The sequence below is a fragment of the Lotus japonicus genome, chromosome 2, assembly GCF_012489685.1.
Source record: "Lotus japonicus ecotype B-129 chromosome 2, LjGifu_v1.2".
Taxonomy (NCBI): domain Eukaryota; kingdom Viridiplantae; phylum Streptophyta; class Magnoliopsida; order Fabales; family Fabaceae; genus Lotus; species Lotus japonicus.
In genome coordinates, this window is record NC_080042.1 from 8,854,371 (window position 1) to 8,925,340 (window position 70,970).

The 70,970-nt window shown below is 37.5% G+C and overlaps 7 protein-coding genes across 11 annotated transcripts; 2 read left to right on the forward strand and 5 right to left on the reverse strand.

Annotated features, from left to right (window-relative positions):
- Nucleotides 1-849: 849 nt before the first annotated feature.
- Nucleotides 850-3,899, reverse strand: LOC130736015 (methyl-CpG-binding domain protein 4-like protein). The gene is made up of 4 exons (XM_057587876.1): nt 3,837-3,899; nt 2,873-3,172; nt 1,440-1,636; nt 850-979 (listed from the first exon to the last, which is right to left on the reverse strand). Exons 1-4 carry the CDS (start codon nt 3,897-3,899, stop codon nt 850-852), a joined length of 690 nt encoding a protein of 229 aa, XP_057443859.1.
- A 77-nt stretch (nt 3,900-3,976) lies between these two features.
- Nucleotides 3,977-6,178, forward strand: LOC130737528 (protein FAR-RED IMPAIRED RESPONSE 1-like). Its single transcript, XM_057589321.1, has 4 exons — nt 3,977-4,242; nt 4,506-4,648; nt 4,765-5,948; nt 6,052-6,178. Exons 2-4 carry the CDS (start codon nt 4,508-4,510, stop codon nt 6,107-6,109), a joined length of 1,383 nt encoding a protein of 460 aa, XP_057445304.1. The 5' UTR covers nt 3,977-4,242; nt 4,506-4,507; the 3' UTR covers nt 6,110-6,178.
- Nucleotides 6,179-7,640: 1,462 nt separating this feature from the next.
- Nucleotides 7,641-12,586, reverse strand: LOC130737529 (uncharacterized). Of its 3 annotated transcripts, none has more exons than XM_057589324.1 (9): nt 12,398-12,586; nt 12,246-12,304; nt 11,780-11,947; nt 11,619-11,686; nt 10,977-11,525; nt 10,183-10,271; nt 9,853-10,105; nt 8,855-8,960; nt 7,641-8,045 (listed from the first exon to the last, which is right to left on the reverse strand). In XM_057589324.1, the coding sequence occupies exons 3-9, from the start codon at nt 11,886-11,888 to the stop codon at nt 8,038-8,040; spliced, it is 1,182 nt and encodes a 393-aa protein (XP_057445307.1). In that variant the 5' UTR covers nt 11,889-11,947; nt 12,246-12,304; nt 12,398-12,586; the 3' UTR covers nt 7,641-8,037. The 3 variants fall into 3 exon arrangements, with proteins under 3 accessions (XP_057445307.1, XP_057445305.1, XP_057445306.1); XM_057589322.1 differs by having other exon boundaries at nt 8,855-9,020; nt 12,398-12,585; XM_057589323.1 differs by lacking the exon at nt 12,398-12,586 and having other exon boundaries at nt 8,855-9,020; nt 12,246-12,391.
- A 12,514-nt stretch (nt 12,587-25,100) lies between these two features.
- Nucleotides 25,101-29,326, reverse strand: LOC130737530 (uncharacterized). 3 transcript variants are annotated; one of them, XM_057589325.1, is made up of 5 exons: nt 29,122-29,326; nt 28,944-29,014; nt 27,148-28,869; nt 25,605-25,798; nt 25,101-25,354 (listed from the first exon to the last, which is right to left on the reverse strand). In XM_057589325.1, exons 3-5 carry the CDS (start codon nt 28,858-28,860, stop codon nt 25,234-25,236), a joined length of 2,028 nt encoding a protein of 675 aa, XP_057445308.1. In that variant the 5' UTR covers nt 28,861-28,869; nt 28,944-29,014; nt 29,122-29,326; the 3' UTR covers nt 25,101-25,233. The 3 variants fall into 3 exon arrangements, with proteins under 3 accessions (XP_057445308.1, XP_057445309.1, XP_057445310.1); XM_057589326.1 differs by having other exon boundaries at nt 25,567-25,798; XM_057589327.1 differs by lacking the exon at nt 25,101-25,354 and adding an exon at nt 26,649-26,817 and having other exon boundaries at nt 25,612-25,798.
- Nucleotides 29,327-35,289: 5,963 nt separating this feature from the next.
- Nucleotides 35,290-36,077, reverse strand: LOC130736016 (uncharacterized). Its single transcript, XM_057587877.1, has 2 exons — nt 35,703-36,077; nt 35,290-35,610 (listed from the first exon to the last, which is right to left on the reverse strand). The coding sequence occupies exons 1-2, from the start codon at nt 35,772-35,774 to the stop codon at nt 35,290-35,292; spliced, it is 393 nt and encodes a 130-aa protein (XP_057443860.1). The 5' UTR covers nt 35,775-36,077.
- A 5,115-nt stretch (nt 36,078-41,192) lies between these two features.
- Nucleotides 41,193-42,452, forward strand: LOC130736017 (uncharacterized). The gene has a single exon (XM_057587878.1). The coding sequence runs from the start codon at nt 41,193-41,195 to the stop codon at nt 42,450-42,452; it is 1,260 nt and encodes a 419-aa protein (XP_057443861.1).
- Nucleotides 42,453-55,699: 13,247 nt separating this feature from the next.
- LOC130736018 (uncharacterized) lies at nt 55,700-56,263 on the reverse strand. The gene has a single exon (XM_057587879.1). It carries the CDS (start codon nt 56,261-56,263, stop codon nt 55,700-55,702), a length of 564 nt encoding a protein of 187 aa, XP_057443862.1.
- Between the last annotated feature and the right edge of the window lie 14,707 nt (nt 56,264-70,970).

The window sequence follows — 70,970 nt, forward strand, 5'->3', positions numbered from 1 at the left end:
AGAATTTTCTCATCTAATTCCAACATCTCATCTTTAAGCCCATTGAAGACCTAAAGAGTACAACTAATAAATATAAAAAGGGCTTTATTACTGTTTGAAATATTTTTTGGTTACAAGAGGAAGAGATTACTGTTTGAAATATAAATCACAAAACGTGTTTTCATTAAAATAAATAACAAACTAAATACTCCTACCTCGTTGTCGGGGGTTTAGCAGGGCATCACACTTTATTGAGAAATCTTTCAATTCCTTTAACATGTAAGAAATTGTTCGCAGTATGGACCATAGTAACCACTATAATTACGTTCAAAAAAAAAAAAACCACTATAATTAAAAGGTGTGAAACACTATAAGAAAACACTATGGCACCATTAGACCAATTATTTATCGGTAATAAACAAATGTTCAATTTGAAAATTTTCTTGCTCAAAGTTTGATTACATCAATGCTAACCCACAGAACCAAAGCTAAAAACTATAACAGTACATTTTTGTTTTAATGAAATGCACATCAAATATAATATAAATTATAATCCAAGCATACCATCATACCAATCCAAAAAACAAGACATAATAAGGAAACAACAGCAAAGTAGCCATCGCCAAGTATCAGATGATTATAACTACATATATACTACATTACATCCAAAGTTAAGTCTCTTCATCAAAGGTATTTGATATGCAAAGCTTAATGTTCATGAACGCGTAGTCAGTCATTGAAGATAAATTCAGAATCATAGCTTTCAGTAGTTGAATTCCTACTTTAATTGTTTTCAAGTGAACTAAACTAACAAGAGAGATAAACAGAACAGGTTGCAAAGGTGTAGAACTTCCTTTCCTCCCAAATCTTTCACAAAGTATGCTTAATAGTATGAAGGAATTTCCAATAATCTAATAGCTTGTGATCGTTCTGACCTGCTGCAGGTGTCACTCGCTGCCATTTACCCGTACAGAATATAGCATATGCATCAGCTGCATACCTAATTGAAAGAGAATTCGTGGACAAAAAAAAAACAGAATTGCTTAAACAAATAATAAATAAGATTGAGATACCTAATTGAAAGAGAATTCGTGGACAAAAAAAAAACACAATTGCTTAAACAAATAATAAATAAGATTGAGTTCTCCAAAGTGACAAAAAGTTGGAGTTACACAATTGATTGAAATCAATAGTTGAAATTATGGTCATACGCAAGCACATTATGAAATTATTTCATTCTCATATCAAGTTTGGACGAACTTCTCTTTTCTCATAATCAATTTTGAGACTCAGAAGCTACCTAGAAAAGCTTCTTTCCAGACTGAAGAATTTTCAAACATGCACTCAACTGTTAATGCTCTAGTTAATGAATAATGATTATGACTTCTCACTTTTCCAGACTCACTTTGCCATACCCAAATCCAGAAAAAGGTCAAATAAAAGGGTACAAGATAACATACTTGCCAATGCCGTGAAGATATGTCACATGTGTCCAATTCTCATTCAAGTACTCCTCAGAAAACTTCTGTAACCTAGCTGTCTTCTGCTTGTAGTAAAGTATGTCATGTATTGTCTCTTCTATTTTATCTTTTGAAACTTGCGTACAAGTTGTTGCATTGGGGCATAAACTGAATAGGTTTGATATAGCCAATCTTACCTGCATTATCTCAACTGTAAATCAGTCCATGCAATTTAAACTTTTAAACATCTCTTTATGATTCATCTCAAATGAAAACCTCAAGAGCAAAGAAAGATGATTAACAAAAGCAGAAAAACGTTGGGCAATGAACGCTGGTTCTATTGGCACAATCTTCAATATAAGTGTATTAATTCCTATATTAAACATATGCAATAAAAAAATCTATGTTGTCATAATGATTGTAATGCATCAGAATATCAGATAATGTATTCTTGTCCGGAATTATTCTCACCAAGCTATGCCTTGAAATTTTAAAATGCACAGCCAGAAGATTAAGGCAGTCATCACATCCTATAAAATTATTTGCAAATGTTTTCATGTATGATGTCAAACCAAGTATCACAACAATATCAAGGAAATTAAGAGCAAAAACTAAATAGAGTCTTTAAACTCTAAACTCATCATTTACATGAAATGGTCAAGGGAATTTCTTTTTGTAAAAGAACAGAACAAGTAGCAGGTTTATACTAGAAAATCTACAACAAATAAAGACAAAAAGTTTATAGGAGTTCAAGAGAGCAGCATTATTTAAGCATTCATGTGCAGAATATAAGAGAGGAAGTGAAAAACATAGCTCTCACATGTCAAAATTATAGGCAAAGAAACAACACACCATTAAGATTTAAGTATTCCTCTTCAACACACTAGAAGGCTGCATAAACTGTACAATGAATCTTACTCCTTGTTTTTTACCAAAATATTACATCAAAATCAATGAAAAGGTTATTTGCCACTTAGCATAAAGACCCAAAGAAAATAAAATATTAACACTCAGTTCCTTGTTTCTAAGATGACACCAGAACACTACTTTTAACAGAAAAATGAAATGAGTTTCATTGACACTCCCATTTAAGTGGATATAGAGTGAAGAGAAGAGAGAGAAAGTAAGAGATGTGATGAGTGAAATGAATGAATGAAAGAGAAGAGTGAAGTGTGAGTGTGAATGAATCAACGCACACATAATAAACAGTTCAGAGAAAGCCAAAATCAACATCAAAGGCAGCCTTCTAAAGCAGATCAACAGATGAATGACACTGCTCATTAATAACAGCTATGACTATCAAATTGAGAAACATACTCACTCCTCAAAAAAATAATCTGTCAAATGGAAAACATGCAACAAATATGAAGAACAATCCCAACCATAAAACATTAGGTTAGAATAGAGGGAAAAGTATAAATGACGTTACATACCTCATCAGTATCAGTAGTATTGTTCAAAAGTATGCATATAGCCATCACCTTCCAAGGGTCCTGGAAATGTTCCTGTTGAATAAGACATATATCGGATTGTGGAGGCACCCATTTAATGTCAGAGGTTATTCTCTTGTATGCCTCATCCTTCTTCTCAGATACAGAGAGGATTTTGTTAACCTTATTAACCACATCAGGAAGTTTTTCTTCAGACCAAATAGGCTTTTTCCGTTTCAGCCTCTTTTTCTTGTTGTCAACTGCTTTCCTCTTGTATTTTCTGGGTCGAGGCTTGACATTTTTCTTCAGACCAAAATGCAAATTCAATTATTAGTTTCTCTGCTTTATTTTTTCATTTCTTTGCGTGTTACTAATAAAGCATGGGAGAGTATGAGACCAAAACGCAAGAAACTCAATGACCACTATTTGCCGGATAAAATGAATATGGGAATATAACTAAGTATTTGATAATATATATTAGATTAAAATATGATGAAAACAGTTTCCATTTTCTATTTTGAGAATTAAGATGAGAATTTCAAATAAAGTGTAGTTCACTAAATAAGCATGAATGACAATTGCATGATGAAATAACCACCATAGGCAGTTGTTGGAGAGAAAAGGAGAATCGCAGTTTGAGTAACAGGGATCTTGTAGGTCAAAGACATCCCTATTACCCAAAGCAACCCCTATCCCTTAAATGCAGTTATAAGAACCATCCAGACAGAGCAAACAAGAAAGTAACATCAACAGCAAGTAAATCACTCACAATGGATGCTACACTACACTCACCTCGTAATAACAGAAAACCCTAAGCTTGAAGCTTGAAGCTTGAAGCGTATTGCAGTGTTCTGCAAAACCCAAGATTTTCACACAAAAAAAAAAGTGATTAAAACAGGGAATGGAGATTGGGAGGGAAAATGAGGGAGTAAGTGTTATGTTACCTGTGATTGTGATTGTGAGTGACTTGTATTCCAGCAGTGTTGTGAGTGGAGAGTGGAAGAAGGGGAGTTGGGTTTGGGCCCCCCATGGGGCTCCGCGCCCCACCTCTTTTTTTTTAACCCATAAATGCCCTACGGAACTTAAACTTCCGTATTCAATAAAATAGAATACGGAAGTTAAAATTCCGTATTATAACTCTGACAGTCATCACCTTTTCCACCATTACTCCTCCCTCCACCAACCCCTCCACCATTACTCCTCCGTCACCAACCCCTCACCAGCCCCCTTAACCCCCTCAATGCCTCCAGACCACCCTCTCTCTCACCCTCTCCTACCTCACTTTCATCCTCACTTCCATTCTTCCTACCACCACCACCAACTCCTTCATTGGCAAGCTCTCCACCATTGGATGCAAAAAGATAGCATTTGAGGTAAGTGTTGTTAGTTGTTTGTTGTATGTTGTTAGTTTAAGTAGTTGAAGTTGTTAGATTAAGTAGTTAGATTAAGTAGATTAAGTAGTTAGAATGATGATTTTCTGAATTCTGAGATGTGTTAAAATACGGAATATAAAGTTTCGGAGTCTATACGAAAATTAATATACCGTATTCAATACGAATTATAAATTTCCGTATTCAATACGAATTATAAAGTTCCGTATGCAATATGGATAATAAAGTTCCGTATTCTCTTCCAGGGATGACAGAATCATTTTTATTTCATGAATCCCAATTGATTGAAGTTGGATTGAACAATGCTCAACCTGAAGAGGTGCCACCACCAGCATTTGTACCCCCGTGTATAAGTATAGATGTCTCGCATTTATTTACAACTGATCAGGTATTCTTTGAACAGATTTTTGCATTGTTTTGAAAGTGTAATATATCAATTCTTATTATGTCTTGATCACCCTTGTTTATGCCTTGTTTGTGTGTTGGGTATGCATCATTGAACAGATTTTCCCTACCCGTGATGATCTTATCAATTGGGTTCATGGAATTGCGATTGAAAATGGATATGTTGTGTTGATCACAAAGTCAGATAGCGGTGGGAATGGAAGCAGAAAAGCTTATGTCATGTTGGGGTGCGAGAAGCATGGTAAGTATGTTCCCTACAGAGACCCTGACCTTGTTGAAGGAACGAGAACACAAAAGACAGAATGTCCTTTTAGACTAAAAGGACGACCTATGAAAAATGGCATAGATAGAGATTGGCGGCTAAAGGTGATGGAAGGTACACACAACCATGAACCAGCTAGGTCACTACTTGGCCACAATTTTGTTGGTCGTCTAAATTCCGAAGAGAAGGAGCAAGTGGAAAAAATGTCAAAGAGTTGGGTTCCACCGAGAAAGATGCTGTTGACTTTGAAGGAAAACAATCCTTTAAACTTGACTACCATATCTCAGATTTATGGTGCTTGCAAGAGGTTAAGAAAATCCCTCCGCGGGTCATTGACAGAAATGCAACACTTGTTGAAGAAGTTGGACGGTGACAAGTACGTCCACTTTGAAAGACATGAGCCTGGATCGGAAGTCATTAGGGATGTATTTTGGGCTCATCCAAATGCTATCAAACTGTTCAACACATTTCCATATGTAGTGATTATGGATTGCACATACAAGACAAACAAATATAAAATTCCATTGCTTGAGATTGTTGGACTGACTTCCACAGATAAGACATACTCCATAGCCTTTTGCTACATTGTTAATGAGGGTACAGATGACTACGTTTGGGCACTGGAGTGTATGAAGTCTCTATTAGCTGATCAAGCCATGTTGCCTAAGGTGATTGTTACTGACAGGGATCTTGCCTTATTGAGTGCTGCTAAGCAAAGCCTTCCCAACACCAGCCATTTATTATGCTTGTGGCACATCAACAAGTGTGTTTTGGCAAAGTGCAAACTCTATGTTGGTACAGATGATTTTGCTGAATTGGTTATGGGGAAGTGGGGAGAGGTGGTGGATGCTGCAACAGTTGAAGAATTTGAAGTTCAATGGATGCAATTGTTTAATATGTGCAAGGACAAATACAGCAACTTTACCTCCTATTGTTCTACTACATGGTTGGTCCACAAGGAAAAATTTGCCAAGGCATGGACAAATCATGTGATGCACTTTGGAACAACAACAAGTAACAGGTACAAAAATTATATGAGTTTAATTTATGCCTTGTTATATGTTTTTCATTTGATAGATTGTTTACATTGGAGAGTTAATAAGATATCTGTTTGTTGTTTGCAGGGCTGAGGGTGCACATGCCAGTGGAGAGTGGAAGAAGGGATTATGGAGGGAAAAATGACTTCTTTACGCGGGCAACCTTTTATCTCATCTTACCTTCAGCAGAGCAGCAGGTAAAAGTGTTTTTTTATTTTATTATACTATTTCTTCTACTTTACTCCATTGTTAATTATATTAAGACCCGGCATTTTATTACAATATAACTCAAACACAATAACAATCTTTCATATATATATATATATATATATATATATATATATAAATATATAAATGCTTCATTCTAATTTCTAAGTGTTGAGTACTTGAGTACTCTAGAATAGAAGTTACTATGGTTCAATAGTTTCGATTCATAACCGTTCCAACTCGATATAACTTCATCTCTATCTTTCACTTGAAAAATATCATTAGTAAGTTTAGTGTTTTCTAAAATATAAAAATAGTAGTGGTGAAATTTCATTAAAATAATAAGAATAAAAATAATAATAAATTGGGTTAATGGTCAAATTAGTCCAATCATTTTTCAGACTAGGAACTAAAATCAAACTCGTTTTATGGACTAATTTGACCATTAATCCTAATAAATATAGGCTCCGCTTGAAAGAGCTTATTTGAGTTTATCTGATAGCATAAACTCTTATGTCAGTGTTTGGGAGAGCTTATGCAAATAGCTTATGGTCTACATAAGCTGTTTTGAGCTAATTTTCATAAGCTACTCGTGATAGCTAATGAAAAAGAGCTTATGCTTATATATAGTTTATTTTCGATTTATTTCAATAAAAAATTTAAAATAGCTTATGAATAAGCGCTTAAGAATAAGTGCTATGACCATAAGCGTTTAATTAAGTTGTGTTTCCAAACGGGGCTTCAAAACTATATATAATCTATAAGCTATTAGCTACTTTAAATGGCTTGTTAAAAACACCATAAGCGTATATAATCTATAAGCTATAAGCTACTTTAAATGACTACCCGGGAAGGGTAGGAAGAGAGGGGAGCGGCGAAACTCTTGCGAGAGAGGTGGGGGTGGCAAAATGATGATCTCCACGGTGCTGCGTTGCTCATCGTGCCCTAGAGGGGTACCTGCGATGTCACTCTGACGCTCAAGTCAGAATGTGAGTTAAGGGACTGAGAAATTGGATAGATTAATGTGTACCTTAAGTTCTCCATGCCTTGGCTTTTTTAGAGTTTGGGATTGCGTGGTTCGAGACGGTCATGAGTGCCTAGTACATCATCAAGCTCCGTGTTTTTATCTTGGTTCCTAGCCCATAATTACTTGGTTGGCCGATCGAGGTTGTGAAACCCTATATTGGTCGGGTGAGAGAGCGTGATCAACTCAGGGGGGTGATCAGTTGGAGTGTCTCCCATAACAATTTTCATATTACCAAAACTACTAAAAAGGCTTATCACTTCAATTTCTCGTCGGTCACTATATATTTAGTTCAGCAATGCACAACTTTCAATTATAAGTCATTCGTTTTCTTAAATGATTCTCTATTTCGTAAATTCAATAGGATTGATTCATTAAAATGTATGTCTGCTCCAGATTCATTATATACGCCATATGACTAATAGAGAAATAAAACCATACAACATAATCAGCTAAGTAATTGCTCATTAACAAAACACTTCAATCCAAAGTTTGGTACAGTTCATATCCAAGGATGTTTCACAAGTTAGCCTCTACAAGGCTGTTAACCGAGCCAAAGAAATCAAAACAAGTCATAAGCAGTGTCCATAATAAAGTCAATGGGAAACTAATTTAACCAGTCAAAAAAAATAGTTTCCTGCATAGCCATCCCAAGGACACTGCTTCACATATCCATTGTCTTCCAAGATGATAATGTATGTACTAATAGAACACAGGTGACACCAGAACCGCAGCAAAAGAAAGCTGAACATTAAGTATCCATCTAAATTTAATCTGCTGGTTCTCTTAGTTGATTTCAATGATGATGGTGATTGGTTCCACTATGCTCTCTGACTATAGGATTAGATACCTGCAAGGGTGAACATACATGCATGAAAGAAATACACACAAAACTCAGGGCTAAGAACATATACCTTCCTTCAAATAAGGTTTATAGCGAACAAAATTATTCCACACAAATCAGAGAATATCCGTTTACACACAAATCAGAGACCATAATACTATAATATCTAGCTCACTTATTATTTATATTTTTGGGTAAATTTGCTTTTATTTCAAACATGTGGCAGTAGTGCAAATTAATCAAACTGTGAAATATATGAACCGTCCAATTTAAACAAAAGAGCATAAGAGAGTCAGGTTAAATCCCTCTATTCTATGACCGGCTTTGCGTAAGCACAACGGCACACCATTGAAGTTTTTTTATTTTTAGTCTAGTCGTCAGGACTCTGGAGTATAGATATACCAAAGAGGTATGATTGATTCACACTCCCACGTCATTTTCACCTTCATTTTTTACCTATCTCTCTTCTCTTTCAATCATATCAGTATCATCCATCACATTTTTACTTTCTCTCTTTTCTTCCTATCTCTCTCATCTCTCCACTCTATTTCCACTTAAATGGAAGTGTGAATGAAACTTAATTCTATACGAAAATCTAAACCTTACCTGATGTGCCCTGTGCCTATCTCTGCTAATTATTCCTCTTCTCTATATTTTCTTTCCTTTTCTGGCCTCTCTAATAATTTCAAGCAAAATTTAACTCTCAAAGATGTCATGTAGTAAGATTTCATTTTAGTTGAAAATAGAAAGAAACACGACCCTGCATAGCACAAAGACAAACTATATTTAATGGATAAGCTTATAGTAACTAATACCTGGCAACTCTTGATCCATAGGGATCAAAGTACCTGAGGCCAAATTGTCACATGGGATTGTCAGGGAGCATAACTTTTGATCAGTGGTGGCTGCATGCTCAATTTTCTGGATCATCACAAAATTTGTCATGCACAAAGGGTAGGTTAATATTTCTCCCATTGAGGTCTACAAATATTGAAAAGAAATCATGAGAATGAAATAAACATTCAGATTACTTTTAGAGAGAAAAGGTACATGGGGGATAAACAAGATCTACATAATTCATTCAACATTCCACATGAAAACAAAAGCAACTCCATGAGAAAATCAAAACAATGTATTATAATCCATGCGACATTCATTAGTAAGTCATGAGTATTCATGATAGTAACTTCTGCACAAGATCTGATATAATTCAATATGTGAAAAAGTTCATGAGAGATCAATTTTGCAAAGAAAAATTTAAGAAGTAATTTGACTGCTAATGGCACGCCCAAAAGGAGTAAAAAAATCATTATTAAAATTTGAATACTTTATTTTGAAAGCACCTTCAAAGTTGAAGGTGTATTTTAACACCTTTGGCTGGATAACATTTATACCTACATTTGTGTTACAGTTGAATTATGAAAATATTGTGCAACAAGCTCAATTAGGAAGCACTAAATTCCCATTGAGAAGTCAAGAACATAATTAGTCTAGGTTGAACAAAAGCTAAATTACAATTTTAGGGAGAATCTGAAAAACACAAGAACACAAATTTGAAATCTATTCAAAAGAAAATGACAAGCAATAGAGAAGATTACTCTAATCATTAATCAATGAATATGCTTTTATTTATAAGATTGGCACGTAAAAGAAAGGAAAAAGGCACATCCCATATCAACCCAACTCTGGATGCATGGAAAACAAAACGGATATCCACATGGGCACATGGCAAAATCCCCCTTGTTGCACTGAAATATGTGAAACATAATACATGATCCCTCATTTGAATTGGGTAAGCCAGTAAATCACCAACCTGATCACAATCTTTGGACTTTTCAGCACTAGAACTTCTATCTATTGAAGTCTGTGGCACAAGTGGGGTATCTTCAACAAACAAAGTTGTAGATTTGATCAGCTCATTCTCATCTGAACCACCAGTGGTTGATCTTTTTTTATTAAATATGCCAGCATCAGGTCCAGAACTATTATTATCAGGAAGATAGTCAATAGTGACACCACCAGAAAGGCAAGAGAGAGCACCATCTTTGGTGTTCAGGGTATCCGTTCTGCAAAGAAGGATCTGGGCTTTAATCTTAATTTTAAGGATCCAACCACCAATTTATCAACATCATATTTCACAAACCTTCTTTTTTTGCAAGATTTCCCAGCCGCAATAGTAACTCCACTATCATTGCAAATAGTTCTTTTTCCTTTCCCTGGTCTCTCCAGATGCTTGAAAATGAAAAATGGCAGACAAAATAAGACTAACAGGCATTCCAAAAGAACAACTTATATCATTATTCATTTGCCTGGTCTATCACTGTCAAGCATAGTGCATCGAGAAGACTTTAAGTCCCCAATATGGATAGGTTAAAAGAAAATTATCTCTTTGTCTATGTATGGAACCTATATTTAAACATGACACTATTTTTAAAAGCACAGCTTACACAAGTACTTTAAATGGCAGACAAAAGAGCTCTCTCAGATAAACAGCTAGTTTTTATTGTTCAATATGTGGCATTAACTTCTTAAAAGTAATATCTTTGTCCATAATTATGGCATAAATAGGACGCATCCTTTCCTTTAATTGATCACTTGACAGGGACAGACACTAAATTGTGAAGTATTTGTGAGAAAAGCAGTCATGCGGACAGCAAAGTAGACCAACCTACTTTGCAGACAAGTGACTAAAATTGGCAACAAAATTAAAAACAAACCTTTGATGCCAAAACAGCAACAAAAAAAGTCAGTCTATGAAACTATGACAAATTGACAATGAATAAAATGGATAGAAGGGGGGAAATTTCCTCTCCCTCCGCTATTGAACCATTAGAGGTTACTACCGAGACTTACTTTGGTAGAACTGGATCACGGTTACCAAGATAAAAACAAAAACTGATATGAAAATGAAGAATAAAGAAAAAGATAAACTCCCACCCGAGCTTTCAACTCTTTGATTTGTGCCCGTCTTCTTTTCATTTTGCTCCTCCGTTTTCTGTTTGAACTTGGCACAGATATTGGCAGATCATCCTCTCGGACATCGCAAACATCCTTAATGCTTGTAACGGACCCATCGACTTCACATTGAATATGTAAACTTGGGAGAACTTCACGATTTACAAAGTCACGTTCCTCTGCCTCCGGAATGGAACCATGCACTGGAATCCCATCTTCATTATTGCCAACTAATTTAACACTTGCCTTCAAATTTTTAACAGCTCCTCTATCAGTCTGTTCTGAAACACACGGGCTAACATTATGAATTCCTTGACCCTCACCCTGCTTGTTCTCCAACTGAAGCAACTGCAAATTATCAAGGCTAGCCACCTGGTTAGGAGAAGCATGAGGAACCAATTGGTCACTCTTTGCACCCTCCCCCAATGCGGAAGCCTCAACACTAAGGAACCAGCTCTTCTTGGAACCATTAAAGGCAACTCTCACACACATGGAATCAACTAGTTGATAAAAGCACCCCTTGCGCTTAACCTAACAAAACGATTTCAAACAAAACAACACAGTCAACAACAAACATGATGGCTGGCTTCAAAAACAGCAGAGATAGTAGTATATATACGGTACCTTAATCGCATGAATATTTATGGGCCCAAATTTGGGAAACTGTGAAGGGTGTTCTGACTTGATTCTCTCTACATATAAAATGTATGCAAATCATGAATAATGAAAGGAAAAGTATGAACTATAAACCAAATGAAAGGGAAAGGGAGAAGAACAAAGATTACTTTTGAGGTCCCAGACGGTGTCGTGGACAGAAACGTCGGTTGCAAAGTGCGTATCGAGGTTGGTGTCGATGAAGACGCCTTTGGTGTTATCAGAACTCAGCGACGCCATTTCACTGACGGGCTCCAAGTTCAGACTAGAGTTTTGAAGATGTGTGTGTTGAATAGGAACTAGCCGGGAATGCAGCAAAAAAAAGTTATTAAAATGGGGGAGTAAGTGTAAAGTGTAGTTCATTAAATAAGCATGAATGACAATTGCATGATGAAATAACCACCATAGGCAGTTGTTGGAGAGAAAAGGAGAATCGCAGTTTGAGTAACAGGGATCTTGTAGGTCAAAGACATCCCTATTACCCAAAGCAACCCCTATCCCTTAAATGCAGTTATAAGAACCATCCAGACAGAGCAAACAAGAAAGTAACATCAACAGCAAGTAAATCACTCACAATGGATGCTACACTACACTCACCTCGTAATAACAGAAAACCCTAAGCTTGAAGCTTGAAGCTTGAAGCGTATTGCAGTGTTCTGCAAAACCCAAGATTTTCACACAAAAAAAAAAGTGATTAAAACAGGGAATGGAGATTGGGAGGGAAAATGAGGGAGTAAGTGTTATGTTACCTGTGATTGTGATTGTGAGTGACTTGTATTCCAGCAGTGTTGTGAGTGGAGAGTGGAAGAAGGGATTATGGAGGGAAAAATGACTTCTTTACGCGGGCAACCTTTTATCTCATCTTACCTTCAGCAGAGCAGCAGGTAAAAGTGTTTTTTTATTTTATTATACTATTTCTTCTACTTTACTCCATTGTTAATTATATTAAGACCCGGCATTTTATTACAATATAACTCAAACACAATAACAATCTTTCATATATATATATATATAAATATATAAATGCTTCATTCTAATTTCTAAGTGTTGAGTACTTGAGTACTCTAGAATAGAAGTTACTATGGTTCAATAGTTTCGATTCATAACCGTTCCAACTCGATATAACTTCATCTCTATCTTTCACTTGAAAAATATCATTAGTAAGTTTAGTGTTTTCTAAAGTATAAAAATAGTAGTGGTGAAATTTCATTAAAATAATAAGAATAAAAATAATAATAAATTGGGTTAATGGTCAAATTAGTCCAATCATTTTTCAGACTAGGAACTAAAATCAAACTCGTTTTATGGACTAATTTGACCATTAATCCTAATAAATATAGGCTCCGCTTAAAAGAGCTTATTTGAGTTTATCTGATAGCATAAACTCTTATGTTAGTGTTTGGGAGAGCTTATGCAAATAGCTTATGGTCTACATAAGCTGTTTTGAGCTAATTTTCGCAAGCTACTCGTGATAGCTAATGAAAAAGAGCTTATGCTTATATATAGCTTATTTTCGATTTATTTCAATAAAAAATTAGAGTTTTATTTTTTAGGATTAGAGTTTATTTTTTGGGTTTTGTTGAAGGTGATGGGTGAAGATGGTGAAGGTGATTTTTTTATGAGAGCGGTGATGGTGTTAAATCTGAGTTGGGTTTGTGTTAAATCTGGGAGAGAAGGTTTGGGCATGGTTGGTTGAAGAAGGAGAAGAAGAGTGTTGATGATGATGATATGAAAAAAAAAAGAAAAAAAAAAGGAATGGGTTGATGAAGAAGGAGAGGAGTTTTTGGTGAAGATGATGGAAGAAGGGGATGAAGATGAATAAAGTGAAGATGAACAAGATGAAGATGAAGGAGGTGAAGATTGTGGGTTTCTGAAGCATGATGGGGGGTGGGTTTTGGTGAAAATGATGGAAGGAGGGGGTGAAGAGGGTGGAAGAAAGAAGAAAGGGACCAAAGTGAAAGAAAATTAGAAAGATAATGTTGACTTTTATTAATTGGGTTAACGGACGTTAGGGGATTTTAACGTCAGGGACTAATATGACTATTTTTTGCCACATCTTTGGACCGCGAGCCTAATAAAATTCATCCAGGGACGATTCTGAAGTCGGTGCGAACATTCAGGGATCAATGTGACTATTTACCCGTTTCGATTCATAATCGTTCCAACTCGATATAACTTCATCTCTATCTTTCACTTGAAAAATATCATTAGTAAGTTTAGTGTTTTCTAAAATATAAAAATAGTAGTGGTGAAATTTCATTAAAATAATAAGAATAAAAATAATAATAAATTGGGTTAATGGTGAAAATAGTCCAATCATTTTTCAAACTCGGAACTAAAATCAAACTCGTTATATGGACTAATTTGACCATTAATAAGCTTCAAAACTATTTGAGTTTGGAAGAGCTTATTTGAGCTTATGTGATAGCATAAGCATCGCATAAGCTCTTATGCCAGTATTTGGGAGAGCTTACGCAAACAGCTTATGGCCTACCATAAGCTGTTTTTAGCTTATTTTCTTAACAATATAAAAAAAATCAATGAGCTTCAAAACTATATAATTTACTAGTATTTTTTACCCGTGCGTTGCACGAGGGCATACTTTTAAATTTTTTATTGTGTTTTCTTATGTTTTTTTTTAATTATTTATTCGTATGAAAATGAGAAAAAATAATATTTTTTTATAATTAGGTGTATTTTGTCGAAGTGTTAATTTATGTTTTTAGTTGTGTTTTTTTTTTGTCGTAGGTTTTCTTATGAGTGCATTTGTTTTTTTTTATTTGTGTCGTTTGTCCTTGTTTATCTAGTTGATGCTTTAAATTTATTCTTTTGATATAACAATTTTATTGTACTTTACAAATAAAAGTAGTATTTTTGTAAGATTTTATTTAATATTAAGTTTTTCTTTTTTAGGCTCATAACTAATTAATATGAAATAAATAAAATAATTTTTTAAAAATAATTTGAAGTTAATAGTATAAGTCCATAGAATGACATTGACGAAGAAATATCAAGAGGAAGAATTATGAGTTTTTTTATTGAATGACATTTATTTTAACAGTTATACACTATATGTTTTTTTTAGTGACATCGTATTTAAAATTAATTTTATCCTATAACATTCCATAATTTATAATCAGGAGTTACAAAAGCAACAAATAAAACAGTCAGGAATATAAAAGTTTGTACAAAAGGTTTCATAATAAAAAGATCAATGATTAGGATTAGAAGTAATGAATGACCAAGATTGATTTCATATTAATTTACTCATAAATTTACGTATATGACCCTGGAAAAAATTTCACCCGTGTGTATTAAAGTATTAAATTACATTTTTACCCTCATTGTTGCAAAAACTTCTCCTTTTAGAGAAAGCCGGAAGTCTAGCCCCATAAATTTTTTTAAGTAATTTTCAATTAATAGTAGAAGTCTATAGAATTACACTGACGAAGGAAGTTCAAGAGGAAGGGATAGGGAAGTTTTTTTTATTGGGTGACCTTTAACTTTTAAGGTTATTATTAATATTAATTATTAGTTGATTAATACTTCAACAAATCTAAAATAATAATATGTGTCTTATGGAATTCATAACTAATATTTAATATTAATTTTGACCTATGACGTTCCATAACTCGTATAAATTAAATAAATAAAAACTAGTGTTTTTTACCCGCGCGTTGCACGGGGAATACATCTATTATATTTGATAGGTCAATTAATATCTTGATCATTAAAAATATAATAAACAACTGATGAAATAGAAGAGTATGAAATGATGAGCAAAGTGGACAAAAAGTCTTAAATTAAAACCCTTGTTGCATAGATTGAACTTCGTACAATTGAATAACTAATAAAAAAATTGGTTAACCAAATCTCAAATTATGCAAAACATATTAGGGGATGTGGTTTAATGATGGCTAATAAACAATAGCTGATTTAATCTACAATGAAAAAAAGAGAAAATATTATTTATGTACGTGATTATGCGAGTTCATTTTTTACACAATAAAATAAACTAAGTTTGACCCATATCAACATGAAGTCGTTTCACATTCTTCATGAGCCTAAAGACAATAACACAAATTATAGATATGAAGAATCACCAATAAAACATTCAGAACACATTTTAATCTTAGAAAAAAAAGAATGTACCACGAAATTTGTTATTGTATTTGATACATTAATTAATACTTAATGAAGGTACTTTCTTGTTAAAATATATTTCTTCCCATAGGAGAATTTAACTCCTATAATAATTTACAAAAAAATTAAAGTGGACTATATTATTATGTAGTAAAAAATTAACATCAAACTATATTATATTATGTTTTTCTTGTAACAAAAAAAAATTCCGATGAAATCTTATTAACATTTATTTTTATGTAGAAGTATTTTCATGTAAAATATTCTTCCTATATATAAAAGCTTTTAGGCTCTTTCTAGTACATTTAGATCCAGCTTCTCCTTACTCTCAGGATGCCTGAAAGTCTTTTCTCAAGTCTATCTGGTGGGTAATATCGATGAAGATGATGACACCCACCATACCTTACTTGCTTCAAGGTCGATCTCTTGTATCTTCCTCCTGCCGAAGACTTTAAGAGTAAACCTTGACATTCCAACTTTCATCGATCGAGTTTCAGTTGCTTTTTCTGTTGATCCAGGTGAGAAAGCCTACTAAGGCAACCTCTGCTTTTGTCTATCTCCCAATATAAGAAGCATGTTGCTTTGCTCTTATAGTAGTACTAATGGGCGTACTTTAGAACAAATTTCTAGCGAAGGTCTTGACAGTTTGGAACTGAAAGGTTTCATTAATAATATCTAGTAGTTTCATCATGCTATTCTGCTTTTGAGCTTGTTGTACTTACCAGAGCATTTCTGCGATAAAAAAATTCAGAATAGTAAAGCAGTCGTAGTATGCTCCCTTTACTTGCTCTAGTGCTCAAGTGATAGCTGAGTGCATACTATTTGCATCTGAATTATATATAAAAGACTCTTAAAAACAACTACTTAATTCTCCATTACAAAGAATATACATTACATAAGAACCTAATTATTATTTGTAAAGTTGCAAGGAAAAAAATTTACAACTTCTCCTTTCTCTCCCCTCAATTCTTTCACTCCCCCAATCCACTTCACTGACAATGATTAGGTTAATCAAAACATACACAGATCAATGTTTCACCTCCTATAACATAGGACACAAATTTTAGATGCAAATTAAGAAAAACGAATAAAATAGAATCACATACAAAGGAGAATCAGAAAACATAAAAAACAAATCAAAATATTGCAAAATTCCATATAGAATATAAAATGGACTCACCATCCATGGCTTCCAAAGAATCTCTTTTGGTGGAATATCTATAAAAAAAAAAACCTGAAGAAAAGAATTTGAATTTAGCATGACAAGTGATGAACGAAATTGACCTTGAAGTCAAACATGAGTGAATGAAAGTTAAAGGTAAAGTAAAATAAAATTGAAAAAAACCATAACATATTATGCAAGCAAAGGAAGAAAATAATTTGAAACCTCCATCTGCAACCTTCCCAATCAGTCCAAGGCAGCAAATCGGAGGGATGCGATTGCAAGTCGATGGCAAAGTGGTTCCGTTGAGAGATGAGAGGATTTTGTGGGGGTGGTTCCGTTCAGTGGAGAGATGAGATGAAAATTGCATGGAGGAGATGAATTCCATGGAGGAGATAGTGGAGGTAGGCAGGGTTTTAAGAGCGTTTTTGCTGATGAGATGTATTATTGATTTAAATCACTTATCACAGATTTTATATTAAGATAAAATCATGAAATAAACAACATAAATCCTAATCAAATCTAAAATTTAAAAATGTACTAAATAAATATAGATAAAAACTATCAAAATCTAGCAAATCACAATAAAAACTCATAAAATCCGGAATTAATTAAAAATTCGAAAATTCAATAAAAATACCATAACAAATAATTAACACTCTAAAAATAAATAATAATATAAATTAAGATAAAATACAGAAATAAACAACATAAATCATAATCAAATCTAAAATTTAAAAATGTACTAAATAAAAATAGATAAAAACTATCAAAATCTAGAAAATCACAATAAAAACTCATAAAATCCGAAATTAATTAAAAATCCGAAAATTCAATAAAAATACCATAAAAATTAATTAATACTCTAAAAATAAATCAAAAATAAATTCAGATAAAATCAAGAAATAAAAAACCTAAATCCTAATCAAATCTAAAATTTAAAAATGTATTTTTTTATTAAGGAGAAATAAGGTAAGGAAAAATCAGGGCACATGTGGCAAGTGGGGCCAAGGAGAAAGAGCTTACATGTAAAATATTAGGTGAGAATTAATCTGGGAGCGACACGTCACTAACTTGGCCTGTGAGAGCGACACGTCATGCTAGAAGTTGTTCTTTTCTAATATATATATAAAATTTAAAAATGTACTAAATAAATATAGATAAAAACTATCAAAATCTAGCAAATCACAATAAAAACTCATAAAATCCGGAATTAATTAAAAATCCGAAATTTCAATAAAAATACCATAAAAAATAATTAACACTCTAAAAATAAATAATAATATAAATTAAGATAAAATACAGAAATAAACAACATAAATCATAATCAAATCTAAAATTTAAAAATGTACTAAATAAAAATAGATAAAAACTATCAAAATCTAGAAAATCACAATAAAAACTCATAAAATCCGGAATTAATAAAAATCCGAAAATTCAATAAAAATACCATGAAAATTAATTAATAGTCTAAAAATAAATCAAAAATAAATTAAGATAAAATCAAGAAATAAACAACATAAATCCTAATCAAATCTAAAATTTAAAAATGTACTAAATAAAAATAGATAAAAACTATCAAAATCTAGCAAATCACAATAAAAATTCATAAAATCCGGAATTAATTAAAAATCCGAAAATTCATAAAAATACCATGAAAATTAATTAATACTCTAAAAATAAATCAAGATAAAATCAAGAAATAAAAAACCTAAATCATAATCAAATCTAAAATTTAAAAATGTATTTTTTTACTAAGGAGAAATAAGGTAAGGAAAAATTAGGGCACATGTGGCATGTGGGGCCAAGGAGAAAGAGCTTACATGTAAAATATTATGTGAGAATTAATCTGGGAGCGACACGTCACTAACTTGACATGTGAGAGCGACACGTCATGCTAGAAGTTCTTCTTTTCTAATATATATTGATATTGATTCATTTAAAATAGTTTTGAGTTTAATAGTAGAAAGTTATATACTAACATGATGGAGGAAGTTCAAGGGGAATATTAAACGGTGAAGATTAAAAGTCTGTTGAATATCGAATGGGTTCTGAAAAATCACATATGAAATCATGCATATGTATAATTACTTAAAGCCTATAGGTAAAAAAATACATGAAACATTTTTTATTGATAGACTATTATACCCTCGAGGTTGCTAACCTTCTCCTTTATATTATATATATAAATAATATATAATATAATATATAATGAATAACGAATTAAATTAAATAAAAAATTAAGTTTAAAATAATTACACTCAAATGTCATCAATCCTCTAATATTGTTTAAATAAAATAATTTATAATTTAATTATTTCAATAATTTTAAATAATTAAATCAAATGGAAACTTGCATACAAATAGTTCAAATATTAATGTGCTGAAATATATCTTACATTTATCTTTCTCTTATAAAAAAGTCATCAATACTTATAACAACTACATAGTCATGCAAAGAATAAAGAATAATAAAACCCCTGTTTAAATTTATTAAAAATAAAACGGTAGAAGAAACATTTAAATATAAAATGAAACTTCAAACAACGATAATTACCATAAAAAATATGAATTTAATTTTTAAAACTATTACGGTGGGGAAATGAATTTTAATTGAAACTAAAAGTAAGTATTTAAATAAAATTTAATTTATTTATCTTATGATTGAGTTTTTTAATAAAAAAGTAAGATAGAAATAATTTAACTTGAATGATATTCATTCTTCATTTTTTTTTTAAATTTAAATAAACAAAAATGAAACAAAACTCAACAAATAGAGTTGATAGATAAAAGAAATAGGAATGTAGAATTAAATCGAAAATGGAAAAAAATAATATAAAATTCGTGACCACATTCATAATGTAAATGACATAAATTGAATTAAACTTAATGTGGATGATGAAGATGACAACATCACACCTAGTTGTTAAATAAAATAAAGGCGACTCTCATTTAGTCGACTAAGTTCATAATGAAACAATAAAAATTATGAAAAATGCAAGAAACTCACATGTTTTCAAGATGTGACATTGAAAGAATTGAAAACAACAATGAAAAAAATCTGAAAGAAGAAAAAAATTGAAACTAAATCAATGAAATGTAAAAGGAGAAAAAAGACTTCATTATACCGGATTAGAAGAAAAAAATTATCATTTGATCAACTAAGTTCATAATAAATTAATCAAAATAAAAAAAGCAAGAAACTTACATTGGTTGAAGACATTTGTACTTAAATATATGAAATGAACAAAGAAAATTATCAAACGTTAAGGTGATACCTAAAGTTGAACATCATCAAGTAAACCACAACTTCCTTCGTTGAGAGTAGGACTTGCAAGCATGATTAAATGCCAAGGGAAAAAAGAGTAATTCATCAAGCAAGAAGTTAAAAAAGGAAATACATAAACCAAGAACAAAAGAATGCAATTGATGGCAAAGATGGTTTTGAAGTGAGAAAGGTTATTGAGATATGAAACTGAAAATAATCAAATGACTAAAGCATAGGAGACTGAGTCATACCTTGATGTCAAAATCGGCGCATGTGGTGCAAAGGGCTGGTACAATGGTGTTTCTCTATTGTGTGTGTGCTTTGATGTGAGGAAAACTTGTTTAAGAGATTTTATAGGGAGATGGTTGAAGCTGAAGAGGTGGGTGATGAGGTGGAACTTGAGAAGGTGGAAGAATAAGAAACTACGCGAATTAAATTTTTTTGAAGGTGGAAGATTTTTGAAGCTCAAAAGGTTGATGAGAAGTTGTAACTGCTGAATGTGGAAGATGAAGAGAAATTAACGTTTGAAAGAAGGGAAAAAACCAATAATATTGGAGATGCAATCAACGGCCCTGATCCAATCTAACGAAAATAAGTAGTATTTTTACACAAATGTCCATGCTTAATTTGAGAGTTATGTACAATGAATTGTTCAATGACAAAATTACCCTCAAGGTAGCAAAAACTCTTCCTTTATATATAGTATAGATAGATAGATAGATAGATAGATAGATAGATAGATAGATAGATAGATAGATAGATAGATAGATAAGTTATAAGCTACCTCAAATGTGCTTGTAAAAAAATTATAAACTACTGATATAATCTCATTTATCAAACACTTAAATGGACTTTTAAAACTAGTCAAAACAAGACTTGCAGTCATCCTGACCATATAGACAGGGACGGACGTACGTCTAACACAAATGGGGCGATTCCCCCCTAGAATATAAAAATTTCGTTCATTGAGACTCGATCAACAGACTGGTATAAGTCTCTCATAGGATTCATTATACAATGTTAACTTGAACTATAATAGTGATGATAATAGTTTTAAATTTATGTATATGCTTGTTGATAATGTTAACTTGAACTATAAAATATTGAAATTTTAAATATACACGGAGTCAATCAATCTAACCAACGATCCACTGATTTGATAGGTGACTCATTAACTCTATACCTCGACCGAGTTAATCACTAAGCCGAATTTTAAAACACTCTATAGGAAAATATTGACCTTCAATTGATTAATTAGGACTTGTGATCAATGAATTAGTTTAAGATAAAATTAAGAGAACTCGAAATTCCAACTTAGTAATTAAACAATCTACACAACTATAATTCATTCACAACACATTTTGCTCCATCCTTTTCCACCCCGGGTTTCTTTCTATTTTTCTTTGACATATATTACTTGTCAAGTTCCTCACTCTCTTTTCTTTTCCCTTCATTCTATTTCTATCTCTCACCCACTTTCACCTCTTTTACACCAAATATTGGGATTTTTCCATATCTACATAACTACATTTCATTTTATAATTTTACATCAAATCAATAATTTTAATTTTAAGGATTACAGTGTTGCCTATCCGGAGTTATCAATACACAAATCCAAAACAAGTACCTTTTCACTGTAATAAAAAAAAAATCCAAATAAAAGTATTGCAGCTGGTTTTATACATTGACATTCATGTTAAGGTGCCTCAGGTCATGTTCGGATGAAAAAACTAAATATCATAAATTTAAAATTCATTTATTTAGATCCGCCATTTACAAAAAATAAATTGATTAGAAAATCATTTGTAAACTAGACTTAGAATCGCGCAATGTGTGAATGGTTTTTTTTAGAAAATATAAAGATATATTAAGCAAATGTTTTGGGAACAAAGCTCAAACGAGTACAAGGTAACAAAGTGATTAGTATAACAAAAAAGTTAATCACCTTATATAGAAACATCAACCCCAAAAGACCTCAGATAGAATGCCCCACAAAAAAGAAACCCGATCAAGAATATACAAAGGAGATTCTCAAATAATAAACACCAACCTAATAGGCTCCAAAGGCCCCTATCCCAATCTGCGCGAGCTAATTTGAGCGCCTCAGCTATTTAGATCTGCCATTTACAAAAAATAAATTGATTAGAAAATCATTTGTAAACTAAACTTAGACCCACGCGATGCGTGAATGATATGTCCACTTTTTTAAGCAATTATTAATGGATATATTTTTACTATTTATTCACCCTAATATTATCGTTATTTGTTTAAATGAGATTGGGTTGTATAAACATAAAACCACAGAATGATGAAGTATAAATTGATGAACAAAATTATACAAACGAAGAAATAGAGTGGTCCAAGTAATGTGCAGCTTGTAGCAAATCTAAGAATGAAAAAACGGACTAATTTGGATAACAGTCTTATTAGAAAAGTGTGACACTCGGGGCTGACGAGGGCGGGGAGTGATCGCCGGTGCAGTGAGGCACGAACAAGGAGCGGCTTCTAGAAGACTTCTAGGCGGAGGGACACAGGAATGAGAAGATCTCGCACCCTAACAGGAGATATTCCGAGACTGTATAGGTATGAGACTATACAGTTGAGGAGGGCATAAAAGATTTGATTGGTACTACTCATAACAACAATATGCATATTCTTTTCGGGAGCCCAACTCATAAAAACTTCAAGATTAAGTGTGCTTGCCTTGGAGCAATATTATGATGGGTGACCTCCTGGGAAGTTTCATTAGGAAGTGCGTGAGTGAGAACAAAGCACACGAAAAGACTCATGTTGTTACCGTGAGGTCAGTCGTCAGATCGGGATGTTACAGAAAGAATGTGGCTTAATTTGATATAGCAAGCTATTCACTTTTTCATCCACATCAAGCATGGAACTAAAAAATATGAACCTTTGTTTAATAAAAATTACCATGCAGTTTTTCCATTGATACTCAACATGAAGGGACGAAATAAGAAAGAATCAAAAGGGCTCTCAAGATTAGAATAAAGTTTGGGCATAACAGTATCCGAAAATTCAAGTAATTCAGCCTTCTCAAGTGTGATGGAGGAAGTAGAATTTATAGATAAGGTTATGGAAAGGCATATGTTGGTGATGGGGGAATCAAAGATTGCAAGTTCTGTTGCATCATCTCCTTGTCATAACTCTTTGTAACAAAAGTTAACACGTTTATATATATCCATCGAAGACAAATCTGGGAAATGATTGGAGATTAACTTTCTGAACAATAGTTAAATTAAAAGAAAGAAAAAAAGATGTCAGAGCTAAATCACTATTCACTAATGCTGCTACTTAGAAAATAATATATAGTAGATAGATACATGAGTTTTAGTCTTGCCATGAGTATGCGATTCTTTCTGGATGTCCTTGTCCACTACTAAATTAGCTCCCCTGATGGCACCCATCCTCAGGGGTGAGAAAACAGTTATGCCAAATTGCCAATACAAGGCCATTTTCATTGCAAAAATCTCCAAGTTTCACTTATTTCAAATTAGGGGACTACCCACTACAACAAAAATATTATGTAAAGTGTTAAACTAATTTATGAGCGCATCGTTAATTACTTAATCGATCGACTGCAGGTCGGATGGTAGCAAAGCAGAGTAGTCTCTCAAGCTTCTTGATAGAGAAGTTGTTGACTCCAATGGCCTTGGTGAGGCCAAGTCTCTGGCTTTCCTCCATTAAAGATCACACACCCTGCATGTCAAATTCCACGATTTCTAATACTTCAATAGGTTATTTGATTGCTCATTGTTTATTAGCAATGGCCCAGTGATAGATCAATCCAATTAATAAATTAAAATTAAAGCACTTGTAATCATAACCTTAGATTTCTGCATAGCATGAATAATGAGTTCAAGATGGTTGTCAATAATCCACACTTTAGAAGTAACAAAGAGGTCATCTATGGATGTAATTAATCAAAGTTGAAGTTCTTCTGCTATGGCGGCTCCTACATACTGCTCCACTTCTACAACACTTTAAATGTGTAAATTATTTATTTCGTACAAACTAATACTTGTAAATAATTTTATTTAGAAATTTCCAATATCTTCTTGTTTGATCATTTTTATCGGTTGTTTAATTATAAATTATGTTATGGTAATAGTTTTAAATTTACATATGCTTGTTGATAATGTTAACTTGTACTATAAAATATTAAAAAATTTAATATACACACAATCAACCAATTCGACCAATGATTCATTGATCTGACCGGTGACTCATTAACTCAGTACCTCGACTGAGTTAATTACTGAGCTGAATTTCAAAACAAGAAAACATTAAACTTCAATTGGTTAATTAGGCCTTGTGATCAATGGATTAGTTTAGATAGAATTAAGAGAATTCGACATTCCAACTTAGTATCTAAACAATCTACACAACTATAATTCATTCACAACCACATTTTTCTCCATCCTTTTCTACCTCCCGGTTTCTTTCTATTTTTCTATTTTTTTTTCTTTTCCAAATATATTACTTGAAAAGTTTAACACTCTTTTCTCTTCCCTTCATTCCATTTCTATCACTCAACCCCCCCCCCCCCCCCCCCCACCTCTTTTTCACCCAGTGTTGGGATTTTTTCCATATCTCCATAACTACATATCATTTTAAAAATTTTCTTCAAATCAATAATTTTAAGGATTACATTGCTCCCTATCAGAAGTTATCAATACACAAATCCAAAACAAGAACATTGATGTTAAGGCCTCGCCTCATGTCATGTTCGGATAATCGGATGAAAATCTAAATATTATAAATTTAAAATTAAAATAAATTAAAAATTCAACTATTTAGATCTGCCATTTTCAAAAAATAAATTGTTTAGAAAATCATTTGTAAATTCCTCAGCTAACGTTGCTTAAAGAAACTTGTTTTTCTATTATACGGATGAAGAAGAAAACAATAACTTCCACCCTACACAAAATTAACAAAGGAAAGGGAAGTGGAGATTTCATCTTCAACTGCATTCATAATTTCATATCCCAAGTCTTTCATAAACGATCCCCATAGAAAAGATGAAGAAACTTGCAATAACCAACTAGCTTATGATCATTGGGTGTCACTCGATCCCATTTTCCCGTACAAAATATGGCATATGCATCAGCCCCATACCTAAATCAAGAGATAACAAGTATAAGCATAGGAAAAGAAATAAATTCATTGAAAAATGAGGAGTTCTAATTAAAATTAATTGTTAAAAAAATTATGATCATATACAATGAAAACCAGAGATTTTCCAACTGATGATTAAAAAATTAGTTTTCCCGTTAACATGCATATCTAACTTGAGGATTCAAATGAATAAAAGGAAGACACAAACACACCATTGTAAACACAATTAGAAGAGCATGACATTACATACTTGCCAACACCATGTAACTGAGTTACATGAGTCCAATTTTCCGCCAAATATTCACGAGAAAAGCGTTGCAGCATAGCAGCCCTTTTATGTAAGCCTAGTGACCGTATTACCTCTAAAATTTCATCTTCTGATACTTGAGTGCAGGTTTCAGCATCAGGACATAACTTGAAAAAGTTTGATATAACTTCTTTTACCTGCACATTGCAAAAATTATATAAAAATATAAATAAATATGTGTCTAGACACACACACATTCAAAACTAAAAATCCATCCATATAATTTAAATTTCCACCATGTTGACATCACTCAAATCATATCATAGATGAATTAGCAGTTAAAAATTTAAAATCCAAGAAGACATAAAGAAGGTTTGTGTGAAATGTGACCAGTGACCCTATCTAACTTGTTTAATATCATAAAGCTGGAAACTTGCTAAATAACACACCGCAACTAGAAGGACTATCCATGTCATAATCACCAAAACCCATCTTGGTAGACATGCAGTGAGAACAATGCAATAGGCAATATATGTGCGTATGTTCTAATCCTCACTCAACTTTTTCCGGGTATGTTTTGATACTCGTTGACGTCAATGTTAACGGGCGTTAGCACTCACTTTGAGGCAAAAGATGAACGGAACTCTTCTTATAGATTGAGATTAATGTGTTGTCATGTTAACTCAATTAGTACACAAACATGCTTCTTTGTTGCCAAGCTATGCCTTAAATTTATAATGCATAGCCACCAGATCAAGGCAGACATACAACAGTTTGAAAACCTTCCCGCAGATGATGTCAAGCCAAGTATCAAAACTAAAGAAGAGTGTTTTTATAAAAAGGAGAAACTTCAGCACAGAGAAAAAAGAACTAGCAGGAGAATAATAAATAAATAAAGACTAAGGTGAACAAAAATGCTTAAAAAAGCATAATGGAACAAACTATACAATAAAGATTCACATTCATAATGGAAGTTCAAGATAGCAGTACTTTTGGAGCGTTTACGCGCAGAATATAGTAATAGAGATAGGCCGAAACAAAGCTCACATATCAAAACCCCTCCTCTGTTCTCTTGATTGTTATGACCTCTAGAAGGAAACATGAGCTTTTCCCTTGATTCAGGAAAACACAACAGATTGTTCACTGCAGCGTAGAACAAGTCACCAGTTCCGTTCATTTTCACCAATCTCACACAACAATTATTTACTGCAAAATCCTATATAATTTGGGAATTTTCCCACCCACATAACAAACAGTTTAGAAAGCCAAAATCAAGAACAATAACAGTAACTTACAGAGCCTTTTAAAGCAAATCAACAGATGAATGGAAATACTCATGTACAACAGCCATAAATCTCAGAGCGAAAAACAAACTCCTTACTCCAAATTATTCAAACACAAAGATACAATAGCAAGGTATATGAAGGCCAAGGCCAACAGTAAAACATCAGCTTAAAATGTAGTCAAAACTAAGAAATAAATGGTGCAGAAAATCAAAGCATTCAGATACTATTGAATAGAAAAAAGGTGAATACTTTTAACATACCTGCCGACCAGTAGTCAGGTTGAGCAGCATGCAAATTGCCAATACTCTCCAAGGGTCAAAGGCATGATCTTCTTGAATGAGATGTATATGAGATCGTGGAGGCACCCATGTATTATCTGCCGTTCTTTTTTTGTAAGCTTCATTCCGCTTCTCAGAAGCTGAAAATCTGATTGGAGGTTTTCTGACTTTTTTAGTTGGAGGGTGTTTTTCAGAACAGCTAGGTTTCTTCAATTGTAGGAACTTTTTCTCCTCTTCTTCTCCTTTTTTCTTCCTCTTCTTGGAGCTCTTTTCTTCAACCACAGTCTCTTCTTTAATGTTTGGCTTCTTGTTAGCTCCTTCCTTTTCCATCATAGACTTCTTTTCATGAATCATGTGTTCTTCTTTCGTTTTCATCTTAGACTTCATTTCTTCAATCACATTATCTTCCTTACCTGAAATTATTTTTTCAAAATCTTCATCCCGCTCCTCAGAAGCTGAAAGTCCCCTTTTAGTTTTCCTAGCTTTCTTTGTTGGAGTGGGTTTTTCACAATAGCTGGGTCTTTCTAGTTGTAACTTTTGTTTCTTCTCGCCTGCTACTTTGTTCTTCCTCTTGGAGCTCTTTTCTTGAACCAAGCTTTCTTCTTTAACTTTTGAATTCTTGTCAACTTCTTCCTTTTCCATCTTAGAATTTATTTCTTCAAGCACATTTTCTTTGTTATCCCACTCCTCAGAAGCTGAAAGCCCCCTTTTAGCTTTCTTAGTGGGTTTTTCATAATAGCTTGTTCTTTCTAGTTGTAACACCTGTTTCGTCTTGACTGCTCCTTTGCTCTTCCTCTTGGAGATCTTTTCTTCAACTATACTTTCTTCTTTAAGAATTGATTCCTTTTCAGCTCTTTCCTTTTTCTCCATAGACTTAATTTCTTCAATTACATGTTCTTCCTTTTCTGGAGTTCTCTTTTCAAAAGTTTTATCCCGCACCTCAAATCCCCTTCTAATTTTCTTAGCTTTCTTTGCTAGGGTAGGCTTTTCTAGTTGTAACATTTGTTTATTCTCGTCTGCATCTCCTTTGCTCTTAGTCTTGGAGCTCTTTACTTCAACCAAGCTTTCTTCTTTATGATTTGATTTCTTTTCACCTCTTTCCTTTTTCATCCTAGACTGCATTTCCTCAATCACATGATCTTCCTTATCCGGAGATCTCTTTTCAAAAGTTCCATCCCGCTCCTCAGCAGCTGAAAGTCCCCTTCTAGTTTTCTTAGCTTTCTTTGCTAGGGTGGGTTTCTCACAACAGCTTGGTTTTACTAATTGTAACAACTGCTTCTTCTTGTCTGATTTGCTCTTAGTCTTGGATCTCTTTCCTTCAACCAAGTTTTCTTCTGTAAGGTTCGACTTCTTATCAGCTTCTTCCTTTTTCACCTTATAGTTCACTTTTTCAACCACACTTTCTTCCTTGTCCGGTGATCTTTTTTCAATAGTTTCATCCCCTTCCTCAAAAGCTGATTCTCCCTTTTTAGTTTTCTTAGCTTTCTTTGCCGGGGTGGGATTTTCACAACAGGTGGGTCTTCTTTTATTGTCTTCTTTGTTCTTCCTTTTAGACCTCTTTTCTTCAACCACATTTTCATCTTTAAGCTTTGACTTCTTTTCAGCTACTTCTTTTTTCATCCTAGACTTCTTTTCCTCAATCATAATATCTTCCTTATGGTTTGAATGTGATGAAATGTATGCATGCTCCCTCATGCTAAAAGCCTAAAACAGTAATAGCAATAATATCATTAATGAAACGTAAAGGAACAATAATGAAATGTTGATGGTATACTCACATGTGAACTCAAACAGCAATTAGGGTTTACGAAACTAGCTTCCTTCTTTCTTCTGCTTCTGTGGTATGTATCTGAAAGTAAAGCAAAGTGAAATTCATGTGAGAATCAACATCAACATGGTTAAATAAATACATAAATAATAGACAAGGCCATCGCCATGAATAGAAAGCATAAAAACCTTAGTTTCGTAGCTTTTCACGGTGAAGAAGTAGACAAAGAGGAAGGAGAGTTTGATGAAATCACAGACGGGAAAGATAGTGTTCTTTGATTGTGATTGTGGTTGTGGTTGTGGTTGTGTTTGTGAGAGAGAGATGTCAGATGAGAGTGTTATTTGGAATTTGAAGGGTTGATGAGGGTTTGGGTTTTCATTTTGGGCGGCGTTTCTTTTTTCAGCGTTTGGAATTGGAATTTGGAACTACTCTAGTTTATCAAACTCTAAGGCTATGTTTGGCATGTTTAGCTGATAAGCTAGCTGAAAGCTGAAAAGCTAGCTGAAAGCTTATAAGCTAGCTTATCAGCTTAGCTGAAAGCTGATAGCTGAAAGCTGAAAAGCTACGTGATTGAAACAAAAGTGTTTGGTAGAACTAGCTGTTAAACAAGCTGAAATTGTAAAATGACATAAAAGGACATACTTGTATAATTATTTTTATATTTAACATTACTTTATTTTCACATTAATACCAATATGATATTAATATTAAAATTATTATCACTTTAAATATTTTTATTAGCTACAGTTATATATCATCTTAAAAATATAATCTGTAACCAAAAAAAAAATCTTAAAAATATAATTTTTATTTATTTTTATTAATATAATATTTATAATACTTGTGGTGCGCAGCGGTGTGGCGGGAATGGTGGCGGAAACTGCATACATAAGTGTGAGGGGAAAATAAGTTTAGTGTTTTTATAAATATATAAGGGTAATGGTAGAATTTTAATAAAATAATAAGGATAAAAATGAGAATAAATTTAATAAGCTATAAGCTACCTGAGATAGCTTATAGCTTAAAGCTTTAAGCTACTAAAATAAGCTCCTTCACCAAACACTTTTGAAGAACTTTTAAGCTAGTCAAATAAGCTTTAAGCTAGTCAAATAAGCTATAAGCTAGCTGAAATGACATGCCAAACATAGCCTAAATTCTCTTTTGCCAATAAAATGCTTCTTTTCGCGGCCAAAATGACGGGATTTGGGTTTGGCGCCCCAGCCTTTTTTTTTTATCCCAAAAGTACCCATCGGTAAATGATTTACCGATATCAAAATACGAATCGGTAAAACATTAACCGTTATTTTTCCTCAGTTTGAACACCTTCACACCATTACCCAAAACACGAAGAACAATATCGGTTAATCATTCACCGATTGTATTATGATATCGGTAAATCATTTACCGTTTTCATTTCTGCCAGTTTTGATCACCTTTTCGCCATTACTCCTCCCTCCACCAACCCCTCCACCATTACTCCTCCATCAACAACCCCCCATCCCATAACTCGCCCACACAACCTTATTCTACCATTACTCCATTCCTCCCTCACATTTCACCTTTCCATCACCACCACCATCTCCACATTTCCACCACCACCACCACCACCAACACCACCACCACCAAGGGAAAGCTTTAAACTTCTGGTAAGTGTTGTTAGCTTTTGGTACTTTATTTATAGTTAGTTTAAGTAGTTAGTTGTTAGTTTAAGTAGTTAGTTAAGTTAGTTAAGTTGGTAATTTAGGCTGCTGTATCGTGAACAATATCGGGAAATGATTTGTCGTTAATGTGTCGGATTATGATATTCCGTTATAGGCTCGGATTTTGATTTGTCGTTACTGTGTCGGATATTGATTTACCGTTTGGCTTCCAGGGATGACAGATTCCTTTTTTCTTGGTGAATCACAATTGATACATGCAGAGGATTGTAAAATGATAATCCAGAGGAGCAACCATCACCAGTTGAACCTCCGATTATATCTATAGATGTCTCTCATTTGTATCAGACTGATCAGGTACTCATTGCACAAATTTTTGCATGTTTTGTTTATCCTTTGTTTGTGCCTTGTTTTATGCCTTATGCCTTGTTTTTCCTGAAACAACGTTTCCCTTTGAAAGATGATCTTATGAAATGGGTTCGCGACATTTCTATGGCAAATAATTTTGTTTTGGTGACAACAAAGTCTGATAGTGGTGCGAAGGGAAGAAAAGAATATGTCATTATGGGGTGTGAGAAACATAGTGTGTATATTCCCTACAGAGATCCTGATCTTGTTAAAGAAACGTCAACACAAAAGACAGGTTGTCCTTTTAGGCTAAAAGGACGACGTACGAAAGATGGTAAAGGATGGTGGTTGAAGGTGATGGAGGGTAGACACATCCATCTCGCAGCTGGGTCACTACTTGGCCACAATTACGCTGGTCGACTGACTAGTGAGGAGAAGGAGGATGTGATAAATCAGGCTAAGACTTGGGTTCCACCGAGAAAGATGTTGGCGTCCTTGAAGGAAACAAATCCTTCAAACTTGACTACCATCCAACAAATTTATGGTGTTTGCAAGCGGTTCAGACAATCTGTTCGTGGGTCATTGACAGAGATGCAATACTTGCTGAAGAAGTTAGACGGTGAGAAGTATGTTCACTTCGAAAGAAATGAACCCGAATCGGAAGTGATTAGAGATATATTTTGGGCTCATCCGAATGCCGTCAAACTTTTCAACACATTCCCATATGTAGTGATCATGGATTGCACATACAAGACCAGCAAATACAATCTACCCTTGCTAGAGATTGTTGGCCTGACCTCCACGGATAAAACATACTCAATAGCATTCTGCTACATTGGTAGTGAGGGCACAGATGAATACATTTGGGCATTGGAGTGTATGAAGTCTCTAATTTCCGACCAATCTAGGTTGCCTAAAGTGACTGTGACAGACAGAGATCTTGCGTTATTGAGTGCTGCTTCACAAAGCCTTTCCACCACTACCCATTTACTATGCTTGTGGCACATCAACAAGTGTGTTTTGGCAAAGTGCAAAGAGTATGTTGGCACGGATGATTTTGCTCAAGAGGTTATGGACAAGTGGGCCGAATTGGTAGATGCTCCAACAGTTCCAGAATTTGAAGCTCATTGGATTGAATTGTTTAACATGTGCAAGCTTAAACACAAGTTGAAATTTGCCACTTATTGTTCTACTACATGGTTGGTCCACAAGCAGAAATTTGTCAAGGCATGGACAAATCATGTGATGCATTTTGGAACAACAACAAGTAACAGGTACAAAAATTATGTTATGACTTGTTATATGTATTTCATTTCATAGATTATTACAGTATTAATTCTTACATGCGCGTTGTTGGTTTGCAGGGCTGAAGGTGCACACGCCAGCTTGAAGTTGATGTTGCGGAACAGTAAGGGTGACCTGGCCACATCATGGGATGAGTCGCATAGTTTGACCATCAATCGTCACACTGAGATAGTAGCATCGTTTGAGCGCAGTATGAATAAAATTGTCACATTTTCAAGACCCCTTTCTACACAAATATTAGGGGATTTGTGTCAAACAAATGCTTGAAACTCATTGATGCTGAACAGACAAGAATGCAGTCCTACGACGGTAGATGCGATTGCTTATTGAGAGAGACTCATGGACTACCTTGCGGTTGTCAACTTGCAGGTTACCGGTCAACCACTCTCCTGTCAACTACTTCCAATTATTTATATTTGTGTTTCAATGTGACATGTTTGTGAACTTGCAGATTACGAGAGGATTCCGCACGAGGCCATTCATCCATTCTGGAAGAGCCTAAGTTGGGAGCATGTACCTGTTGCAGATACTGGCAGCTCAGATATTTGCGGGCTAAACCATGGAGAGATGCCCCAAGAAGTTGAGGCACTGACACGTTATTTCCATTCTTTGGATACTGGAGGGCAGAGTATGGTAAGGAGGAAGCTTCAGGCGATATATTGTCCTGAAAGCAGTACACTATGTACTCCTGAGCTTCGGATAAAGTCCAACCGCACTCCTAAGTTGAAGGAGAGCAAACCACCCAAGGGTCGAGCAATAGGATCCTTGACTCGTGATCCTTCAGCGTTTGAACTTACTGACAAGAAGATTAAAGAGGAAAAGAAGTCTTCACAACCAGCAAAGAGGAAGAAGCGTGTGAAGAAGTCTGACACAAGCCATTTCATGTGTAACTTTCCAGCCTTTCTCCATCCATATATTGACACAATTACAGATGTTGAGGATGATGGTAACTGTGGCTATAGATCCATTGCTGCATTACTGGGGCATTCTGCCGGTCAGGACGGTTGGCCTTGGGTTAGGGCTACATTGATAGAAGAACTTGAGACCAATGTGTTAATGTATAATAGGATGTGGGGCACAAATGTTGTTTATGGCTTACATGAACGACTCACTCTTCCTCTTGGTGACCCGGCCACCCCTGACAAATGGTTTCAACTGCCAGAGATGGGATACCTTGTTGCCACAAAGTACCAATTGGTTCTCGTATCCTTATCCTTTATGGGTTGTAACACATACTTTCCACTGATAGGAGCCGGTCCACCAGATGCGCATACTGTTATAGCTATTGGACATGTGACAAATCACTGGGTACAGGTATATTTTGACCAAATACACTAATATTTTAGTTTCCTACTAGCTTGTCGATTAATTTTTGTATGTGGAAGTTATCTAATTTTATGGTTATTCTCTCAAATGTAGCTACAATTAACTCCTGGACATCCTATGCCGACTATTGCTCCCCACTGGGATTGGCATGCCGATCTTGCCTCCAAATACTGGCGCAACCCATATGGTCCACGTTTAGACATGTACGCTGCACAATTCCAAGCTTGGCTTGGTGTTTTTAGTGGTCATGCGGACTATGTGGACATCACCACAGATTGAATGTTCTTGTATTGTGTAATATTAATTTGTAAACTCTTTGTAATTTTAATTTTGTGGCCCTTATCCACAGGTTGTTGTTAATGACAACTATTTAGACATCATCGTAGATTGGCAGGTTCATGCGTGTACTTTTGGTAATGTTAATTTGATGTACGTTGAATAATATAGCTCATTTGTCATTTAATTTCATTATCAAGGTCTTGTCATTAACATTTCATTATGAAGGTCTTGTCATTTTCATTTTCATTACCCTCCACCACCAACCTTGACATTACTCTCAACCACCAGCCCCAACCACACTTCTACCATCCACCAGTACACCATAAATCTTTTGACCATTCTGCTCTGCTATAAATCTCTGTTGTGTCTTGCCTCTTCTTCTTACTCTTCATTCCTCATCTTCCTGTCTATTGTGTCTTGCCTTTTCTTCTTACTCTTATTTCTACACAATGGAACAAGACCCAAATCCATTCGTCCGCCATTGCAAACGTCAAAGCAACAATTCTGGCAGCTCTCGTCCTCTCATTCCTGGCCCGGCTGGCGCCATCCAGGCTGCCATGTATGCCCGTAGATCCACCCCTAACACACCACTCATTCCGACCCAGGAAATCGTGAGGCGTGTGCTAGATCATGGATCAACCGAAACCGATCCTGATTTCAACTCACATGCTTGGCTATCAGCCCTGCAAGAGTGGAGAATTGCCACTCCGCTGGGCTCTCTGACAGCGAACGTTGAGGGGGTGGAGAATGTTGTTGCTGTTATCAAATCTTGCACTCCCAATGGGTTCGGAGATGCGAAAGTTACCCTCAAGGCATGTCTTGTCCTTGCTTTTGGTCCCCCTTCTCTAACCGTTCTTATTTACTTCTCAAACGATTTCAAAAATTTAGGACCCCACGGGTGCTATTGATGCTAGCATCCATCGCAAGGCCTTTACCCACAGTGAATTTGCGAATGACATAACTGTTGGATCTGTTCTCGTTCTCCAAAAGGTCTATCCCCTAGAACCTAAACATGAAACTTGCTTCATTTTTTGGACAACTAAGCATGGTTTGATTAAAGTATGCAATTTACTTGCAGGTTGCTGTGTTTGCACTTAGATGAACTGTTTGTTATCTTAATATAACATTGCCCAACCTAGTGAAGGTATTCCCAAAAGATTGCGGACCCCATGACTTCATCGATATCACAGAGGAATAATTTTGTTTTCCGTGTTGCTTATGTTTAATTTGGTTGTGTAACCGTTTAACTTATTGTCATGGATTATTACATGCTTTGGATTATTTATGTTGTCGTTGTAACTGTTTTTTTCATTATAAGAGTCATAATATTAAGACTAAAAATAGAACACATGTAAATAAAAAGAGGCAAGAGTCATAACATAACATAAAGAGTCCTAACATATACATAACAATGGATCCCACATAACAAGAGTAATAAAATCACTCTCCCCGACCCCGCCCCCTATGACCTCTGGGTCCACGAGCTCTACCTCCACGAACACCCTCTCCAGGATCACCCTCTCCACGAGCTCTGCCTCCACGGGCTCCGCCTCCACGGGGTCTGCCTCCACGAGCTCTGCCTCCCACAGCTGCGGCTCCTCGAATAGCAGAAAAGGCAACTCCCTGGGTACCAACGAAGGAACTCCGTCGAAAGAGTTCAAGCGCCCTCTCAGTGAGGATTCGGGGCTGTGTCCCTGGAGCAAGAGCACCTGGCACCTCCAGTGACTGCTCCAACAACTCCACACCCCTACGTATAGCAGACTGCATAAAAATAATATACAAAAAAAATGTTATTAACAAAAATCACAATTGAATGGATAAAAATAATATACAAGTTTAGAATCCAAACTTACCACGACACTAAGCTCCTCCCTCCTATCCTCAGGGATGATGAACACATGGGACACTCTGCTATACCACCTCATGTAACCCTCCACCGCCTCTCCCGAATATGTAGCAGGGATCCCCTGAGGGCGGAGGTGCGGCTCAAACTCAGCATGGCAGCATCTGCGGTCTCAGCAAGGGACCCCGTTGTCTGGATCTGTAACGCCCCAATTTCTCAAGTGATGAGTCACATTAGTAACCTAACTGTAAGACCTGGATTTTCAGAACAAGCTAGTTTCCGACTCACGCGTAGAATCAGTGTAAGCGTGATAGGAGTTTGATATTTGAGGAAGATTAATGAAGAAGAAAGTTCAGGAATTGCTTGAGGAATGTTGCCTAGTTGTTTTCGGAGTTAGTGCGAGTCGTCTGCACACTTGCCTTAGGGCGAGCGTGTCCAGAATAGGCTATTTCGCTCTTAAAGCAACGTTTTGAGTGAGATTTCGAACTCTCGGAAAATTTAAAGATTCTCTTTATTTTTCCATCGACCAGCGTTTCATTTCGGAACTCTGGACTGTACGCACGATAGGTTTCACTTTTCGGATGTCCGCCGACGCTAATTTCTTTGCTTCGAAACCCTATTTTCGAGCAATGGATGAAGACTTTTTCTATTCGGGACTTCTAACGAAGATTCCGTCCGCGCTACCAGATTTGTTTCGACGTTTCCAATCTTTCTTCAGAAGAAAGTTTTGTCGTCCGGCGATCACAGCAAAAAGTAGTTTTTCGGGACAGATTTAACTTACACCGCTTTTGAGATTTTCGATATCGTTTTTCCCATATCATAGATATTTGTTTTGAGTTCTGGATTTATGACGCCAGAATCTCTCTTAGAATTCCTTGGTGAACGTGCTGCAAAAATCGGAATCGCGAAATTTTCATTTTCCCGGGATTTCGCCCGCCTATAAATAGGCGAAAAAGCAAAATATCTTTCATTTTCCTCCATTAGTGGCCCAAATTCGTGGAGAGCAAGGGGGGAGGAGATTTTCGCGAAAACTTGACCAATCTTCGTGCAGTTCGTCCCTACTTCTAGGTATCAAGGTAACTAACACGATTCCTACCTCTGATTGTTGTTTATGTTGCGTTTCTAAAGTCGTTTCTGTGCTCTAAGTTTTGAGCTTTTTATAAAATTGTCCGATTTCTCTGATTTCTCGCTTGGGTTATGTTCCTTATGTTCCCCTGAGTCTAAAACCTCTGTCAGTAAACTCTGATTGCGATTCAGTTGTCCAGGATCTGAAAAATTGACTCAAAACTCTTTTTGTCTCACATTTCGAAACTTTATTGTCGTAAAGCTATAATCTGACTTTGTGCCTTTAGGATTTGTTGTCACGGATGTCATGAGGATCGTTGCTGTCAAATCTGTTTTCAGAACTGATAACTTTGAAGTTTTGAGCCTTTATTTTGGACCAAAATGCCCCTGCGTAGTCGTATTTCGACCCGATTGTCCGAAAATTGTTCTGACAGTTTCTTTGCCTTAGTTTTACCCTAAAACTACCTTGTAAACTGGTTTGATCGAAGAAAAAGAGCCGAAGCCCTTTTCTCCTTATGGCCGTGGGTTTTTCCTAAGGGGGGGGAGTTTTTCGTTTTCGAAAACTTGTCCTTTCGTACCCGTTTGTCGTATTCTGAAGCTTTGATGCTTTGTCTATCGTTTATGTATTGTTTTGCGATCGAACTAATCGATTTTGTTTGAATTCTGCTTTGTTTTTCTCCGAGGTTCAGTTGAAGGAACTTTGGAATATTCAGAGCAACTGTTTGAGGACAACCTTGATTTCGAAGCTGGAACAGCTCGAGGTTAGGGCAACTTGCTATATTTAGCTATGATTTCATGATAGGCGTCGATAAACTCGACCTATGCTTTATCTGATGTTGTATATGATGATGATTTCTTGTTATGATTGTTTCATAACTTATGATATTGATGATGTGTTGAATTGAGCGTTTTGACGCAACTTCGGAGTGGAGGTTCATTGATCCGGTGATCTTTGACATTTCGGGTTGGATGAACAAACCTAGGCAAGTCCAAATGTGGGGTTTGAGACTTAGCCATTTGTTGGGATTCGTTGGAATTCCTAGACTTTCCCCGGGAAATGTATTTTGGGTGGTTGATTTTTGGAAACTTAGAATGATAGAGCTTTCGAAAAATAAAGACTTGGGAAACTTAGACTTTGAGAAATAAACTCATAATTTGACTAATTTGAATTGAAATCATTTTTATTAACGTTTAAGCATAGGAGAACTGAAGGGGAAAAATATTTACGAAAGGCGGGGGAAAAGTCGACCTTTGTTGTGGGTTTGGAGAGTTATCGGAATTGGGAAAGCCACTAAGGTGAGCTATGGTGATGATTGAAAGTCACCGAGTACGTTAGTACTCTTGGGGAAGTGTTATGGAGCCGTGTTGTATTGACCGACACCTAGTGCTCTTGTTGTTTGGGCTGTGTTGTATTGACCGACACTAGACCCTCGTGTAATCTTGTTGGTGGAGTTGTGTTGTATTGACCGACACTAACTCTTGGGTTGTTTTGAGTTTGGGTCGGAGCAGTTTGTTGTTTGGCTATCTAAAGGATAAGCCGGGGGAACTATAAGTTTCCAAGTACATTGGTACTCCTTCGCTCGTTGAGCAGTTTATTTAGCCATCCAAAGGATGAGCCGGGAAGCTTCACTGAGGCGTGAGACTTCGTGAAAGCATGGAACTTCACTGAAGCGTGAGACTTCGTGAAAGTGAGTAAGCTTCACTGAGGCGTGAGACTTCGTGAAAGCAGAAACTTCACTGAGGCGGGAGACCTCGTGGAGACGGGAACCTTCGCTGAAACGGGAGACTTTGCGGAGGCGTACACCTTTGCTGAAGCGGGAGACTTTGCGGAGGCGTGCAACTTCACTGAAGCGTGAGACTTCGTGAATGCGTGAAAATTCACTGAAGCGTGAGACTTCGTGAATGTGTGAGATTTCACTGAAGCGTGAGACTTCGTGAAAGCGTAAGACCCCATTGAAGCGTGAGACTTCATGGAAGCGTGAGATTTCATCGTCGTTTACCCTAGGGCAACGACAGGGAACATTGGTTTAGTTGGATACGTGTGTGTTGGGAGGACGATACATTGTTTGACTAACCTTATCACCTAACTTCATATGTTGAGATTATGATGATTTGATGTTGATGAACATCGTTAGGTATTAATGATTGAACTGTGTAGGAGATTCGAGAACATGCTATGTATATACCTTAGAGTAGGCAATACATAACTTATATGTATATATATACAACATATGTATATATCCCCTTTATCACAAGTTGATTGTATATCTATTGTATTCTGTAAGTTGACCCTAGCGCCTTGGCTTTGTTTGTATGTTTGTGTTTGGGCGGTCGGCCTGCTGCCAGGCGTCTGTCAGCCGGTTCGTGATGATTCGTTGTGCGGGAAAGACCCGGAGCGGAACGACTATTACTGAAGCTTTCGACGAGGACCCGGACTTCATGCCTGATCGAGGGAGGGTCGATGATAGTAGTGTGGGGTATGGGTGGTTAGAGTCTTTTGGAGTTGGTTGTTACTGTAATAGCTCTGATTCGTTTTGCTTTTGGGACAGGGTAGGTTCCCGATGCATGGCTTTTTGTGTGGTTCTCTTACGGAGGGATCACAGTGAGTCAGTCGGACCATAGGGGTCTTTGCTTAGGCCATTTTGAGGCCGACTTTCTCCTAGTGGTTTGTAATTATACTTTTTCTCACTCACACTTCTGGATCTGTAAATATTTGCCTACGGGCACACTACTTTGGAGTCACTGCGAGTGTGTGTGACGTGGAAGTGCAGCTGAGGCTGTACATGTTTATATTTGATGTATATCGGTTAGTTTAGTAGTTGGGTTTTGTCTTTACTTCCTTATCGTTTTGATTTAAAGGAAAGAAAACGAAAAAAAATTACCTGTTTTCCGCGTAAAGATTATTTTTGGTTACTAAAGTGACACCTGGAAATCGGGGTGTTACACTAACAAAGTCTAAGGACTATTTCGTAATCCTAAGAAAACACGATAATTTGTTTCCTTTTCAAAACAACTAAACACAGTTTAATACATAACATAGTCTTAATTAAACAACCCGTTCCCGACATATAATAATAGTCTTACAATAGCATAAGCAAGTTTCCAAAATAAGTACGCACACTTAAACAGTGGCGAAAACAGGATTTTAGGAACAGAGTTTTCAGATAACAAAGAAGAGTCAAGCATAAACTACTAAAAGGAAAACTATACAACTTCTTCCATCCTTGCTCCGTCGGTTACTATCCCTCCTCCATCTCAGCATGGCTAAGCATCGCCAGAAGGCTCTTCATCGCCTAATAGCGTTAAGCGCCCAAATAACAAGTAGCAAATAGAAAAGGTTAACTTCATGCAACTACCACATATAAAGGAGAAAATCATGCTATTCAAATTTAATTACCTAGCATGGTAAATAAACTAGCAACTTAAGTTAATCCAGATATCAACAAAACCAGCAATATAACTAAACTCATATATCAACAACTTAACATAGATTAGCTCAGATAAAAATAACCTCAACAATATAATATCAAATCAGATATCAATAAACCAATAACTAAAATCCTCGTACCGGCTCGCTTTCCTTCCATTCTTCAGCTCCGACACGAACACATTCTCGCACGTCGTATCCTTAGAAAATTAATCGCTTTAAAAAAATGCTAAGCTTCAAGATCCTAGCTTCCGCTCCAAAACTCAAAAATCTTCTCACTCTCAAGATAAAAACTCAAGAATTTTCACAAAACACTACTCACTCACTAATGCTATTATCAATGTTGTGTGAGAATATAGCTTTGTGTGTGTGTGTGCTTTTTTCTTTGCACCATGTTGCTGCATCTATATATAGGCGTGAATGTCTCAAGCTTTGGAAAGGAGAGATGATCAGCAAGTGCCACGCCTAATATGTGTAAGGAGGAGGTGGAATGCTTAGGAGATCAAGCATGCTTTGTCATGCTTATTAATTTGATGACGAATCATACATCAAAGAGGAGGTGGAAAGTTCCTATGTGATGGCAGCTAGAATGTTGGACACGTTTTTATTCATATAATATAAGGAATCAAGCAAGCATTTTACCCCCTGGTGAAGGAAAAATAAACCGACTTTACTAGAGTTAGAAATGGACCTTAGCTACTTGCATTTCCATACGTTACTGGCATGCATAGTGTTTATTATCATAATAACTTTATTTTAGTTTCATTCACATCATAGGATGAGGATAGGAATTTGGATATAAATTAATTTTGGTAGTGTTGGATTTAACTCTTAGAGCTATAGAAAAAAATATTAGGAAGATAAATCATTATACTAAAAATTATTAGGGACTCTATGATATAATTCAAGATCACTTAGCTCTACATCTTCACATGGTGTGCCGCCGCTACAAATAAGAATTACACCATTTTGAGTCGGAGAACCGTTCCACTCACACATAGAGAAATAATGAGAGAGAAATATAGAGAGCGAGTGGGAGCGAGAGTGGCTGGGCGGGAGCGAGGGAGATATGGTGCGAATGGTGGCTATGGTAGGGTGCAGGAGAAAGGGAATATCACTTCCTACGTCTTCACAAACTTCCCTGAGGAGTGGGATGAGAAGAGTATGTGGGGAGTATTTCAGAGGTATGGGAGAGTGTGGGCGGTATTCATTTCGCCGCGCCGGGATAGGAGAGGTAAAAGGTTTGGGGTTGTGCGTTTCATGAATGTGCAAGATCCGAAGCAGTTTGAATGGAAGCTGGATGGCATCATCATTGGTTCCACAAAGCTTCACGTCAATATCCCGCGATTCATTAAGGGGGTGAAGGCTACGCCAATTCCGTTGGGGTCCAATCAGAAACAGGATGCTTGGAGGAAGGATGATCGTGTAGGGGGTCATAAGAAGCCTTTGACAGTGCCTACGAGGTCATATGCCCAAGTTGTGACTGACAAAAGTGTGAAATCTACTTCTGACAGTAAGTGCAGCTCTATGGGGGATGATCTTAGGGGTGTGCCAGTTGAGACTTGGACAGGTCCACCTGTTCCTGCTGTAGATGATTGGTTACGACGAAGCCTGGTGGGAGTGCTCAAAAACCCGGAATGGATTACTTCAGTGCAGGATGCTTTTATCCTGGAGGGTTTTCATACTATTCAGGTCAAATATTTGGGAGATGATTTGGTTCTTTTATCTGGCCCTGAGGGTGTGGATCTCGAACAGGCTTTAGCTGGGGCGAAGGAATGGATTGAGGAAGTGTTTCAGGTTGTTTATACATGGTCGCCGGCGGTGGTGTTGGATCATCGTCTAGCTTGGGTGCGATGTTCTGGTCTCCCGATTAATATGTGGACTCGGAATTGTTTGGCTCATTTGGTACTGCCGGCGGGAAATTTGGTGGCTGTGGATGAGGCGACTACGTCTTTATCCAGGTTGGAGTTTGCGCGGGTGCAGGTTCAAACATCAAGTTTGGGGTTGATTTCTAACTTTCGGAAAATCAATGTCAATGGAACAGTGTACACTGTGCGTATCATTGAGGAACTTGGGGGCGCTGCCCCGGTGGCTGGCGAAAGTTTGGTACCTTCGACGGGCGGAGAGTCCAGTGCTTTGGGGTGGTCTGAGAAAGATGCAGACGACGAGGTAGGCACGGTGCTTTCTGACGTGGGTGGTGAAGGGTCGCCGGTGTTGGTTGGAGGTGGTTTACGTGCAGCAATCAACGGGAATAAAATCAAATTTTGAATTGGAAAAATTTGTTCCTAAATCTTTGGAGGAGGGCGAAAAATTCAAGGAGCAATTAATTGAGGACTGTGGTTTACGGAATTTGAATGATGTGGTGGGACCAGGGCATTTTAAAATTCTGAAACGTAATAATGGTGCATATGATTTAGTACTCCCTCCGTTCCTGATCTTTTGTTGTTTTAAGTTTTGGTCTAAATTCCAAAACATTTGTTGTTTTACAAACCCAATGCATTTTTTCTCAATTTATTCCATTTATAACCTCATTTAATACTCTATCTCTCACCTACCACCTTTTATTTTCACCAATCAAAATCATAACAAGTTTTTTAACCAATAATTACTATTCTCTCTCTTCACTCTAACTCAACATTAAATAAGGGTGTTTATGTCAACAAATATTTCAATGATTGCACTCTTAAACAATGTGCATAACCTTAAACAACAAAAGATCAGGAACGGAGGGAGTAATTAATAAGGAGAATGGCATTATGGTAAATCTAGAGGATGGGGTGGGGGTTTTAGGAAGCAAGCACTTGGGCCATGAGGAGGTGGATGCGCATGGTAGTGAGGAGGCCCATTTGGATAGGATCCAAGAGGATGGTCAAATTATCCCAGACACAGGTTCAGCGTGTCATGATAATTTTTCTGTTAGCGGTGGGTCCCAAAAATTTGTTTTTGTGGATGATATTGAAACTGGTATTCACAATACACATAAGGATTTCACAGTTGGAAAAGCAGAACCACGTACAACGCTTGGCAACGTGAACTAGACGGCGACGGTGCGTGTGTCATCGCCACCGCCTCCACCTCCGACTACGACCGCCGCTGGTGTTTCTCCGCCTTTGGCCGCCGCTGGTTTGCCTAACCCGGTGACGGACGCTGGTGTTTTGTCTCTGCATTCGGGCTCTTCAAGCAAATCGCATCACTCCAATACGAATAGGAGTAGTTCTTGGCTTATCAGAAGTGTTGTAGCACGGAGGAAGCTTAGGCAGCAGGTTTATCCGTCAGTGTCTTCTTCTGGCTCTGATGTCCCTCTGAATGTGGGTCTTAAAGCTGTATGGCTGAAGGATGTTGAGTCTGAGGCAAGAAGTATTTGGAAAGAGGGGAAGGAATTGGGGGCTGTGGCTGCAGGTAATGAGGAGGATGTTATCAAGAGATTGGATCAATTGGAGCAACGGGACGCACAAGTGGCCAATGGTTCTGGTGCCGGTCCAAGCAGGAGTATGGGAGGTTTACCATGAAGATCTTGTCTTTTAATGTGAGAGGCCTTGGCAATTTGGCTAAGAGGAGGGTGATTCATGAAATTGTTACTAGAGAACAGACAGAATTTCTTTGTATTCAAGAGTCCAAGATTCAGACAGTTGATTGTAGGTTGTGTTCTCAATTATGGGGAGATTTTGATTTTGATTTTGATTGGCCGTACCAATCGGCGATCAATAGTGCAGGAGGGTTGATTTGCATTTGGAAGCGGGGCGTTTTTTCTTTGCAAGATAGTGTGTCTAGACCTGGTTTCCTTGGTTTGATTGGCACTTGGGGTGTGGATGGAATCAGTTGTAAGCTTGTGAATATTTATTCTCCTTGCTCTTTTCAGGAGAAAAGGGAGCTTTGGTCGAGCCTCTTGTCTTGGAAGGGGAGAATTTCTTTTGATGTTTGGTGTGTGATGGGTGACTTTAATGCAGTGAGGTCTGAGGAGGAGAGGAGGGGGATATCAACTAACACATGGTCTCACAGGAGGGAAATTGCAGAATTTAATGACTTCATAGCAGGTATGGAGTTGGTCGATATTCCATTGTCTGGCAGAAAATTTACTTGGTATAGGCCAAATGGGAGTGCTCAGAGTAGAATTGACAGGTTCTTGGTTTCTCCGGGTTGGTTACATTTGTGGCCGGCAAGCTCTCAATTAGTTCTTGATAGGGACATCTCTGATCATTGTCCCTTGCTTTTGCGGTGTGTGGTTCAGGATTGGGGGCCAAAACCTTTCAGAGTGATGAACTGCTGGCTTGATGATTTTCGGTTTGCTCCTTTTGTTAAGCGTTCGTGGGAGGAGTTAACCGTTGAAGGGTGGGGCGCTTTTGTGCTCAAAGAGAAGCTTAAGTCCCTTAAAACAAAGCTGAAAGGTTGGAATTTTGAGGTGTTTGGGGATCTTAGGGAGAAGAGGAACTTAGTTGTTCAGCGTATTAATGATCTTGACAGGAAGGAGGAGGAACTTGGGCTGACAGATGTTGAGAAGGAGGAGAGAAAAGACAGGCTACATGAATTCTGGTCAGTTTTAAAGCTTCATGAGTCGCTTTTATGCCAGAAGTCAAGGTCAAGGTGGTTGAAAGAGGGTGATCAGAATTCTAAGTTTTTCCACTCGTTGATTAATTGGAGGGGGAAGACTAATTCTATGTTAGGCCTTATGATTGATGGTATGTGGGAGGAGGATCCTCATAGGGTAAAGGAAGAGGTTAGTAGATTTTTCAAGCATAAGTTCTCTGTTGAACCTTCTGTTGGGTTGAGTTTGAGCGGTGTTCCTTTCAAGTCACTTACTGCTGGGGATAATGCTTTCTTGTCTGCTCAGTTTGAAGTGATGGAGATAAAAGATGCTGTTTGGGAGTGTGGAGGTGATAAGAGCCCAGGTCCTGATGGTTACAATTTTCGATTTATTCAGCGTTTCTGGGAGCTTCTGGAATTTGATTTCAGGCATGTTATTGATGATTTCTGGCGCCGCGGGGAGTGGCCAAGAGGTAGCAATGCTTCTTTTATTGCTTTGATTCCTAAAGTTGATTCTCCTCATAGCCTTAATGATTTTCGCCCTATTTCGTTAATTGACTGTATGTATAAGGTGATTTCTAAGCTACTGTCAAATAGATTAAAAAAGGTGCTGCCTAATTTAATTAGTAGGGATCAATTTGCTTTTTTGGGTGGGAGAAGTATGTTGGATAGTGTGGTGATCGTGAATGAGGCTTTGGGGTTAGCTAAAAGGGGCAGGAAGGCAACAATAGTTTTTAAAGTAGATTATGAGAAAGCTTATGACTCAGTACGTTGGGACTTTCTTTTTGTATATGTTGGATAGAATGGGGTTCTGTCGCAAGTGGATTAATTGGATTAAATGTTGTTTGGAATATGCTTATGTCTCTGTTTTGGTTAATGGGAGTCCAGGGGATGAATTTAGAATGGAAAAGGGTTTGAGGCAGGGGGATCCAATGGCTCCTTTCTTATTTCTCGTTGTGGCAAAGGGCCTTAATGGCTTATTTCAGCAAGCAGTTAGTAGAGGAATGTTTACAGGGTTCAAGTTTGACAGGAGTGGGGAGTTGGTGGCTTCTATGTTACAATTTGCAGATGATACTATATTCATGGGGGAGGCTACTGTGCGGAATATAACATAAATTAAATGTGTTTTGAGATGTTTTGAGTTGGTCTCTGGTCTTAAGGTTAATTTTCATAAGAGTAAGTTGGCGGGGGTGGCGGTGGATGGCAAAACTATGTCTAGATTTGCAACAATTTTAAATTGTAAGCAGATGACAATTCCTTTTGTGTATTTGGGTATTCCAGTGGGGGGCCGGACAAGTAGTGTGCAGGTTTGGGAACCTGTTATTCAAAAGATCAAGGGTAGGTTGTCCAAGTGGAAGCAGAAGCTGGTTTCGTTTGGTGGAAGGATTTGTCTGATTCAGAGTGTGCTCTCTTCTCTTCCGCTTTTTTATTTGTCTTTCTTTAAAATGCCGGTGGAGGTGGTTAGAGTTTGCACTCGGCTTATGAGGTATTTTCTGTGGGGTAGTTCTGAGGAGGTTGCCAAAATAGCGTGGGTTAAATGGTCTGATGTCTGTAAGGCTAAGGAGCTTGGTGGTTTGGGGATTAAGAATTTGGCAACTTTCAATAAAGCACTTATTGGCAAGTGGAAGTGGCGTTTTTTGAATGAGCCTGACAGCTTCTGGTGCAAAGTGATAAAAGCTCATTCTGATAGATCCCCGTGGTGGAGGGATGTGAATTCTTTGTGTTCTGGTGATGCAAATTGGTTTGATGTTGGCCTTCAGAAGTCGCTTGGGGAGGGTGATAAGACAAGTTTCTGGTTAGAGAATTGGACTGGCATGGGTAATTTGGAGGGGCGGTTTCACCGGCTCTATAATCTTTCTAGAAACAAATATGCTGTTATAAAGGAGGTTGGTGACTGGCGGGACGGTGTGTGGTGTTGGAGGATGAGTTGGCGGCGTGGCTTAAGGGGTAGAGAGGTAGCTTGGTTGCAGGATTTGCTTCAGGTTGCTAATATTGGAGGTTTGCGGGAAGGGAGGCCAGATAGGTGGTTGTGGGAGCCAGGGGTGGAGGGTGCTTATTCTGTTAACTCAGCCTATTCTTTTTTGCAGGTGGACGATGTCACTGATCCGGATGTTGATTTTCTTTTGATTTGGTGTGGCCTTGCTCCATCAAATGTTAAGGCTTTTGTTTGGCATTTGTTATTGAATAGAGTTCAGACTAGATTGAACCTTTGGCGGCGTCAGGTTATGCATGCTGGTCAGAATTTGACATGTCCATTCTGTCAGCAATAGGAGGAGAGTACTGATCACTTGTTCTGTACATGTTCGCATTCCATGGAGGTTTGGCGGGCAGTGTATTGCTGGTTTGGGGTATCAACTGCTTTGCTTGCACAGGTTGAATCTCTGTTTGCACAATTCCCTTGCTTTGGAAGGCGCAGCTCTCAGAGGGAGGCGTTAATGACGGTTTGGATGGCGACTTGCTGGTCCCTATGGCTGGTGCGTAACAGTATCATTTTTAAAGAAGGAGGATTTGATGCTAACCTCATCTTGGAGATCCAAGTTCGATCTTGGCATTGGATTAAGGCGAAGGGACAAGAATTTAGAAACTCATTGGTTGAGTGGAAGTCGCTCCCCTTGGTTTGCTTGGATTCATTGTGAATTGTGATTTTGGGTTGCTGTTAGTTTTTGAAGGATCTGGCTTGTAATTGGGTGGGTTTTTTGTTACTGTTAGTATTCCCTGTTGTTTGTGCCTTGCGACTGTTGAGGGCAGGGACGTGGTTTAGGGTGGTTTTTGTGATTTTTTACTTTTTTCTTCTTCTCCTTTCTTTTCTTGTATTTGGGATTAGCACCCCTTGTGCTAAATTTGAATGCAATTCTTTGTTCTATCAAAAAAAACTTTGAGCAAGTTTAAGTGATCAAAGCAATAGAACGTTAACAAAATATGTACACTCACACATTTTCTAAGTCATTCTCGTGATTTATATATTTTTGTTTCTTTCTTTCTTGTACATATATATATTTTTCTTACAAGTCACTTACGTGACTATTTCTTTCTTCCAATTTTTTTATTATCTTTTTAATTTTTTCTTCATGTACTTTTTATTTATTTCATATAAATAATAATAATAATAATAATACACTCATTGACAATTTTATTTTTGAAGTCTAAGGCTTAATGCTCTGATACCACAAATGTAACGCCCCAATTTCTCAACTGAGGAATCACATTGGAAACCTATCAAAGTCTAAGGACTAATTTGCAATCCTAAAATGCAAGAGTAATTTTTTCTTTTAAGAACTAAACACAACATCGCTAAAGCGAATACACCTGCCACTTGTTTGATAAAACACATTAACCATAGGTTTGAAAACATAACATAATCTTAATTAAATAACCCGTTCCCGACATACAGTACTAGTTATTTACTATATCATAAGAAGGGTTCAAAATATGTACGCATATTTGACAATGGCGAAAACAAGGTTTTAATAATAGAGTTTTCAGATGGCGAAGAAGACTTATACATAGTCTACAAAGAGAAAGTTAAACTGCTTCTCCCATCACTACTCTGACGCCTACAATCCTTGTCTCCAACTCGAACATAGCTAAATTTCGGCGGAAGGACCTCCATCGTCTAATAGCGTTAAGCGCCCAAACAACAAGTAGCAAACAGAAAGGGTTAACTCCATGCAAATACTTCACATAAAAGAGAAAAACATGTTATTCAAATTTTAGCGCATGACATGACATATGAGATAGCAACTTAATTCAAGGCAGATGACAACGTATATCCAACAACATGAAATCAAATCAGATATAAACATAATCAAATGTTAGTGCCCTATAATGCGACTATATGCTACTACCAAGATGGATCGATCAATAACGTCTCACAAGACGGGACAATCACGTGGGACAATCACCACCACACTGCCACTTAGCGCCTCAAAGGACGGGACAATCACATGGGACAATCACCACCACATTGCCACTTTAGGACATCTCGAAAGATGGGACGATCCCGTGGGACAATCACCACCACACCGCCACTTTATAACGCATCGAAAGACGGGACAATCACGTGGGACAATCACCACCACATTGCCACTTCAAGTTCAAGCCCTATATGCGAAAGTTAGTCAACAACATCTCATCAAGCTCAGTGGTCACTTAATCAACAATTTCAAGTCCAATAATCAAATCAGAGTAACCTCATGTTATTCATATTTCCAACAAGCATAAGTCAATTCAATTATGCATACTAGCTCATCAAGTAGATCATTAAGCAATGAACATTGGCCTAAGCCCAAGAAAAACAAAGGCGTAAGCCTTAAGGTTTAACAATGGTTGAAGCCTCCGAAAACATTTAGCAAAAGCCTCAAAAAACATTTAGCGTGAACAAGTATATATCACAATAAAACATGTCAACTTCGCAATCAAACTAAACACCTTCATCTCAAACACATGCAGTGAAATTAAAGCAGGCAAGACTCAAGGACACTTCTATACCGAGTTACCCTTACCTTCGTGAGTAGTAGTAGGGCATAGAAATTTCGAACCTCGTGACCTTTTAGATCTCCAAAAATTAATCGGTTTCGTAAATACTATGCTTCAAGATCATAGCTTCTGTTCTCCACGACTCAAGAATCTCCTCACACTCAAGATAAAAACTCAATTTTCACCAAAATCTAACTCACTCAAGTAGCATTTACTCAAAAGCAAATTCTATTGAATATGGTGTGAGAGTACAACCTAGTGCATGTGTTGCATAGATGATGAATTGCCATCAAAACTCACTACATCTCTTGTCTCATCTTTCGAGATGTTCTAAAGTGGCGATGAGGTGGGTGTGGTCCCACGCGATTGTCTCGTCCGTAGTGGCGTTAAGTGGCAATGAGGTGGGTGTGGTCCCGTGTGATTGTCCCGTCTTGTGAGACGTTATTGATCGATCCATTTTGGTAGCAGCATATAGTTGCATTATAGGGAACTAACATCTGACCCTATGTTGTTGGATTTTAGTTATTGGTTTATTGATATCTGATTTGATGTTATATTGTTGAGGTTATTATTATCTGAGCTAATCTATGTTAAGTTGTTGATATATGAGTTTAGTTATATTGCTGGTTTTGTTGATATCTGGATTAACTTAAGTTGCTAGTTTATTTACCAAGCTAGGTAATTAAATTTGAATAACATGATTTTCTCCTTTATATGTGGTAGTTGCATGGAGTTAACCCTTTCTATTTGCTACTTGTTATTTGGGCGTTTAACGCTATTAGGCGATGAAGAGCCTTCTGGCGATGCTTAGCCATGCTGAGATGGAGGAGGGATAGTAACCGGCGGAGCAAGGATGGAAGAAGTTGTGCTTGAGTCTTCTTTGTCATCTGAAAACTCTGTTACTAAAACCCTGTTTTTGCACTGTTTAAGTGTGCGTACTTATTTTGGAAACTTGCTTATGCTATTGTAAGACACTATTATTATATGTCGGGAACAGGTTGTTTAATTAAGACTATGTTATGTATTAAACTGTGTTTAGTTGTTTTGAAAGGAAAAAAATTATCGTGTTTTCTTAGGATTACGAAATAGTCCTTAAACTTTGTTAGGTTACTAATGTGACTCCTCGCTTGAGAAATTAGGGCGTTACAACCAAAAATGTAACGCCTCAATTTCTCAACTGAGGAATTACATTAGTAACCTAACAAGTCTAAGGACTATTTAGCAAATCCAAAATACAAGGGACATTTTTTTTTCCGAAAAGAACTAAACACAACATTGCTAAAACGAATACACCTGCCACTTGTTTGATAAAACACTTCAGCCATAGGTTTGAAAACATAACATAACCTTAATTAAATATCCCTTTCCCAATATATAATAATAGTGACTTACAATAACATAAGCATGGTTCCAAAATAAATACGCACACTTAACCAGTGGCGAAAACATGGTTCTAGTAATAGAGTTTCAGAATATGAAGAAGACTCAAAGCATAATCTAACTAAACAACTTCTTTCATCTCTACTCCGCCGCTTACTATCTCCCCTCCATCTCGTACATAGCTAAGCATCGCCGGAGGGCTCTTCACCGCCTAATAGCGTTAAGCGCCCAAACAACAAGTAACAAACAGAAAGGGTTAACTTCATGCAATTACCACGTATAAAAGAGAAAACATGTTATTCAAGTTTAATTACATACCATGATAAGTAAACTAACGACTTATATCAAGTTAAATGACAATTCATTGAACAACATAACATCAAAACCAAACATCAATATCATCGAACGTTAGTGTCCTATAATGCGACTATATGCTACTACCAATATGGATCGATCAGTATCGTCTCTCAAGACGGGACAATCACGCGGGACCACACCCACCTCATTGCCACTTAGCGTCACTATGGACGGGACAATCGCGTGGGACCACACCCACCTCATTGCCACTTTAGAACATCTCGAAAGATGGGACAATCCCGTGGGACCACACCCACCTCATTGCCACTTTATAACGCCTTGAAAGACGGGACAATCACGTGGGAACACACCCACCTCATTGCCACTTTCCCTATATGCCAAGTCAGTCAACGACAATTTCCAAACCAATAATCAACTCAGAATAACCACATATTATTCATAATTTCAACAATAACAAATGGCCGAAGCCCAGAAAACGGAGACGCATGTCTCTATTCTTTAACAACGGCTTTAGCCTCAAAAAATATTTGACACAAGTCTCAGAAAACATTCAACATAAGCAAGTATACAACATAGCAAGCATACCAATATTTCAATCAATTGCCAATCAAATTAAACACCTTCATCTCAAACGCATGCAGTGCAAGTAAAACAGGCAAGAATCAAAGACGCTCTAAAACCGAGTTACTCTTACCTTCGTGAGTAGAAATAGTGCATAGAAGTTGCGAACCTCGTGATCTTTCAGATCTCAGAAAAATTAATCGCTTTAGAAAATGCTAAGCTTCAAGAGCCTAGCTTCCGCTCCAAAACACAAGAATCTTCTCACACTGTTAAGTTCAAACGTGTTACAACGTGTTTCAATCTTATTTTGATCCTAACAATTTTTATAAATACTTCTCTATACTAAAGTCTAATTCCAGATGTTAATGACATTTTTCAGGAAATATATATTATAAGGTCACATGCTTCAACGAATATGTCTAAGCCTTATAAGGAAAAAGAAGTTTACGCAAGATATGACCGCATCGTCCAGTAAACGAGGAAGACACTTATTCTGGATCGTTTCATGCCACGTCATACCTCAGAGTTTCAGAAGAAGCCTTTGAGCGGGAAAGTCAAAATTATATCTCAACCATTTGTCCCATGCTTTAGTCAGAAGGAAACTAATCCGGTCACGTGCAAACTGATTTACCTTTGAAGAGAGAAGTCTCGGTGACCAATGAAAAGGAAAAAGGACAACACGTCAACTTCACATTTCCAAAATGTCTATCTTCTGCAAAGTAGCCCAAAGCTATCGCCACCTACTAGCTGACAAAGTACACCTTTTTGGCTAAAGGATAGCTTTGAACAGCAGCATGCATTTAATGAAGCTACCAACCGGAGATTTGAATCAACGGTTAGATGACACTCACAACGGCTACAAACAACGGCCAGATTTTGTGTCTCAACGGCTACACAACTAGCAAGATCATATATAAAGGACATATCTGAAGATTGAAGAAAAGACTCAAGAGAAAAATTTATTGCAAGCAAAGAAAGAACTCAGAGCAGTTACTCCAAACATTCTTCAAAGCATTAAAAGCTCACAGCAGATTTCCTAAGAGTCAAATCCGATCTCATACCTTTGCTAAATCAAGAGAGAATACCAAACCTTAAAAGAGTCAAACCTCTTCATTTAGTTCTCTCTTAGATTCTGAACTCTTGTGTGTTCCAACGTCCTTTCAGAACCCAAAACACTTGAGAGTTCCAGTGCCATAAATTGTCTACACTAACTCTTTTGAGAAGAGATTTCTTGTAGAGCCAAACAATCTTGTTGATTGTAGGAGGAGTCCTGTACAATACTTGGAGAAGTCCGTGATAATACTGGGAGGAGTCCTATACAATACTTGGAGAAGTCCGTGATAATACTTGGAGAAGTCCTGTCTAATACTTGTATTGGAGAAGTCCTTGATACTTGCTAGTGAAAATCTTGGTGGTGGCCAAGTACTGGACGTAGCCCAATCGTTTAGGGTGAACCAGTATAAATTCCTGTGTGCTGATCGTTCTGCTTTATTTACTTACGTCCGCTGCACTAAACGGTTTTTGGAAAGTCACCAGAACAGTTTTCTTAAGAACTTATATTCTTTTCATAAACTAAAGTTTTAACAAGTAATTTTTAAGAACACAATTCAAACCCCCCTTTCTTTTGTTACTTATTTACATATCACACACAACATTGATAACTGAGGAAAGAGCATTAGCCACTTCCTTTCTAAGTTGCGACTTTGATCCAATCACATTATCACTCCTCGTACCGGCTCGCTTTCCTTCCATTCTTCAGCTCCGACACGAACACATTCTCGCACGTCGTATCCTTGGCAAGGGACATGGATTCTTTATCGTGACCTTGTTCAACTGTCGATAATCGACGCAGAGTCGCGATCGTTCATCCTTCTTTTTCACGAGCAGCACTGGCGCACCCCAAGGAGAAACACTAGGTCGTATGAACCCTTTCTTGGTTAAGTCCTCGAGTTGACTCTTTAGCTCGGCCAGTTCAGCTGGGGCCATTCGATACGTGCATTTGATATGGGTCCGGTGCCTAGTGTGAGACCCAAGTTTTAAGCTTAGAATAAATTAGTGAAATCTCTTATTCACGAATAAATTCGATGTAACGTGAAGTAAGGAAACTGGATAAACGTTTATTAAATGGAATAAATGTTTGGAGAAGATATTTCACGAGAAGGTTAAGGACAAGATTCGAATCTACGAAACTTATGACGCAAGTATTATTCGTTTACGCCTAGGACAAAAACCTTAGGAAAAGATTAATTTAACCCTTTGAACATTATAGGAATAAATTCCAAAAATCTTCAAGAGGAATATAAGAATTTCTCTTATTCCTTTCCATGACAAGCGTTTCGATACGAAACCCTGGAATGTACGAAGGTCAAATTCCAATACTCGGAAGTTTGCCAAAACTAAATCACTGATAGTTCAAGAAACCTAAAATCAACGGACGATGAAGACTTTTTCTATTCGGAGCTTCAAACGAAGATTCCACACGCATACACCTATTTCTCTTGATGTTTCTAATCTTTCTTCAGAACGAAGTTTTCTCATCCGACATCAATTGCAAAAAGTAACTTTTCGGGTAAAATCGATTTACACCGACTTTGGATCGTTTGCTTTAATTCCAAGAAACCTGTTTTGAGTTCTGGAATTCTGTCGCCAGAACCTATCTTAGAATTCACGGAGGAATGCGCAGGAAAAATTGGAATCGCAAAATTTTCATTTTTCCGCATTTTCCAAAACCTATAAATAGCAAGAAAATGAAAAAATTTCAAAAACCCTTCACCCATTTGAACCCAAACCCGCGAGCATCCAAGGAGGAGGAGGAGGAAGAGATTTTCGCCGTTTCTTGCCCGATCGCTGCACCGTTCATTGCTATTCGAAGACATCGAGGTATAGATACTATCTCTCACTTCTGATCGTCAATTCCGTCGTTTTTCTCTATGTCTTTCTGTGCTCAAAGTTTTGAGCTTTTTGTAAAACTGTCCAAATAACTTGATTTTAGTGTCTAAACATATTCCCTACGTGCCCAAGAGTACTTCTAGCGGATTACATTTTGCCGATTGTCGCTGAAATGCCGCCGAATTCCAATTCTGCTTGAAAACCCCATTTTGAGGCAAAGTTTCGTTCTTTCGGTTTAAAACTCTCGACTTAGCTTAGCGCTAGTAGGATTAGTTGTCATAAACGTCGTTGGTGACGTCCCCATCCAATTTGTTTTTCGAAATTCCAATTTTGAAATTCTAAGATAAAAATATTGACCAAAATACCCCTGCGACAGTTTTTTATCCGAAAATTTTTCCGAGCTTTGATTCGTCTTAGTTACGACTAATGATAACCTAGGAACCAAGTTTGATCGAAGAAAAATCGGCGCACACAATTATGATGTGTGGCCGAGAGCACTCCTAGGGGGGAGGAAAATTTTGTTTTTCGAAAACTTGTCTTAACGCGTTAGATTATCGTACTTCGGAGTTTATAATGCTTCGTGTAACCCTAGTACTTATTGTTTGCTGAGTTTCTGACTCATTGTGATTGAATTCTGTGATTTTGCTCTAAGATTCGTTTGAGGAATTCTGTGGAGCCGAGGAGGAAGATTGTGAAGGAAAGGTTGAGGAACACGCTGGAAGAACTACAGGTGAGGGCTACTCACTGAATACTAGCTAATGTTTTAGGTGTCGACGAATTCGACTTGATTTATTGTTTATGCACTTGATTGTGTTTGACTGGGAAAAATGTTTTCTGAGGCTACGGCTGACAAATGATAATCATTTATCGCTTGAATTGTTTTTGAGATTGATTCACATGCTATGTGCGAAATGGTTAATCTAGGATGTGTTGATATTGATTCACATGCTATGTGCTAAATGGTTAATCTAGGATGTGTTGATATATGTGCCATGACTGTTGGATTGTGTTTCTTTGATTATGAAATTACACATAAAACTGTTGTACGTCAGAGACGATAAACGGGCAGTATTGCCAGAACTTATCATGAGACTTTGGGAAAGATTGACAGGACGGACCGAGGTTCGGGCCCTTAGTAATATTTTAGTGGATCGAGACCTTCTCTGGGAATTACTTGGGATTATGGGATCTTTTAAACTCATAAGATTAGAGACAAAACTAAATGCAAACCATTTTACATGAAAAATTCATAATACACTAAACAACCTCTGAACCCTTTAAATAATGATAACAATCTCAGATGAAAGCTTAGGGTTTGGATATTAGCTTTGGAAAATGAGAAGTGTCGCCGAATCCAAGATTTAGGAAAACTAATAAGTTTCTATTGCTTGCACTCCATTTGCCTTAGCAACGACCACGGTGGCAGTCAAACGGGATCTCGAAGCTTCTTCTTTCAAAGAAATCTTCGAAAAGTACGAGTTTAAGAACTCGGCGAGTCTAGCATCGGGGAATATAACTACCTTATTGGTGCAATCAAGAAGAACATGGTGGTGGGACAGCCAATCCATGCCTATGAGTACATCCAATCCCTTTAGAGGTAAACAGATCAAGTTTGCTACAAACTTCTTATCTGGGTATGTCCAAGGACACTCTAAACATGCAGTCTTATCTACTAGACTCTTAGAAGTAGGGATAGATACTATCAGGTTAAACAGTAACTTTAACTTTGACACATCCATCTTTAACCTCTTCGCACAAGCTAAGTCTATAAATGAATGTGTAGCACTAGAATCAAATAGCACGATAAAAGAATTACCCGCAACCTCGCAGGTACTACGGATCAGACCATCGTCCTTATCAGCTTTAATTCCACCGATCGAGTAGACCTTTCCACCAGAAGTAGGCCTCCTTGCCCCAGCAACATTCACAGCCATCGCAACCTTAGGAACCCTGCACTCTACAGCAGTGTGGCCTGGTTTGTTGCAGTTTCAACACGTCCTAGGATTCTTAAGACAGCGATTAGCAAAATTCCCCCTTTTGTTGCACTTGTAGCAAGTCACATTCTCAAAATTCGTTGATAGAGTTCCTTGTGCAATTGCATTCCCGCCTAAGGGATAAAGGACCCAGAAGCTACCTATATATATACCTTTATACATACACAAACTATATAACCAATACTAGCTAACATAAGGTTATTCACTCACGAACAACCTTCAGACACAATCAATATTAGAGCAATCAAGCTCACTCTTCCTCCGATGGACACCCCATCAATCGGTCTCAGAGTTCAAACATCTTAAGCAAACAAGTCTACCCAAAAGCTCTGATTTTCTCAACCAAAGCTCTAATACCACAATGTAACGCCCTGATTTCTCGAGGCTCACTTTAGTAACCTTTCCAAAAAAATGTGGGTGAATTTAGCCGAAATAAAGCCTTTTTGAAACATAAACAATAAAGAAGTAGTAACATGAGAAAATGGACTGAATAATTTCATTTTATTAATAAAATCTTGATTACAAATGATTTCTTCAATTTGAAAGACATAAGGGTAAACTAATGCTCAACCGCTCCTGAGCCAACACATAAAGAAGTTCTCTAGGTTAGGTTCGAACCCTACAAGAAAACTCGGCTCACCCTCAAGTACTAACCAAAAACCATAATACCACTAAGACACATACATAGTTCTACGCCTGACATCCGCCTGTCCCTTGAACACGTCCTCAATCATATAGTACTTTCTTGACACGATCTTATCATTCCCTGGCGTTAGGCGCCCATGCAGCACACAGTCAAATAAGCAAGGGTCAACTCCCAAACAACACATTTAACATGTAACAAGATTGACATAACATCACAGTAATAAGGTCATCAACTCTAATACATCATTTGCAATCTCAGGCTCATGTTATATAGGTAGACAACTAGCATATAGAGTAATAAACCCTAAAGCATAAACAAGTCCACCTATAATCGAGTTAGACTACATGCTCATGCATATGCTAATTTTAATGCCAGTAACGACATATGGAAAGGCGAGACAAAATACGACTCCACAATTGGGGTTAGTCTACACTTACGCACCGTCGTCGAATCACTCGCACGACTCCACAATTGGGGTTAATCTTAATAACGCACCGTCGCTTTCATTTTGCCACTTCTTCGGATATGTCGTTATGCCCTGACATAATTTTATATCATCGTTCAACCTAACCGGTTCCGAACCACAACAAAACATGCATAATGCAATGCGGTTAGTTAACACAACATCGGAATTGTCTCCTCACAGTCCGATCTTAAAAAAATAACTCCTTATTGAGTATCTGGTTGCCCACTAGCAAAGGCATTTCTTGCCAACGCTCGCATCTCAAATTTATCATAAATCACAATATTCAATTCATATGCCAAAGCATAATAACATGATTTCAAGTTTAATACACATATTTCAATACTTGCATCATGAAGTTTAAACAAACAAACATCATATAAACAAGCATCATATAGCACAATCACATGCAGACAAGTCTAGACTGAGTGCCCTTACCTTAGAAAATTAATGGCTTTCATAAATACTAAGCTTCAAGATCCTAGTTTCCGCTCCCCAACACTTAAGAATCTACACACACTCATGACCAACACTCAAGATTTTCATTAAAAATTAATGACACAGAAATAAGATGGTGGTGAAGTCACGGGCTGAAACTCCTTTTGTGTTTATTGAGTTTGTGGCATTGGTTGCGCTAAAGAGAATGAGGCTGTCATTGTATAATGAGAAATTGGAGAAGTGTTTGGCTTAGAGACATGGAACGTAAGTAAAGTGAGAGGGAGGAACAATTGTTACACTTATGATGAATTGATATCCAAAAACTCACAACATGCATTGCCTTTTTATAGGCTTCGAAAGAAAATAAAAGAAGGCTGATGATACGTTGTGTTTATCTCATAGAGTAAATGACATTACTACATCAATACCTTCCTTTGAGATGACATGATCAAGAAACTTCACTTCTTCAAGCCAAAATCCATACTTCGTCGCGTTAGCGTACACCACCTTCTCCCGAAGAACTTGCAATACTTGTCGTAGATGCTCCTCGTGTTCCATCTGATCCCTAGAATAGATCAGGATATCGTCAATGAACACCACCACGAAACGATCCAAAAATTAATTGAAGATCTTATTCATGTAATCCATGAATACAACAGGTGCATTCGTAACTCATGAGGGCATCACGAAGTACTCGTAGTGTTCATAGCGTGTCCTAAACGCGGTCTTTTGGATATCGTCATCTTTGACTCTAATCTGGTGATATCCCGATCTCAGATCAATCTTCGAGAAAACAGCAGCACCCTTCAATTGATCCATCAAATCGTCAATCCTCTGATCGGAAGGGTCACAAGAATGGAAGGAAAGCTATCAAAGTCTAAGGACTAAATTGCAATCCTAAAATGCAAGAGTAACGCCCCGATTTCTCGAGGGTCATTTTAGTAACCTTTCCAAAAAAATGTGGGTGAATTTTTTTCGAATTAAAACCCTTTTTTAAAACATAACTGAGGAAACCCATCAAATGGTGCGTTACATTGTTTTCAAACCTATTGATACCACAAATGTAACGCCCCAATTTCTCAACTGAGGAATCACATTGGAAACCTATCAAAGTCTAAGGACTAATTTGCAATCCTAAAATGCAAGAGTAATTTTTTTTTAAGAACCAAACACAACATCGCTAAAGCGAATACACCTGCCACTTGTTTGATAAAACACTTTAACCATAGGTTTGAAAACATAACATAATCTTAATTAAATAACCCGTTCCCGACATACAGTACTAGTTATTTACAATATCATAAGAAGGGTTCAAAATAAGTACGCATATTTGACAGTGGCGAAAACAAGGTTTTAATAATAGAGTTTTCAGATGGCGAAGAAGACTTATACATAGTCTACAAAGAGAAAGTTAAACTGCTTCTCCCATCACTACTATGACGCCTACAATCCTTGTCTCCAACTCGAACATAGCTAAATTTCGGCGGAAGGACCTCCATCGTCTAATAGCGTTAAGCGCCCAAACAACAAGTAGCAAACAGAAAGGGTTAACTCCATGCAAATACTTCACATAAAAGAGAAAAACATGTTATTCAAATTTATGCGCATGACATGACATATGAGATAGCAACTTAATTCAAGGCAGATGACAACGTATATCCAACAACATGAAATCAAATCAGATATAAACATAATCAAATGTTAGTGCCCTATAATGCGACTATATGCTACTACCAAGATGGATCGATCAATAACGTCTCAAAAGACGGGACGATCACGTGGGACAATCACCACCACACCGCCATTTAGCGCCTCAAAGGACGGGACAATCACGTGGGACAATCACCACCACATTGCCACTTTAGGACATCTCGAAAGATGGGACGATCCCGTGAGACAATCACCACCACACCGCCACTTTATAACGCCTCGAAAGACGGGACAATCACGTGGGACAATCACCACCACATTGCCACTTCAAGTTCAAGCCCTATATGCGAAAGTTAGTCAACAACATCTCATCAAGCTCAGTGGTCACTTAATCAACAATTTCAAGTCCAATAATCAAATCAGAGTAACCTCATGTTATTCATATTTCCAACAAGCATAAGTCAATTCAATTATGCATACTAGCTCATCAAGTAGATCATTAAGCAATGAACATTGGCCTAAGCCCAAGAAAAACAAAGGCGTAAGCCTTAAGGTTTAACAATGGTCGAAGCCTCAGAAAACATTTAGCAGAAGCCTCAGAAAACATTTAGCGTGAAGAAGTATATATCACAATAAAACATGTTAACTTCGCAATCAAACTAAACACCTTCATCTCAAACACATGCAGTGAAATTAAAGCAGGCAAGACTCAAGGACACTTCTATACCGAGTTACCCTTACCTTCGTGAGTAGTAGTAGGGCATAGAAATTACGAACCTCGTGACCTTTTAGATCTCCGAAAATTAATCGCTTTCGTAAATACTATGCTTCAAGATCCTAGCTTCTGTTCTCCACGACTCAAGAATCTCCTCACACTCAAGATAAAAACTCAATTTTCACCAAAATCTAACTCACTCAAGTAGCATTTACTCAAAAGCAAATTCTATTGAATATGGTGTGAGAGTGCAACCTAGTGCGTGTGTTGCATAGATGATGAATTGCCATCAAAACTCACTACATCTCTTGCCTTCTATAGGCTTCAAAAAAATAGAAAAATAATGGTACTTCATGGTGAAGAAATCTGAAACGGGAATGCATGTGAGGGAAACAGAAATTGAGCTGTGTGGATCATGAAAGCTAGAGCTGAAGGTGTCAAATGGTGATAGATAGTAGAGTATGTGTTGTCAAGAGAATGGAAAATGATTCAGCAATTTGATTCATGTGTCATGCTTAAGGAATCATGGAATACGATGGTTCTCTGCCACGCAAGGAAAAATGTGATGAAGAAGTTATATAATATTTTTATGGTATGAGATGATTTTGGTAGTATAAGATTTAACTCACAGAGTTAAAGAAATTTTTTTAAAAAGCTAAATCATTATCCTAAAAATTATTAGAGACTCTATGATATAATTTAATATCACTTTGAGCAAGTTTAAGTGATCAAGAAATAGTGTGTCAACAAAAATACTATTGTTAAGTTACTTATTAATATATATATATATATATATATATATATATATATATATATAAAACTCATGTTAGAATTTGTTACTTTCTTCTTCTTTTTGTTTAAGTCACGTACGTGACTCTTCTTTCTTTCTTTTTTTTTAATTTGTTTTCTTCTATTTTTTTAGGAAGAAAATAATAATAATAATATTGATAATACACTAATTTATATAAACACACAATGCAATAAACACATCAACTTAAGCTTAATAACGCTTATCCCTATTAAACCAAATAACTAGTTAATTAATCGCGTAACTATCCGGATCTTACATTACTATCCCCCAAAAAGAAAGTTTCGCCCTCGAATCTTAAGCCTCAACAAAGAGTTCTGGATATTGCTCCCTAATCTTCTCTTCTAGCTCTCAAGTGGCATTGCCCGTCACTTGATTCCAAATTACTTTCACCAAAGGGACTTGCTTGTTCCTTAATTGTTTGATCCTACATTCTTCGATCCTTATTGGTGTCACTTCAAAAGACAGGTTGTCTCTAAGCTGTGTATCGTCTTCCTTGATAATATGAGAGGATCAGGGATGTACTTTCTCAATTGTGACACATGTAGCACGTCATGAATCTTGGATATAAAAGGTGGCAACGCAATACGATAAGCTACGTTACCGACTTGCTCGATGATCTGGTATGGTCCAATGAACTTCGGTGTCAGCTTCCTTAATTTTATCGCTCTTCCCACTCCGGTAGTTGGTGTCACGCGAAGATACACATGGACAAATTCTAACTTTCTCCGCCGCGTGTCAGCATAACCCCTTTGCCTACCCTGTGACGTCTTTATCTTCGCTTGTAGTTGGTAATGCTACCACAAAATCTATAGAGATATTGTCTCACTTTCACTCCGGCACATCAAATGACTGTAACATATCCGCATGTTTTTGGTGTTCCACTTTCGCTCTCTGACACGTCAGACATGCCGCCACAAACTCCGCTACATTCTTTTTCATGCCTGACCACCAGAAATTCAACTTTAGATCTTGGTACATCTTCGTCGATCCGGGATGGATACTCAATTTGCTTTGTAAGCTTCATCCATAATCATCCTTCTCAGCTCCTTGTCACAAGGCATGCAGACATATCCTTTGCAACGCCGAATGTCATCGGTTCCTACCTCGAAATCTGGCGCTTTTCCCAAACTGATCATGCTTCGTTTCTCGATCAAATCCTCATCCAACAGTTGTTTCTCCTTGATCTCGTTCAACAAATCACTGGTTATTGTCACCATACCAAAACTTAATCTTCCAGGCGTCACCTTTACGCCTAGACATAAATCGCGAAAAGTCTCAATCATTTCCAACTCCTTAATCAATAGGGACGACACTTGAATCGTCTGGCGACTTAAGGAATCTGCCACCACGTTTGATTTTCCGGGATGATATAGCAAAGTAAAATCATAGTCTTCGATAAAATCCATCCAACGTCTTTGCCTCATATTCAGATCTTTCTGATCGAACAGGTATTTCAAACTCTTATGATCACTAAACACGGTGAATGTACATCCATACAGGTAATGCCTCCAAATCTTGAGTGCAAAAACTATAGCAGTCAACTCCAAGTCATGCGTAGGGTAATTTCGCTCATGTGTCTTCAATTGTCTTGATGCATATGCCACATCTTTCCGATGTTGCATCAACACGCAGCCCAAACCTTGATACGACGCATCGCAATACACTTCATAAGGTTCTTCTTCATGTGGTAAGGTTAAAACTGGCGCGGTCGTCAAGTGCTTCTTCATTTTTTTGGAAACTGTCCTCGTACTCCTCGGTTCATGCGAAAGGTTGGTTCTTACGAGTTAGCTTCGTCATTGGCCCCACAATCTTAGCAAAACCTTCGATGAATCGTCGATAGTAACCAGTCAATCCCGCCAAATTTCTTATATCAGTTGCTATTTTTGGACGGTCCCAAGAAGTGACAGCTTCCACCTTACTAGGATCTACATCAATACCTTCCTTTGAGATGACATGACTAAGAAACTTCACTTCTTCAAGAAAAAATTCATACTTCGTCGTGTTAGCGTACAACACCTTCTCCCGAAGAACTTGCAATACTTGTCGCAGATGCTCCTCGTGTTCCTTCTGATCCCTAGAGTAGATCAGGATATCGTCAGTGAACACCACCACGAAACGATCCAAAAATTAATGGAAGATCCTATTCGTGTAATCCATGAATACAGCAGGTGCATTCGTAACTCCAAAAGGCATCACCAAGTACTCGTAGTGTCCATAGCGCGTCCCAAACGCGGTCTTTTGAATGTCCTCATCTTTGACTCTTATCTGATGATATCCCGACCCCAAGTCAGTATGCGAGAAAACAACAGCTTCTCTCAATTCCATTAGGATAATTTTTAGGATAATGTTTCATCTTCCTAATATTTTTTCTATAGCTCTATGTGTTAAATTCTACAACACCTTTGCTTCAATTCTATCCAAACTTTATCCACTTTATGCTTGGTTGCATCTGCTATGCGTTTTCATCAAGCCTCCACCACGTTAACCTTTGCTGCATGGCTTCCACCTCATGCTTCTTACATGTCACTCTCCAAGAATGGCACCTCAAGATTGTTGCTTGCTGCCTATCCTCCAAAGCCTCCACGTTATGGTCCCTTATTGCATGTTCCACACCTCCAGCTTAGGTGCATGCTCCATTGCCACCTCCTGCTAGGCTGAAGCATATAAATAGAAGGAGAATTACTTGGAAAAGATACATAAAAGAATATAAACGATGACATACACTTGTTTTCTATCATTAACTTCTAGTGAAAATTCTTGAGTGGTTGTCTTGAGTGTGAGGATATTCTTGTGTTTTGGAGCGGAAGCTAGGATCTTGAAGCTTAACATTTTCTACAGCGAGTAATTTTCTAAGATCGGAAGGGTCACAAGATTCGCAACTTATATGCACTACTCACAAAGGTAAGGGTAACTCAGTATAGAGTGTCTTTGAGTCTTGCATGCTTTTATCGCACTGCATGCGTTTGAGATGAAGGTGTTTAATTTGATTGGCAATTAATTGAAATATTGGTATGCTTGCTATGTTGTATACTTGCTTATTTGGAGTGCTTTCTGAGACTTGTGCCAAATGTTTTCTGAGGCTAAGGCCGTTGTTAAACAATAGAGACATGTGTCTCCGTTTTCTGGGCTTCGGTCATTGGTTATTATTGAAATTATGAATAACATGTGGTTATTCTGAATTGATTATTGGTTTGGAAATTGTCGTTGACTGACTTGGCATATAGGAAAAGTGGCAATGAGGTGGGTGTGGTCCCATGTGATTGTCCCGTCTTTCGAGACGTTATAAAGTGGCGATGAGGTGGGTGTGGTCCCACGTGATTGTCCTGTCTTTCGAGGCGTTATAAAGTGGCAATGAGGTGGGTGTGGTCCCGCGGGATTGTCCCATTTTTCGAGATGTTCTAAAGTGGCGATGAGGTGGGTGTGGTCCCACGCGATTGTCTCGTCCGTAGTGGCGTTTGTAACACCCCGATTTCGGTGGCGTCACTTTAGTAACCAAAAGTAAACTTAATGCGGAAAAACGTGAAATATTATTTTTTCGATAATAACTAAGACAAGACTGAATTAAATAAAACCCAACAATAACAAAATCAGAACTAATATACAATATATAAACAACCCCCGCTGTAGTAGTAACCTCGTCACGAGTAAACCTCCAGTGACGGAAAGAAAAGTGTAGCGCCCGAAGGCAATATGTACAGACTGAAAATAAAGGTGAAGTGTCCGCAACACCATCCCTCAAAACTGAGAATCAGCTGGCCCATCGGCCTGAAGCAAGACCTCCTAAGTCCAATCAACTCTCTGTGATTCCTGTAAAGAACCACACAAAAAGCTATAGGTGGGAAGCTACTGTAAGACCTGGATTTTCAGAACAAGCTTGTTTCCGACTCACGCGTAGAATCAGTGTAAGCGTGACAGAAGTTTGATATTTGAGGAAGATAAATGAAGAAGAAAGTTCAGGAATTGCTTGAGGAATGTTGCGTAGTTGTTTTCGGAGTTAGTGCGAGTCGTCTGCACACTTGCCTTAGGGCGAGCGTGTCCAGAATAGGCTATTTCGCTCTTAAAGCAACGTTTTGAGTGAGATTTCGAACTCTCAGAAAATTTAAAGATTCTCTTTATTTTTCCATCGACCAGCGTTTCATTTCGGAACTCTGGACTGTACGCACGATAGGTTTCACTTTTCGGATGTACGCACGATAGGTTTCACTTTTCGGATGTCCGCCGACGCTAATTTCTTTGCTTCGAAACCCTATTTTCGAGCAATGGATGAAGACTTTTTCTATTCGAGACTTCTAACGAAGATTCCGTCCGCGTTGCCAGATTCGTTTCGACGTTTCCAATCTTTCTTCAGAAGGAAGTTTTGTCGTCCGGCGATCACAGCAAAAAGTAGTTTTTCGGGACAGATTTAACTTACACCGCTTTTGAGATTTTCGATATCGTTTTTCCCATATGATAGATATTTGTTTTGAGTTCTGGATTTCTGACGCCAGAATCTCTCTTAGAATTCCTTGGTGAACGTGCTGCAAAAATCGGAATCGCGAAATTTTCATTTTCCCGGGATTTCGCCCGCCTATAAATAGGCGAAAAAGCAAAATATCTTTCATTTTCCTCCATTAGTGACCCAAATTCGTGGAGAGCAAGGGGGGAGGAGATTTTCGCGAAAACTTGACCAATCTTCGTGCAGTTCGTCCCTACTTCTAGGTATCAAGGTAACTAACACGATTCCTACCTCTGATTGTTGTTTCTGTTGCGTTTCTGAAGTCGTTTCTGTGCTCTAAGTTTTGAGCTTTTTCTAAAATTGTCCGATTTCTCTGATTTCTCGCTTGGGTTATGTTCCTTATGTTCCCCTGAGTCTAAAACCTCTGTCAGTAAACTCTGATTGCGATTCAGTTGTCCAGGATCTGAAAAATTGACTCAAAACTCTTTTTGTCTCACATTTCGAAACTTTATTGTCAAAAAGACTTAATCTGACTTCGTGCCTTTAGGATTTGTTGTCACGGATGTCATGAGGATCATTGCTGTCAAATTTGTTTTCAGAACTGATAACTTTGAAGTTTTGAGCCTTTATTTTGGACCAAAATGCCCCTGCGTAGTCGTATTTCGACCTGATTGTCCGAAAATTGTTCTGACAGTTTCTTTGCCTTAGTTTTACCCTAAAACTACCTTGTAAACTGATTTGATCGAAGAAAAAGAGCCGAAGCTCTTTTCTCCTTATGGCCGTGGGCTATTTCCTAAGGGGGGGGAGTTTTTCGTTTTCGAAAACTTGTCCTTTCGTACCTGATTGTCCTATTCTGAAGCTTTAATGCTTTGTCTATCGTTTATGTATTGTTTTGCGATCGAACTAATCGATTTTGTTTGGATTCTGCTTTGTTTTTCTCCGAGGTTCAGTTGAGGGAACTTTGGAAGACTCAGAGCAATTGTTTGAGGAGAACTTTGTTTGCGAAGCTGGAACAGCTCGAGGTTAGGGCAACTTACTATATATTAGCTATGAATGCATGATAGGCGTCGATCAATTCGACTTATGCTTTACTTTGATGTTGATTATGTTGATGAACTGATGTTGTGATGTTGTGCTTTGTTGGATTGTGCGTTTTGACGCGACTTCGGAGTGGAGATTCATTGATCTGGTGATCTTTGATGTTTCGGGTTGGATGAGCAACCCTAGGCAAGTTCAAACGAGGGGTTTGGGACTTAGCCATTTGTTGGGATTCGTTGGTTTACTTAGACTTTCCCCGGGAAACTTCTTTTGGGTGGTTGGTTTTCGGAAAACCTAGAATGAATAGAATTTTGTAAACTAAAGACTTGGGAAACCTAGATTTTGAGAAATAAACTCATAACCTGACTAATCTGAATTGAAATCATTTTTATTAATGTTTAAGTATAGGAAAACTGAAGGGGAAAATATTTACGAAAGACGGGGAAAAGTCGACCTTTGTTGTGAGTTATTGGAATTGGGGAAAGCCACTAAGGTGAGCTATGGTGATGACTGAAAGTCACCGAGTACTTTACGTACTCTTGTTGATGGGGTTGTGTTGTATTGACCGACATTAATCCCTTGGGTTCTCTTGTTGTTGGAGCGGTGTTGTATTGACCGACACTTAGCGCTCTTGTTGTTTGGGCTGTGTTGTATTGACCGACACTAGACCCTTGTGTATTCTTGTTGGTGGAGCTGTGCTGTATTGACCGACACTAACTCATGGGTTTGTTGAGATTGGGTTGTGAGCTAAACACTTTCGTGGTAAGGGCGATTCGTTGTTTGGCTAACCACGTTGCATTCAATCGGGTGAATAACGGGAATGGTTCACCTGTGCATATCATGGTGAATAACGGGAATGGTTCACCTTGCATAAATGATGAATAACGGGAATGGTTCATCATACGGTGAATAACGGGAATGGTTCACCAAGGATGAATAACGGGAATGGTTCATCCAGGATGGATAACGGGAATGGTCCATCCATAGTGAAGAACGGGAATGCTTCACTTGTGGCGAACGGGAACGCGTCACAAATCCGGATTCATATTGTGCATTTCACGCATACATTCATGCTGACTGAGACTGTGTGTTGTTTGTTTATTGAAGCAATGTTAGAGCCATAACATGCTAGGATTACTTATATGCTTATATAACAACTTATATATATACCCCGTCACATGTTGAGTGTATATGTACTTATTGCTGTGAGTTGACCCTAGCGCCTTGGCTTTGTTTGTATGTTTGTGTTTGGGCGGTCGGCCTGCTGCCAGATGTCGATGGTCGACTGGTTCTCGACGGTCTCTCCCTCGGGGGGGATCAGATATGAGCTGCTGGATCGGGATGCCCCACCGCTTGGGTGATCGATGTAGCGGGTCACCGGGCGACGTATCGGGGAAGGGTCATGGAGGACCGGACTGACGAGCGTGGACGTCTGACGAAAGGAGTTCTATGGCGCATAGAGTTGAGCTTCAACTTGCCGACTTCAGATCGTTGTGGGTTTGGCACTGGGAGGTTAGGTTTGGGCAGGCGTCATGTTTTGTGTAGAGCTCTGATTCGTTTTGCTTTTGGGATCGGGTAGGTTTCCGACGCATGACTTTTCGTGTGGTTCTCTTACTGAGGGATCACAGTGAGTCAGTTGGACCATAGGGGTCTTTGCTTAGGCCATATTGAGGCCGACTTTCTCCTAGTGGTTTGTAATTTTAATTTTCTCACTTACACTTCTGGGTCTGTAGATATTTGCCTACGGGCACACTGCTTTGGAGTCACTGCGGCTTCGCGTGACATGGAGTGCAGCTGAGGCTGTACAGATGTATATATTGTATATCGGTTAGTTAGTTGTTGGGGTTTGTCTTTACTTTCTTATCACTTTGATTTAAAGGAAAGAAAACAAAAAAAAAAATTATCTGTTTTCCGCGTAAAGATTATTTTTGGTTACTAAAGTGACACCTGGAAATCGGGGTGTTACAGCTACCCTGTCCCAAAAGAAACAAATGATGTTCAGAGCTAAGACTCTACTCCTACACTAATCCCATCTTGAGGAGCTCACACCAGCACTAAAACCGACATGCTAGCATGATCGTCGTCCGGATTCGAAATCCAGAACGACCTAGTCTATGTACACCATCCGTCATCCTCTCGCTACCGCGACGCGCTCCTGTTCCAGCATCCCAACCTAGTTTCCCCCGAAGGGTGGACCATGGTGAACCAGTCCGCAATACTCATCTGACAAAAGGCGTTGTCCGCCAAAACACACACAGAAGACGCGAGGGTCAACTCTAAAGAACTATGTAGATAATAAACCCAATAGGTACAAATAATAGATAGCCACTTAGGCTTATAACTAGAGATATCATTCCTAGGGTTGCATGTTCCACAAAATCATAACGACAATAATAACAATTAGCATGTTCCAAGTAAGTTTATCAATTAGCAACCACACTCATCAACTAAGTCAGTATGCATGTTGCGTGATATGTATGCAGCTTAACCCAGTCAACCAATATGCAATCCGGAACGGATGGACATCAAACGGATCAATCCGAGCACCAGCAACGGTGGGACCATTCTGCCCGCGTGCCTCTTACACCAAACATAGGTATGGACATCAAACGAGTCAATCCTAGCACCAGCAATGGTGGGACCATTCTGCTCGCGTGCCTCTGGGATGGACATCAAACGGATCAATCCTAGCACCAGCAACGGTGGGACCATTCTTCCCGCGTGTCTCTTACACCAAACCAAGGTAGCCAGATCAGCCGTAACCCGTAGGTCTGCCATTTCGGTCTGCTACAAGAGACGTCTACAGACGCTCTTACACGGAAATCCGGGTCTTATGACCATTTTGGAATCCGACGAGGTCCAGAGTACGTCCTGTGTTAATACCTCATTAATGTTGCATGTATGCAAAATGATTAGTCAAACAACGTCTCCGTCCTCACTCGACACGTCGCCACGTGTTCTAGGGAAGTTAAAGTCTCTAAAAGCTTACCCTAAGGTAAAGTCGATTCTGCGACCAAAAGACACACTTCATAACGACACATAGCTGCTCCAACAGCACCACAACACACGCTGCTCCAACAGCACAATAACACACGCTGCTCCAACAGCACAACAATAAACGCTGCTCCAACAGCACAACATCAAACGCTGCTCCAACAGCACAACGACAACATACTCAACACTTGGATCCGACGACACTCCTCTTTTTCCAAAATTAAGATTTCACTTCCAATGCCTTCCTTCGAGGTTGCTATCATTACTTAAAGATTTAGAGGTTATTTAAGGTCTTATGAGTTTTCTTTATAAAATAGATTTCATTTTGTCTTATCGCAAGTCGTATACATTTACAGGATCTACCAATCCCAAGTCGCTTCCAGAGGATGTCTCGATCCACTAAACAAAATCAAGGCCCGAACCTCGTTCGTCCTATCAAACTTTCTTAAAACTCTCAAAATAAAATCGGCATGACCTGCCCGCTATTCTCACAATTCAGAATCTCAGATTTCCAATGTAAAGCATATTTAAATCATCACAATCAACAACATGTCATATATCAATAAATCGCATCATAAACACTTAGCACTTAGCATATAAAGCATGCACCACACATCCTAGATTACCCACATAGCACATAGCATGTAAGTCAATCTTCAAAAACATTCAGTAGATGAATCATCTACATTGTCAGCCGAAGCCTCAGAAAACATTTTCAATCACACACAATCTCAGTGCATAAACAGTAAACAATGTCGAAACATCGACCCTAAACATTAACTAGAGATTCAGTGAGAAGCCCTCAAAGGACGATCTCCTAACACTCGTTCACAATCAAAGGCTTGCTCCTCTGGGAATTCCTCAAAATCACCTTTAGAGCAAAACCACAGAAATACTATCAGAATCTATCGAAAACTAAGCTATCGATACTTACTAAGGTTACTCGAAGTAATCTATACTCTAAGGTACGATAATCTAGCGCGAAAGGACAAGTTTTCGGAAAAGGAAATTTTCCTCCTCCCCCTTAAATAGGTTCGGCCACTTTGGTTAATTGTGGGGTTCGATTTTTCTTCGATCAAACTTGGTTCCTATGCTTTCATAAGCCGTAACTAAGGGTATTCTGAACTCGGAAAAATTATCGGATCAAAAACTGTCGCAGGGGTATTTTGGTCATGATTTTTAACTTAGGATTTTCAAAACTGAAATCCCAAAAACCAAATTTTGCAGGGACGTCACCAACGACGTTTATGACAACTTATCCTACTAGCACTAAGCTAAGGCGATAGTTTTCAGCCTAAAGGTTGAAGCTTTACTCAAAAACTACATAAATGGGTATTTTAGGCTAGAATTGATTCCGGCGGAATTCCGGCGACATAACGGAAAATCTAATCCGGCAGAAGTGATCTTGGGCACATATAGAAGAGGTTTAGAATCAGAAATGAAAGATTCAGGATAGT

Excerpts from the sequence above, each read along its gene's own strand:
- LOC130737529 (XM_057589322.1), bottom strand. The coding sequence starts at position 11,888 with ATGGCGTCGCTGAGTTCTGATAACACCAAAGGCGTCTTCATCGACACC. Across the intron at positions 10,272-10,976 it reads TCAAAGAGTTGAAAGCTCGG|CATCTGGAGAGACCAGGGAA; the intron begins GTGGGAGTTTAT and ends TTCATTTTCAAG. Across the intron at positions 10,106-10,182 it reads AAATCTTGCAAAAAAAGAAG|AACGGATACCCTGAACACCA; the intron begins GTTTGTGAAATA and ends CCTTCTTTGCAG.
- LOC130736018 (XM_057587879.1), bottom strand. The coding sequence starts at position 56,263 with ATGGCTGTGAATGTTGCTGGGGCAAGGAGGCCTACTTCTGGTGGAAAG.
- LOC130737528 (XM_057589321.1), top strand. The coding sequence starts at position 4,508 with ATGACAGAATCATTTTTATTTCATGAATCCCAATTGATTGAAGTTGGA. Across the intron at positions 4,649-4,764 it reads ATTTATTTACAACTGATCAG|ATTTTCCCTACCCGTGATGA; the intron begins GTATTCTTTGAA and ends ATCATTGAACAG. Across the intron at positions 5,949-6,051 it reads GGAACAACAACAAGTAACAG|GGCTGAGGGTGCACATGCCA; the intron begins GTACAAAAATTA and ends TGTTGTTTGCAG.
- LOC130736016 (XM_057587877.1), bottom strand. The coding sequence starts at position 35,774 with ATGAGGTGGTATAGCAGAGTGTCCCATGTGTTCATCATCCCTGAGGAT. Across the intron at positions 35,611-35,702 it reads GGGAGGAGCTTAGTGTCGTG|TCTGCTATACGTAGGGGTGT; the intron begins GTAAGTTTGGAT and ends ATTTTTATGCAG.
- LOC130736017 (XM_057587878.1), top strand. The coding sequence starts at position 41,193 with ATGAGAGAGAAATATAGAGAGCGAGTGGGAGCGAGAGTGGCTGGGCGG.
- LOC130736015 (XM_057587876.1), bottom strand. The coding sequence starts at position 3,899 with ATGGGGGGCCCAAACCCAACTCCCCTTCTTCCACTCTCCACTCACAAC. Across the intron at positions 1,637-2,872 it reads ATACTACTGATACTGATGAG|GTAAGATTGGCTATATCAAA; the intron begins GTATGTAACGTC and ends GAGATAATGCAG. Across the intron at positions 980-1,439 it reads TATCTTCACGGCATTGGCAA|GTATGCAGCTGATGCATATG; the intron begins GTATGTTATCTT and ends TCTTTCAATTAG.
- LOC130737530 (XM_057589325.1), bottom strand. The coding sequence starts at position 28,860 with ATGAGGGAGCATGCATACATTTCATCACATTCAAACCATAAGGAAGAT. Across the intron at positions 25,799-27,147 it reads ACCTGACTACTGGTCGGCAG|GTAAAAGAAGTTATATCAAA; the intron begins GTATGTTAAAAG and ends TGCAATGTGCAG. Across the intron at positions 25,355-25,604 it reads CAGTTACATGGTGTTGGCAA|GTATGGGGCTGATGCATATG; the intron begins GTATGTAATGTC and ends CTCTTGATTTAG.